The 72,089-nt window shown below is 36.6% G+C and overlaps 2 protein-coding genes and 1 pseudogene across 2 annotated transcripts; all 3 read left to right on the top strand.

The window, feature by feature from the left end:
* The first annotated feature begins 43,533 nt into the window (after positions 1-43,533).
* On the top strand, positions 43,534-46,304 carry LOC149166290 (protein MOTHER of FT and TFL1-like). The gene is made up of 4 exons (XM_089430121.1): positions 43,534-43,734; positions 43,847-43,908; positions 46,121-46,189; positions 46,298-46,304. The coding sequence occupies exons 1-4, from the start codon at positions 43,534-43,536 to the stop codon at positions 46,302-46,304; spliced, it is 339 nt and encodes a 112-aa protein (XP_089286247.1).
* A 1,635-nt stretch (positions 46,305-47,939) lies between these two features.
* LOC149166289 (GTP-binding nuclear protein Ran1B-like) lies at positions 47,940-49,703 on the top strand. The gene is made up of 6 exons (XM_089430120.1): positions 47,940-48,047; positions 48,146-48,213; positions 48,981-49,070; positions 49,180-49,359; positions 49,449-49,526; positions 49,634-49,703. The coding sequence occupies exons 1-6, from the start codon at positions 47,940-47,942 to the stop codon at positions 49,701-49,703; spliced, it is 594 nt and encodes a 197-aa protein (XP_089286246.1).
* A 777-nt stretch (positions 49,704-50,480) lies between these two features.
* LOC149166288 (protein DMR6-LIKE OXYGENASE 1 pseudogene) lies at positions 50,481-51,664 on the top strand (annotated as a pseudogene).
* Positions 51,665-72,089: the final 20,425 nt, after the last annotated feature.

The following is a 72,089-nucleotide window of genomic DNA, read 5'->3' as shown; positions in this document are numbered from 1 at the left end:
AGCCCACCAGCACTACCATTGGAATCTTCAGCCATCACTTTGTATTGAAGTTTCAGGCTTCTTACAATCTCTTTCAACCCATATTTTGAGATTTTCGTTTCTTGATAATAATGATATTTAGATGATTTTTTCTGATCAAGTATTTCAAATACCGTTGCTTGCCTCTATTATTGAAGCCTCTTACATTCCAGGATGTAATGATCATTGAGAAGTTTTATCAATATGGTGGAAAAACTTAGACAACGGTACACCCTTCCCGAATTAACTAGTAAGTCACCCACCATCTGTATGGATTATTGCAAGTTCTTGTGCCCTCTTTTCTTTCCTTCATTCCCTGTTGCAATTGATTTTGTTCCCTGTCCTTGCTGAGATCTGAAATGATCTAGTCGCTCAATTGTTATGGGTCCCTATTTGGCTTGAATTCGCTGAAAGGTTTTGCGGTATAGTTTCTTTTTCTCTTTAGGGATAAATCGTTGATCTAGGTGCCTCCATGCATTTAGAAATCTTCTCGTAACTTGTTCCTATGTTCTTAGTTCTTATTTAGAACTATCTATTTCCATATTTGCTTGTTCTGCCTGTGTTACCAAGGCTTCTTTCTCTTGGGGTTCTGCTTCAGCTTTTCCCTTAGGTTTTTGCCCACCCTTGGGCTGAGTCTTATGGTTTTCCTGCTTGGTCGAGCCACTGGATTCATTGATACTCTCTTCCTCCTCTACTATGGTTTCTTCTGTTGTGGGTGCGTCGAGTTCGAGGGGGCTTTTGCATTCCTTTTCTCTTTTTTGGACATCCTAAAAACCTTCGGTGTCCTCCCAATATTTTGCTGGATCTTTGGCTTTTGGCAAGTCCTTCATCTCTACTTGATTTAGAGGGAATTCCCTGTAAAAGTTCCCATATTCATGGCATGGTTGCATCGAAAAGGGATGTGTTCATAATACAGTGGTTGTTGCCATACCTCATCGAGATATTCCAACTCTATGGATTATGGGAGAGGTTTAGTAATGTTCATGTATAAACAAATTCATGCGTAGAAGGTATACCTTCCTCTGCTTGTTGATTCTGCCACTTTAACAAATCTTCCAATAGAATTTCCTATACCTTCTAGTATCTCTAGATCCCAAAAATCCACCAAGATTCCAAATAGTCAGACCCAAACCGAGGTGGCCATGAATTTATACTAATCTTGATTGTGGCATTCCTCCCAATGTCACATGAAGAGTCTTGCATTGTAACATAAATAGGGTCCATTCTCGAATATCCTTTCGTTATATTCAAGGCTAGTGATGATCACTGTGAAGAACCCTCGAGCACCCAACTTCATATCTATATGTCCTTTTGCCTCTGATTTTAACAGTATCCATTTTATCAGATATCATTCAGATGGCCATATACCAATGAACTTATAGATCAGGGCATGATCTTTCATAAAATTTTGATACTTCCCCAATTTATTGTTATGAATTACAAATATGGGTTTCTTGACTACTTTTGTCATACATTGTCCACGGATTTTGTTCTGCCACAATGCCCCCAACATTGGGGTTCCTTTGGCTCCCCTGCTTACTCCGCTAGCTGCTGCAACCACTCCTTGTGAGCTTGATTGTCCTGCCTCTATACTTCTGTAGGAGGGGATCTCTCCCCTCCTCATGTGTGTGCCCATCCCCGCCATCAAAATCCATAGAGAAGGTGCTCGTTCTACCGTGTACAAAGGTTACAGTAGCAATGATTCAGAGATGCAAGAGGAAACCCTAGTAGAGCATTTCCTCATTACGAATTTACATATATTTTATTTTTCAATATTTAAATAGATCGTTAATTATATTTAATTATATTTATTTACATTTTAAATGTTGAAGGAAATGGTCAGTTAAAGGAAGCAATGGTTCTTCAGCTGGATCTATCAGAATATATGAAAATATGAATTTTCAGATTGTGTTGAGATAAAGCCTATGGAAATAAATCTATCATTTAGCTAGTTTTGATTCCTCCTTTTTATGGTTATCCTGTACTTTGCAGAACTCATGTTGTTGATGGATTGGAGGCCTTGATCTTCAATTATTACACATCTTTTTGTTGTATAGAATGTCACTTTTATATGGGAGGTTTCAAACCTAAATACTCATAATTTTGATATTTAGATAGTAAGATGATTCACTAAATATATACATATTTTCTTTATGAATATACAAAATATTTTCCTTTGGAAAAAACATCATTTTACTTTTAGATATTTATTTTCAAAATTTTATTAAACATTTTTTTAACTTAATATGGAATTTTTTATTTTTATTATTTTTAATAACAATTTTAGCTCTCTCATCTTCATTTTCTATAACCAACCTAGATCCATCGAACTCTGAATCTATCATGTAAAGAGGGATCAAATCTATGGAAACGCAAACCTCTTTTATGGAATCAAATCTCTTGAGACGCAAACCTCTTTTATGGAATCAAATCTCTCGCAAACCTCTTTTATGACTACAAAACTTGATTTTCACCTGCAGAGATTTGATTCCTCTCGGATCTTAGTAGATTTAGAGTTAAGATCATCCTCTCAGAGTTTGATAGATTCAGAGTTAAGATCATCAAATCTCTCGAGTCCCAACTTGAATAAAGGTTGGCACCTGCAGAGATTTGATTCCTCTCGGAGGTTGATAGATTCAAAGTTAAGATGAATCTAGTTTGGTTTAATTATTATTTTTTCATTTAATTTTTATTTTTACTTAATTTCACTAAGTCAAAATGTTTTAATTAATATTTTTTTATTTTTATTTCTATGTAATTTGATTGGGTCAAAATGTTTATATAACCAAATATAACAAGACATTACAACAACTCTTCCATACTAGGATGGAGAGATGGAGAGTGTCTCTGGTCCAAAAATGTAATTAAATTAAATTATATGTGTGTGTGTGTGTGTGTGATATGAGAGGTGGTTTTTAAGCATGTGGTATTGATGAGTCATGGTATTGGCCCATGGTATGGTATGGTTAATAATACCTATGGTGTTGTGAGCATCCATGGTTAAAAATCTTGTTATATTGTAAGTATTATTTTAATTGTGAAATAAGAGATGGTTTTTGGCCATGTGGTATTGAAAAGCCATCATATTGGCCAATTGTATGGTATAGTTAATAATATCCATGGTAAAGTGGGGGTGAATATCCATGCTTAAAGATATTGTTATATATTAAGTTTTTATGTGCTTATTAATGAAATTTAAATATAGTTACAAAATTATTATTTTAATTCATATGGTAAAATATATTTTAATTTGTAACTAATCTGATATATTTTATTGTGATAGTGGTGTAGATATATCTCAAAAGTATTTATATTTTTTTCTTTTAGATTTAATAAAAAATGTTATAAAATTAAATACATATAAAAATTTTATTTGTGAAATGAGAAATGGTTCATGAGCATATTGTATTCATGAGCCATGCTATTGGCCCATGATATTGTAACAATTACTATTTACAAGTTAATAATATCTATAACAAACATATTATTATATTGTAAGTATTAAAGTTTTGATGTGCTTATTAATTAAATTTAAATATGGTTCCAAAATCGATTTTTCTATTATTATTATATCAATAATATTAATAATAATATTATTATTATTAAATCCATATCTATTAATATTTATTTGCTTATCTCAACTTTATTTAATTATATAATGGTGCGTATTACATATATGAACCACTATATTTATTTAAATAAGTAATTATCTCAACTTCCACCATTCACCTACCTCCATGATGGTTAACCTCCACACTCGCATCCACATCTCTCCAACATATTTGTGGGATTTTTCTTTTCGATATATTAATCTTCGTGCTTGTGAAAGGCAGTTCAAACTAACATACTTCTGGGGCCGTTGGGAAGCCCTAAATATCTGACAAGGCGCACCGAAGGTATGTCACGTCGACCGACTCACCCAACCGGACGCTCTCCTCAGCACAAGCAAATTCTCGTTCTTCGGCAGTATGAACGACGACAACTCTGCTCCCGTCAACCATATGGTCGTCACGGGTGACTGCGCTCGTCTTATTTTTAAATATTTCATACTCGTCTATACTTGAAATTCCTTCTGCCACGTTGCTTTCGCCTTATCAAATTAATTCTGTCATCTGCTCGGCCTCCATCGCTTCCCCACATCTTTTCACCGACTCATGTGGATATGGAGAAATATCGTGAGGCCAATGACTTGAGCATGAACAGTTCCCGCTGTCGGCCATACGGAAAGGAGGAAAAGATACGTGAGAACAGGAAAGAAGGCCAACGATGAATATTTCAACGATGACTACTTTAACAGGAAAAAAAGAGGAAAAGTTATGTGAATAGGAAAATATAGGTGTTTGGATAACTTTGATTAGGAAATGATTTGGAGTACATGTTTTGAGTACAGTTAATGGTTTGGAGTACATTGTTTTGTGGCACATTGTAATATGCAAGTTGTATTTGGCTGGAACGAAGTTTATAAATAGATTTATTAGCTCCATTATAATGTGCCAAGGGCCAGAGCTCGAGTGTCAAATACTAATAGAATTCCATTAACTAGATTTTTTCAGAATTGAGATTTTCCCAAAATATTTCTTATAATATTATTCGTGTTATGTGAGTGCTTGTCTATTGTGTTTATAGTTATGTTATTTACTTCGGCAGGCTCTTCCGGATTGGCTAGCCGAACGGATGGCTTACAACGGACTCAAGCTCCACCTTCCCAAGCAGTTCTGCGAGTTGCGAAGGATGCCATTTCCCAATGACTTCCCGATATACCCGTCCAGGGAGCAATTTATCGAGTCTTGGAGTCGTATGCAAGGAGAGTCGAACTCAGTCCCAGCGTCAACGTGCGTGTTCAGACCGCGAAATATGATGAGACCCGTGGGTTGTGGAGAGTTAGTACTGTTAAGACCAATTACTCCGAAAGGGCTGGGTATGCCTGAAGCCGAGTATATTTGTCGTTGGTTGAGAGTTGCAACCGGAGAGAATACAGTTCCAGTAATTCCTCATATCACTGGAAAGGAAAATTTTAATGGGTAGATGATTCAAGCGTGTTCTTACAAAATGGTGCGCTCTAAGAAGGGAAAAAGGTGCTTGTCTTTGGATGCGGCAACAGTGGGATAGAAGTCAGCCTCGATCTTGCTAATCACAACGCGAAACCTTTCCCGGTGATGCGCAGCGACGTAAGTTTGATTCATAATTCTTATGATCCAAATTTAACTCTGCTATATTGTTTCCTTTTCTGAATGGGAAGTCCGTGGACTTTAAATGATTAAAAAGATAAGGGGATCCTCATTTTTGTGCAACTTGCAGGTGCAATAGTCGTTATATTTTTGCGCCTAATAAAATAGAGCCGTTAGACCGATTTTTGCATGGTCTAAAGTTGGTTATTTTGGTGCAGAAGTGTGATTTTTCCTCCAAAAATGGGTTGCCAAAGCAACCTTTCCCTCATGGACGGAAATGAGAAAGTGGTTTGTACGTTGAAGCTGGGACTGAGTTGGAATCTGCTAGCATAGGACTCCAAGTACTCCATAAATTGCTTCTTGGACGGATATGTTGGGAAGTCATAGGGGAATGGCATCCTTGGTTGCTCGGAGAAGGGGAGGTGGAGATTGAGTCACTTGTAAATCCTACGTTGCCACAAAGAAACTATGCAGTCGTGTTAAGTGTGAAGCCAAATTCATAAATCACATGCAGGATTCTAGATTCTTCTACGCAGCCATCAGTTTCTAGAACTCCAGGATTCTAGATCTTTCTACACCGCCATTCATTTCTAGATAATTCCAGATCTCCATCTAAATCACATACAGGATTCTAGATCTTTCTTCAGACTCTATAAATTTGTAATTTCTCTGGCCAGGGATTACAAGCCAAGGCCCAAGCCTGTGATGTAATGCAAAGTGATTTCTGTTCTCGAATGATTGTTTTATCTATTCCGTTGTTTCTGACTGAGTAATCTTGTTTTTTCTCCATTTGTTTGTCTCTCTCTGCTATTGCCATCTAAGTCTCTGAGTATAATCCGCTATGTGTGATGTATGTTCTGATCTAACAACTGGTATCAGAGCTAGGGTCGAATACCCACTGTGCAAGCCACTTAGTGCCATTGCCTTACTCTGGTAGCATTCGTTAAAACGTTGCTGTTACATCTGGAGATTTGTCCAGGGAATAGCTGAGGAACGCTAGAACTAAAAGACAGTTGCTGCAAGAAAAACAAGGTCGTGGATCTATGTTGAAACGTGTTGCTAGAGTTTTAAACGTGGAGATCTGTGGAGTTTGGAGTTGAAGCTTGGTGTTCATAAATTTTTCTTTTCATATCAAGCTTGCACGTCAAGTTTTTTCTCAAACCAACATATGTATGTGTGAAATGTGAAAAGGTTAAAATATTATATATGTTTTTATATTTATTATGAAACATATAAAATTATATGTTGGAATTTTGAAAAGTATATTTTAAAAAGGAGCTGGAATTTTGAAAAGGGTATTTTAAAAGGAGAAAGGTCATTATTACTAAATTTTAAAGTGTAATAATTAATTTTTATTTTTTAGTGGAGTTTTTGTGTTTTGGGGTGTGAATTTGATTGAAAATGGAGACAACAGTTACAGATATGGAGAAGTTGAACAGGGCTAATTTTGCCCTATGGAAATCACAGATGGAGGATACACTAACTTTAAAGGATCAGTGTTTGTCGATTGAGTGTTGGAGACACGATTGCCGTTACACCAAAACCCGCAGGTGTTAGTAAACAGACACATCGCTAGATTTAAGCACATGCCACGAAACACACGGGAAGCGTTGACCTTCCACACCGCCATTAACAAGGAGCCAACAATCTCCCCCCCAATGCAAGCCCAGTGTGTTTCGAACTCGAGACCTCTAGCTCTGATACAACTTGTTGAAGACACGATTGCTGTTACACCAAAACCCGCAGGTGTTAGTAAACAGACACATCACTAGATTTAAGCACATGCCACGAAACACACCGGGAGCGGTGACCTTCTACACCGCCATTAATGGGGAGCCAACATTGAGGGCACAACAAAGAAACGCTCATCGATGACAAATGAAGAGTGGAATAAGCTAGATAGAATGGCGATTGCAACAATCTGCTAATATTTAGCAAAGAATGTGGATTTCAATGTGTCCGGAGAAAAGACAGCAGAAAGATTATGGAAGAAGCTCCATGATCTATATGAGAAGAACATGGCATCAAACAAAGTGTTCTTGATGAAGAAGCTTTATAATCTCAAAATGGAGGAGGATGCTTCAGTTGCTGAGCATTTGAATGCATTTGATATTATTACTAATCAACTTGCCTCTGTTAAAATCATTTTAGATGATGAAATTAGAGCCATATTGCTGATGTGTTCTATGCCAGATAGTTGGGAAAATTTAATTGTAACTATGAGCACTTCAACAACTACAAGTACCTTGAAGTTTGATGATGTCAGCAACAGTTTAATGAATGAGGCGTTGTGACGCAAGTTAATTGTGGAAAACCAGGGAGGAGACACTACTACACCAAAGGCACTTTTGAGACATTTTTAAAGACAAAAGAAATCTTTTGTCTCAAAAACTTATTTTTTATTTTAGTTATTTTACATTAAAAATTAATATCAATTGATTTGTCTTAAATATAAACTTTAAGACAAAAATAGGTTGAGACAAAAATATTTTAAGACAAAACTTTATATTTAAGACAAAAATAGTTTAAGACAAAAATATTTTAAGACAAAAGTAGTTTGAGACAAAAATATTTTAAGACAAAACTTTATATTTAAGACAAAAATAATTTAAGACAAAAATATTTTGAGACAAAACTTTATATTTAAGACAACAGTAGTTTCAGTCAAAAATTTAAAGACAAAACTTTATGTTTAAGACAAAAATAGTTTAAGACAAAAGCATTTTGTGACAAAAATATTTTAAAACAAAACTTTATATTTAATACAATGACCACTTTAGATCAAACCTATGTTTAATACAATATTTCACTTCGCATGAAAATGGAGGGCAGCGCTGAGTTTCAGGGTGATCTACGCTCACGTTCTGAACTAGAGCTCTTGTGCCCCTACTTCCTCGGCCTCTGCAGGCCCTTTGCCTGGCAGCCCCTACTACTAGGCTCTCAATCCTTCCTGACATCCCCGCAATCGAGCTCTGCCTCCCTCCTCCAGCCAGTGCTGCTGCTGGCACAGCGTCCGCATCTGGGTTTTGCGATCGCAGAGGAGCGTAGCCACTACCATGAGTGCGCCTGGGGGTGGGGAGCCTTCTCCCACCCCACCAATCTCTTCAGAAGAAGCATTCAGAAGATTTCTCTTGCAGAAAGGGAAGAAACGTTTGATTCCAGAAGTCCCGAAATTCATCAAAAAACTGGAGGAAATTCCTGAGATCACCCTGCCAGAAGACCAACCGATAAAAATCACCCTAGCCCTGGCTGACAGAGGGTTGGTAGGACAATTTATGGGACGCTGGCCCTCTACAAAAATAACAGATGACTGGATCCAATGCAACTGGAGGCCCCAGCTGGAAAACAATGTGATATGCTATGTTTTCGGAAGAGGGTATTTCATTTTCCAGTTCACCTCCAAAGAAGATCGAGATTTGGTTTTCAGAAATGGTCCGTATTTTATGGGAAATCAGGGTCTATATCTTAATAAGTGGATCCCCGACTTCAATCCCTCAATCGATATCCCTAAAGAGGTCCCAGTCTAGGTTCGGCTTCCCAATCTTCCGATCCATTGCTGGAGCTATCACACCTTGCAGAAGATTGGAAATGTCCTAAGCCGTTTCATTGACAAAGCAGATAACAAGGGCCAATATACTTGCACAAGAATCTGTGTGGAAGTCGATCTGGAAGCTGAACTGCCCGAAGCAATAAAACTTATAGTCGAAGAATTGCATCACTATCAAAAATTGTATTACGAGCAATTGCCTTTCAAATGCAGAACCTTTCATGAACATGGACACTTCCAATGAAATTTCCCAAAAGCTCCAACCGGGGATAAAGTGGACGAAGAAGGATGGAAAGAAATAAAAAAGGGCAAGGCAGTCCCAAAACCAACTCAGAAGAAAAATTCATGGCCATTGGGGAAGCCCCGCCTAAACCAAAAGCCAAAGAAGTTCCAAAAGAGGCTTCTTCCTCTGGGGTAAAGATAGATTCCATTAGAACCCAAGAGGAACCAGAAGACCCGTCGAAGAAAGTGAAAGAAGCAGAGGCAAAGTCAAATCTTCCTCCATCAGAGGATGAACAAGGGGAAAAAGAAGAAAACGAGGAGCGCATCAGTTTGGGCTCTGATTCTGAGGGAGATTCAAAAGATGGAGTCTCAGATTCAGACAGCTCGCAAGTCACTCCTATCAAGTTGGCTAGGGGTTGAAAGTCCAAGAAGAAACAGAGAGAGGAACAAACTTATCTGGATGTTCTCCAAGGCTCTCAGAAAACTCTCAAAGGAATTATGAATACCAGATCTAGGCGTAAGCATGGTCGGGCTCCAAAAGGATCCATAACCTTCCAAGCCAGTAAATAATGAAATATGTCTCTTGGAATTGCAGAGGGTTAGGCAGCAGGTTGAAAGAAGAAGCTTTGAAAGACATTGTAAAGATGTACTCGCCTGAAATCCTTCTCATCCAGGAGACAAAACTGGAGGAGCTTCTACTCCTCCAAGCAAGCAAAGCATTCTGGCATAAAGGCCAAGGGAGAGCAGTCAGCACCAGAGGCACCTCTGGAGGGATTGCCTCCTTTTGGGACAACTCCAAATATGATGTGATTCACGAAGAATATTGCCCCCATTAGCTACTCACTAAGCTCCTCCATAAAGAATCTGGCCACCAAGTAAGTATGTTCAATCTTTATGCTCTGGTTTTACCATCTGAAAAAAAATATTGTTGGGACTCGCTCCAGTCCTATCTTTTCTTGCACAACCTAGAAAATATTATTATTGCAGGTGATCTGAATGTTATGCTAGCTGCAGAAGAGAAAAAGGGGGGCTTGCTAGTCAAGGACCCAGCTAGAGAATGGGTTGAAGACCTCATTTTAGATTGGGAATTGGAGGATATCAAGCCCACATCTGGGAAATTCACTTGGTCAAACAAAAGGATAGGCCCCGGCCACATTGCTGCTCATCTGGATAGATTTCTAGTCCAATCCTCCTTCTTGACTTGTGGTCTAATGGCCACCTCTAAAATTCTGCCGAACTACACCTCTGACCATAAACCCATTCTGCTTGAGCTCTCCTTGGATGGAAATCTTGGCCCCATTCCCTTTAGATTCAGTTCTCTATGGATTCATCAAGAAGGATTCTAGGAGGTGGTCTCCGAGGCCTGGAACCGGCAAGTTCAAGGATCCCCTTTCTTTGTGTGGGAAGAAAAAATGAGGAGACTTAAAAGGGAGCTCAAGGAGTGGGCTAAAAGGTTGAAAACACCCACCGCCAAAAGAAAGGAGATGCATTACAGTTTAGCAGGCCATCAATTAACAATGGAGAATTCCGATGTAACTCAAATCCTTCTTCAAAAAGAAGTAGAGCTGCAAAAAGATCTCCATAGAGCAAGTAGGGATGAAGAAGAGTTTTGGAGACAGAAGTCCAGAAATCTTTGGTTACAGGCCGGAGACAAAAATACAAGCTACTTCCATAAGCAAGCTGAAGCACACAAGCACTTCAAAACAGTAAATGAAATTCACTATCAAAACACTATGGTTAAAGATTCTGAAGGAATAGAGCGAGCAGCCCACTCCTTCTTCAAAGATCTTTACTCTGCCCTGGAAGACCCTCCTATCAATTCTCAAGCCTATCCGATTGATCTTATTCCTCACTGTGTTTAAGATTCTGACAATATTATGCCAATTGCTTCGATCAGTATGAATGAGATTAAAGAAGCTTTGGATTGCATGGATCCAGATAAAACCCCGAGCCTTGATGGGTTCACTGCAAGGTTCTACCTAAATTGCTGGCCTACAATTAAAAAAATACCTTCTGAGAATGATCCGTAAATCTCAGACCTGCACCAAGATTGGAGGTAGTACCAACTCGGCCTTCCTTTCCTTGATTTCAAAAGACAAAGGAACCACTAATTTCAGCAAATTCAGGCCCATCTCTTTGTGTAATACAAGTTATAAGCTGATTACAAAAATAATAGCCAATCGTATTAAGAAAATTCTATCGGTCATCATCCCTGAAAACCAAGGAGGATTCATAAAAGGGAGAAAGATTCTTGAAAATATTTTGCTAGTGCAAGAAGCAATTCATTCAAGTTGTCATCGAAAAGAGAAAGGCATGGTGATTAAGCTAGATTTGACAAATGCCTTTGACAGGGTGAGACATGATTTCATGTTTTCTGTGATGGAGAAATTTGGCTTCTCAAAAGTTCTCATAACTTGGGTGAAAGCCTGCATTGCCTCCCCTTGGATAGCACCTCTAGTTAATGGTCATTCAACGGAATTTTTCCAAGCCTCGAGGGGGCTAAGACGAGGTTGCCCTTTGTCCCCGCTTCTTTACACCATTCAAGCTTCGGTGCTCAGCTTCTAGATAGACTACTGTCAATAGGTCCAAACTCTGCCAGGTCTGAGAATGGCTCACAATGTTAAAGACATAAATCATTCCCAGTTTGCTGATGATACATTATTGCTTGGAGGAGCTAGCATAAATTCTGCTAGAACCTTCAAGAAGGAGCTGTACATTTATAGGGAGGTTTCGGGCAGCAAGATTAACTATCTAAAAAGCATGATCTATGGCTGGAATTACTCGATCAAAGATTTGACAGACATAGCAAGGCTATTAGAAATGGAAAGAACCCTGACCTAGTAGTCATTTAAGTATCTTGGGATCCCAATCTTCAAATCAAATCCTAAGGTAGCTCACTAGATGCCCCTACTAGACAAGCTAAAACTCAGAATACAAGCTTGGGGAGCCTCATGGTTGAATAATGTTGGGAAGGTAATCCTTATGAAATCTGTTCTCATAAGTCTCCCAGTTTATCAGAACTCCATTCTACTAGCTCCTAAAACCTTTATTAGTAAAGTGGATGGTATCCTAAGAAGATTTCTGTGGGAGGGAGGGAAAAATAATGAAAGAAGGCTCCATTTAGTTAATTGGGACATTATTAAGAAGCCATTCTTGGAAGGAGGTCTCCAAATGTGGGATCTAGCAACCCAAAATCTTTCTCTGGGCTCCAAGCTCCTTTGGAACATTGTTTCTGGGAATCCTAGTTGGAGCAAGAGAGTTCTATGGAAAAAATATTTTCATGTGTAGCATTTGAGGTGCTTAGACCAGCCTCCTAGAATTTCCAAAGGATCACCAGTTTTCAAACTCTATCTCACAGCTTTGAAACTTTTCAGTCATAAGTTTTATTGGATCCCAGGTAATGGGAAAAAAATAAAAATTTGGGAAGATTCGATTCTTGGAGATCAGCCCTTGAATCAGATGGCAAAAATGGAAAATATCAGAGCTTGGCTTTAGGCCAGCAATCTGGAAACCCTTTGGGACATCTCCAATTGGAAAAATGATGCAGAAAGTCTATGGGATGGTTGGAATTTGGGGGAAGTCCCTCATTAGCTGGATGGTGAAGCCAATTTATTGTTGGATTTGCTCCAAGGAAAATCTCCCTTAAAGGCCTCTTCTAAGGACAAAAGAGGGTGGGGTTCTCTTTCAGGCTCTGACTCAGCAGCAGAAGGTTACAAAAGTATGATGGCTGTCCCTAGCGTCCCCCCAGAGCCAACTCAATGGAAATTTATTTGGTCTTTTTCTGCTCTCCCAAAAGTTGACTTCTTTTGCTGGACTCTGGCGCATAAAAGTATCCTCACTAGAGATAACTTGAGGAAGAGTGGAATGGAAGGTCCCTCCAGGTGCCCTCTTTGTGCATCGGATGAATAAATGGCTAACCACCTATTCTTATTGTGACCCTTTTCTCAAGAAGTTTGGAAGGGTGTCCTAATGTTAGGACTTGACAAAATAGAGCTTCCAGGAAATATTCAGGACCTGCTAAGAAACTTGGCCAACTTATCCCTGTTCTGTCTCTCCAAAAAAAGCCTTCTCAAGACTAGCTGGATGTGGATCCCAAAATTCACATGCTGGAAACTGTGGTTGGAGAGGAACAACAGAATATTTAGGGAGGAGAGTTGTAACCCGGTCAGAATTATCATTAAGATCAAAGCTCTATTGGGGGAGGCCTTAGAAACCAAACCCACCATAAGAAATGGCATGATTCTGGACAACGAGGAAGATCAATGGTTAAAAGAGCTTGTTCCAAATCATCAGAATATATCCATTCCTCTTGCTAAAGCCCCTCCTCATTGGGAAATTCGTCTGGAAGAACAGGAATTCATCAAATGGAGATCTTCTTTGGATGATCACTGCCTATTCTTCGATGGGGACTCTAAAGGTAACCCAAGAAAGGTGGGTAGCGGGGGAGTTATCTTAAGCCTAGGTGGCTCAACTGAGCTACACTTTGCTTGGGGTCTGGGGCATGAAACAAACAACAAAGCAGAGGCTCTTGCTCTGTGGTAGGGTCTAAATCTGGCTATCAAGAGGAATCTCCTCTCCATCTCAGTCTTTGGAGAGTCCAGACTAATTATATAGGCTATGAACTCTCAAAAGATCCCTTCTCAGGTGCAGTTAGCCCCCATCCTCAAAAAAATCAAACTATTGTTGCCCAAGTTCCACAAAATCTCCTTCTATCATGTTTTGAGGAAGTTAAACTCACAGGCGGACTTGGCAGCCAACCTAGGCTCTCTCAGGAGTAGGAGATCTCTGTTAGTAAATGATGTTGAATCGGACTGCAACATTCCTTAATTTTGGAGTTGTCTAGGCCTCTGTTCCTTTGAGCATTTCGTTGATTCAGATTCTCTAGACTTCAGGACCGAACCATTTTGAGCTGGCTGCTGTTAGGAAACGCGGACTCATCCACAAGGGAAAATTCAGAATGCAACCGTGGCATTTTTTATCTCTGTTCATCGTTGGAACTCACTGCTGCGTCTGGGTAGGTGCTGGGGAGTTCACGAGGGCCTCTTCAAGGCCAATTTACCACTTTTGGCATTCTTGAACACTATATAACACTCCGCCTGACATTTCAAAAACAAAACACAATGATTCTTGGGATGATCAGGCACTCCAGCGTGTTGGATCTCCTCTCTGCAAGCTAGGAAGCAGAGCTATGTCACGGAAAGCAAAAGCAGCGGAATTTCAAGGCACCATTCTGAAACAAAATCAAGTTATTTTTGAAGCCTCTATCTGCATTCACAGTGTAACTCATTCAGCGGACTATTCAAAAGAAAAATATTCTTTCCCCACCGACTGCAACAAGGAAATAAAGGGTTTCAGTGTTAAAGTCCTCAGCAGCTGATTTGCCAAATTTTAAATAAAAACTAACCGTTTATGTCAAAAAAAGGAAAATGGAGAGCGGAGCGCTTAGGGTTTGAAGCTGCTCTGCAACTAGAAGACCTTTACAGACTGCATCGTTCTACCATTAACCTTCAGCCATAAGGCAACTACAGCACAATAAGGAACAGCTATCGCACAATGGAATCCCCTCAAGGGGAGGACATGACGCCTCCCCCCGCTGATACAGAAAATGGCCTGCGACAGACTGAAAATGTCAGGATGGACCATCCAGAAGATATAGCAACAGAGAATGAAAATATGCAAACGAATAACAACACAAATGAAGAACCACGAGTGACGTCAAACACCTGCAAGCCGGTAGCAGTTGACAGACCCAAAATCGAGCTCCCAAGTCAGCGCATCAACACTCAGATCCAGTTTATGAGGGATCATCCTTTGATAGGAAAGTTTATAGGCCTTTGGCCAATGGAGAAAGCTTTGCATGGCTGGATCACAGCCAAATGGAAGCCAAAAGGGCACATAACGTTGCAGTTAGGGCCTAAGGGCTTCTTTACTGCCATTTTCAATTGTCTAGAGGAGCGAAACATGGTATTGGATGGAGGACCATATTTCTTCAATGCAGCAGGGCTATACCTAAGAGGATGGATCGAATGCTTTAACCCGGACAAAGAAGATCTGAGCTGGGCCTCGGTGTGGTTGCGCCTTTATTATCTCCCTCTGGAGTATTGGGACAAAGACTCTTTGTGAGACATTGGGAATGGTTTAGTTGAATTCATCAAAGTGGCATAGGAGACAAAGCTGAGGCGATACACCTCCTATGCGCAGATCTGTGTATACATGCACCTCAGCAAAGCTCTCCTGGACGTGGTAAGCCTCTACCATGATGTTTATGAATGGTTACAAATAATAGATTACGAGCATGTTCCACTGTCGAAAATTCCACGCCCTGAGCCATTTATTCCGAGACTGTCCCTCCAATATGAAATACACGACCACCCCTTCAATGGACAAATCCGAATTGGATGGGTTCACAAAAGTTCCCAATCGCAAAAGACCCATAAAAATCCCTCTACCTTAGTCAAAAAACCTGTCACCAGCACCTCCTTTCCTTCAACAAGCAACAACTTTGAAATCATGCTCCAGTCGGAGGTTCATATTTTAGATAATTAGAAACAACCTGAAGCCATTCCTAAGACTTCCACCCATTATGCTACATCAAGCTCAAAGAAAGCCCTCACTTCTAAACAACCTGCGGACACCAAAATGCCCTCTCCCAGTAACATGCAGAAAAGGACTGCTCAAGGTATGGAGGTAGATAGCACTCAGATGCAACTCACGATTGTAGATGATACAGAGGCAGAGCAGGAAACAATACAACACATGGAAGAGGAACCGGAGAGCTTCGACATCGGAGATCTAGATATACTGGGACTTGAACAAGCTTGTAAGAAAAAGGAATATGACAAAATTCCTGAGCGACAGCTAGAGAACTTAGAAGTAATTCTCTCAAGAGCACAGAAGCAAAGATCATTAGGCGTCCAAACTGGTAGTCAGTGGGATGGAAGAAATATCTTCAAATATGGATGAAAGATGTTTGATGATATGTATGTAGTCAGTACACTCCTCTGCATTACTCCTTTGCATTAATCCTTGCTTTGTATCTTGCATGTACCCTCACCGCTTATCAGATTTGGCTACCTATTGCCAATAGTCTCTTAGCTCTTTCCTGACAAAGCAGGTGAAGGAATTTCCTTCAACCTGATTTCTTCAAGGCTCTTCATATAAATTATAGAGCTAAGAGAAGGAGATGTGGAATCTCACTATCAAACTCTTGAAAATACTTTGCATGTTTGAATATATCCAAACAATTAAGCTACCACTCAACAACATTGTCAATCTTAGAAGACTCAAGAAAGATCACATCTCTAGATATTATAAACTTCTTATTCACTTCATCATAGAGATGGTATGATTTGGAGGTATGAGTACCCAAAGAAGATACATTTGTGATTCCTTGCACTGAGTTTTTTTATCTGTTCCTTAGGTATGAAGGCATAATATGAGGAACCAAAAACCCTGAGATGCCTCACCGAAGGAATGTGGCCATACCACATTTCATAGGGAGTCTTGTTTCTAATAGCAAGAGTTGGACACCTATTATTTATATACACAACACATAGAACCACATTAGCCCAAAACCTTATGAACTTAACATGTGAACTATGCCAAGTTCATAGTGAAAGTAATACATTCCAATGAACTATGTGTTGAAAAATGTAGCAAGAAATTCTCAATTTGATTTTTCCTTGATTAAATTGAAAAAATTCAAATTTCCACATCAACAAACAACTTGGATGATGTTAACTTGTGTGACATGGCTTGTGTCACCTAGTTTACTCAATAAATTCGAGTTGGAGGAGTTAGAGTTCAGTTCTGCATATGCGATTGCTAACTTGTGGCAATAAAGGTCAATTATCTCAGGTTGTTGTCAGTTAAACTAGTTCTAACTTTTGGAGGAACTAGTGGAAGGTCATTTAAGCAGTGGGACTTCAGTCAAACTCGGTGATCATCTAGTTAACTGATCAATCAACCCAAAATAGTTGGGGCATGAATAGAAGTCAAGTCCCCTAAAATTGGTGGAGATTTGAAGGTAGTTTTAATTTCTTGTAGCTCACACAATTGCAAGAACTTGCTATAACCATAGTGGAGGAGGTAGCTTGATTAGGAGCTTCTTGTGAAATTAGAGAGCGAATGATTGTTGGTAGCATTAATAGCCTACCAAAAATTTGTTTTGCACCACACTTCAATGTTTTGGGCATAGTTTTTTAGGGTGGATATTTTTTTTAATGCTTTTTGGTTATGCACGTCCTCACTAAGTATCTTGGGAGGTCTGTAATAGTTCCTTGCATGCACATCCTCACTAAATATCTTTTGGGATATCTGTACTAGGTCCTTGTAAATTTCTATTTGCCAAGGATTAACTACTTATGATCTTAGGTGCTCACAACAATTCGACAGTTTATGGCACTTTCCAAATCACAATTCTTGAAAGGATCCAACAAAACGACTTCAGAGGAAGATGAGAAGGGAAAACTCTTATTGGAACTAGCCTAGAACTTGTGGAATTCGTTGGTCCCAATGGTTTTAGAGTTGTACTAATCTAGTTTGGTGGTTCAGATTGGATAAGGTTGGTCTTGTATTGAACTGACCTTAAAACATCAAATTCACTAGTTCTCTAATAAACTGACCAATTCTGAAGAATGTAGTGCAACATAGCTAATGACCACCAAATAATATTTTTTTTTTTAAATACTGAAAAAGAAAAAAAAATTATTAACTTGAGGGCCCTACAAAACCTAACCCTAGTAATTAATGGTAATATTTAATTTTTAAAGTAAAAGTAAAAGTTGACATTCTCCTTATCTTTCCTTTTTGAAAAGGAAAGATAAGGATAATGTCAGCTTTTACTTAAATTTTTAATATTAACTTTAATTGTTTCGAGTTGTTTCAGAGTGGTTCCAAATTCATTCAATTTTGAGAAAGTCAAATTTTAGATCCCATTCAAAACCTAGTGGTTATTGTTTGAACCACTTCTTTATAATGAGTCCTAGACTTTGACTTCCAATTTTTCAGGTGCAGTTATTGCATAATCATATTCCTCGTGAGACTTTGCTGTAGAAGTTGATCTTTAATCCATGCAAGCACTTGACCTAGCATAGGGAACCATCAACTACCCCTCCCAAGTTGCACCTCACCGTTGAAATTTTCTTTTTCAGTAGACATTCATTTTATCCATTAGATCATTTCTTCCACTGTGACAGTCCAACAACACCCCTGCCAGCATATGCTTGACAATCCATCTCATCTTTACTACTAACTTATAAACACTCTTAAATCTTGTGTCTCCAATATAAAAGAGGAAGAACCAGAAAGGGCCTTCTTGGCCCTCTTCACAACCCACAATATGTTTAGCTTCTCTCTTGTGCTCACACTCTAGTCTTCTCGCAGCTTCAGAATGGTGAATCTTAAACACAGTCTCATGATGTCCATTCAGGGAATCATAATTCACCCTTTGTTTGAATCAAATTACCCCCCTAGCATTCCCTTTACCTTTAAATGCAGGAAAATATTTTCCTTCTGGATGACTGTTAAGCTTCCCATCTTTATTTCGCCTCCCTCTCCTACCCTCATGAACCCGATAAGATGAATTTAACCATTCTCAATGTATCTGAGATAAACAATCCATCCAACTAGGTAGATTGAGTTGAGAACCTTTTAGAAACTAAATCTATCCCTCCACAATGATATATCCCTCCCCAATAACATCATTATGCTCTGTTCGAGATCTATCATTCCCATGATCACTATAAATTTATGAGTCCTTCACTTACATATTTGGTAACATCATCATTCAGATCACTTATACTTTGTTGTGTTGTTTCTTGTGTTATGATTTCCTTTAATGGAAATATCTCCCTAGTAGGCACGAGTAACTAAATTCAAGTTCTTTTTGAACTCTTGCATTAACATACTTAATTTTCATTTTGACCTATTCGGTTTCAAATTCTTGTGTGGTTGGTTTACTGGTTGACTACTAGCATTCACCAAGTGGTTATTGATGATCATAGTTAGTCTAGAGTGAACGTTGGACTTTGCCCTGAAAACCAAGCCCCAAGAATAAGCATTTATCATGGAACATTTCAGAGCCCATACTAGTGGAAGGCCAATTGTGCAGTGGGACTTTAGTCAACCTCAGTGATCATCCAGTTAATTGATCAATCAACCCAAAATATCTAGTGCATGGAGAATTCAAGTTACCCAAATATGGTGGAGATTCCAAGGCAATTTAACATCAATTGTAGACTAGCCTTGACTGTACAAGTGTTAGATACTTTCCCCCTTTTCTTGCTTATTCATTCATTGCCAAACACTATACCACTAGTTCTAAAAATCGTGTCGATACTATCACCACAATAAATGTATATTTTATTTTGTACAAGACAAGAATTGTATATTTACCTTTGGGACACTCCAAAAATATTTTGATGCACCTTTGTGACCTTTATGACTTTATGACCTTAATTCCCATTCCATGTTCATCCATGTGGACACAATTTATGATGTTCTACGACAACCTAATGTCTTTGTCAACTTCCTCTCATCTTCCTTGTCATGTTTTCAAGACTTGTGTATCCAACAAGAAATTTATGAGATGAATGCCATCAAGGTAGAAAATCAAGGGGGTTTCAAGTCATTTATTTAGGGTTCCCACTAGCATAGTCCCACCATATGATCCACCCAATCACTAAATTGGGGTCTACTGCTATTTCAATTAATTATTAGATGATCATGGTGGGCCATAATTCCAAGTTAAATATTATGACTCTCCATATGATATTATTGGAGATACTTGAGGAGACATCTTCTTGGCTAAAGGGTTAAGGGAGGATTTTGACTTCAATATCGACCCATATTCTAATTCTAGAGAGCCATATTGTAATAAGGTGAAAAGTTCCAATATTAACCGGAGATTTGTGGAGTTTTAAATGACAACTCGTTAAAATTCCATCAACTGACAAAGTTTATAGATAACTTTTAAGGAAACCCTTTGGAAGACCTTTATAATAAATGATCATTAGACCCACCTCTGGTTAGGCCTCGATCCAACCTCAGAAAGAAATTTGAACAGACCTTTCAAGTGACATCACTCCAATATCCAATCCAACATAAGAGAACACATGGATGCCCCACTTTAGTGAGAAGAGGAATATTTAGTGAAGTACAAGACCCTCCCAAAAATATTTGAAACATAGGCTCAAGCTGCCTTAGGAGGTCTGAAATGAAACCACATTCCTACACTCATTAAGATGCCACTGAACAAATTTATAAGGAATGAAGTAGTTTTATATTAAATTCCACAGAGGGTTGAATGAGACTCAAAACATAGCCACCTAATTTCTTGTGAAAGATCCTTAGCAAAGGCTTCTCTAGGCCTCAGAATAGTGTCTGACATAGGGCTTTGACTTGTGAGAATTAGGGCTTAGATTTCCCCTACCAAAGAGGGTTGAAAAAGATCTCTATTAATTCAATCAAAATGTATCTCTATCCTAGGGCCAAAAGATAAAAGCCGGGCAAACGAGCTTTATCCATCGAGATAGATTTGGATGCAAGAATCAATGTTTTTGGGTCCAAGACCATCTTCATTTGATTCTCCTCATTGTGTCGATTCCAATGGTAGGTGGAATGCCACATAACTCCTCATGTTTGACGAGATATGCTTGATCAAATTTAGTGCCTCAAAAGTATGGTAAATATCCCCAAAATGAGTTGATGAAGGCAACTTGATGTTGTGGTGAATTAATGGAACTTATTCTCAAATGGTTGATTAACATTAAAGGTATCTAATGGGTTTCCTTAAAATTTATCTATAGGCACATTTAATAATAATATGGTTATGCAAAAATCAACAAATTAATAATATCTATCAACATTAAGTTATTGAAACGTTTCTCACTCAGCTTTGGATTGATGGTTAATGGGTCCACTGTTAAGTCATCCCTTGCATTAGGCCACCAGTTAAAATCCTCCATCACTTCTAGCCTACAAAAAAAGTTATATAAATGTTTTAGAAAATAGAGATCACAATTATATTATTGTCTTATCTCAGTCTAAACATAAATGGATGGATATAGTTAGAACTATAGCATATGTAGATGGCTTAATCAAATAATTGACGCAATCAATTGTTGAATGTTGTTGTCATTTATCCCAACCTCAGTCTTTGAAACACTCTTAATATCCGTCTATGGATTTCATTGATAGGAATACCCAATGGTCACGAAACCCTAAAAGGAAGAGAAGAAAGCAAGCCGTTGTAGTGTAGCCATGATACTCTGCATTTAGGAATTTGGATGCAAGAATCAATGTTTTTGGGTCCAAGACCATCTTCATTTGATTCTCCTCATTGTGTCGATTCCAATGGTAGGTGGAATGCCACATAACTCCTCATGTTTGACGAGATATGCTTGATCAAATTTAGTGCCTCAAAAGTATGGTAAATATCCCCAAAATGAGTTGATGAAGGCAACTTGATGTTGTGGTGAATTAATGGAACTTATTCTCAAATGGTTGATTAACATTAATATTGGGATTATTAAGGATCATCCTAGTTAATTTTAACTTACAAAGAAAGACTTTGTAAAGGGATTATTGATTAAATACTTTGAATCCCATGTCAGCTTTTAAGGATGATTTTTTTGGCTCCAAAATTTAAAAATTCAAGTTTCATTTTGTCTATGTCAACGCCATGTGTTAGGATGATGTTCACCCCTCTAGAATCTTTCTCCACTTTATATTTGAGCTTGACATCTCCTTGGAGTGCATTGAAATTTTATCCAATCCTAGAATTATCTCTATTCTAGTAGGTGAGGAATAGTCGCATTCACCTATGGATGAGGATGAATTTCATTGTGAGCTATTAAGATTGATCTAAGGCTATTGTGGATTTTATAAGGAGTATACTTAAGGTTTTTTGTGGATTTTTTTTTACCTACTTTGAGGCCTAATTTTAATCACCTCTATGGAATAATTTCATATTCTATTGTGGCTGAACTCACTGGCATAATCAAGGAATCTTCACTATTTTTTGAGGTAATTTCATTGGTAGTCCAAGGATATTTTTATATTAATATTGAGCCCTATTCCAAGATTTCTCTAAGGAAACCTAGTTTTCTATTTCTGAGCACTAATTTGTGACTATTTAAAGAAATTTTCACAAAGCTCCAATACTAACCGGAGCGAGTTTTGGAAGTGGGATATATTGTAATAAAGATTCGCATTGTCTAATTTTATGACTTCAATTGTAGGATTTTAGTGGCTCGCAGCGATGGATAAAGTTGCTTGAGTGAAAATTGAAGTTGAAGCACAACATGAGAACTCTGCTACTCTGTGCGAGGCCTTATGCCTTGAACCATCTCTCGGCGCGTGGCTTTGAATGTGGAATATCTCTCTGCATTTGATTTATGGCTACAACCCATGTCTCTGCACATGGCATTCCCTATATCCATCTACCCTACTCGTGTCTTTCGTTTTTCAGGTAAGATTTCTTCATGATTCATAACATCATTTTGGTCTAGTTAGTCTACCATTAATGTTTCCTATCTAGACGAGTGGATCTCAGTTTTTATCCTTGTAGCTGCGCATGGCCATCTTTAGTCTGGCGTATGGCCTTTCCCTTTCTGTTTTGCTTGGCACGTGGTATGATTCTAAATTGGTTAGATCTTTTTTGGCACCTCGCATACTAGTTATGGCCTGACAATTGCAGGAACATAGAGGGTTTCAAGGAGAGGGTTTCTGCAAGGAATAGAGGAACGAAAAAGATAGAGGGTTTCAAGGATCGGAGAGGGTTTCTGCAAGGAACAAAGGAACACAAAAGATTGAGAAATGTTTGTAGATTCATGAAGATGGTGATAGTGCCACACCAATGTCACTTTGTTTCTGTTGTGCTAAGAGATGGCTAGACAATCGCCTTGATTTGTTCCTGAGGGATTCTCCAGACAGCACAAGAAATTATGCAGAGAGGGTTTCTGCAAGGTACAGAGGAATGAAAAAGATTGAGAAATGTTTGCAGATTCACGAAGATGGTGAGAGTTCCACACCAATGTCACTTTGTTTCTGTTGTGCTAAGATATGGCTAGAGAATCGCCTCGATTTTTTCCAGAGGGATTCTCCAGACGACACGAGAAATTAGGCTTTTGGGAGGAATTGATGGAATGGAATCCAGTGGTGGTCCTGGCAGAACTACTCCATTCCCTGCCTGATTCCTGCCACGACTTTCCATTATGAATCCACTAGAAAATGGTGTCGCATCTTCATCAACCAAGCCTTCCTCCACAGTGCAATGAACCAACACCTTTGCTTCTACAACAAAACCTTCCTCCTCGTTTGCCCCATTGAAATGGAGGGTTTGTTGAGAAAATGGAGAGACAAACACCAATGTTTGAGAGCCACAAGACTAGGATTTCTATGATGGGCATTAAGGGCATGAGGCCCAACAGCAGCAGAGCACATACTCATTTATTCATGGGTGGCAGGAGATAGATATTAAGACCCTCATTCTTAGGAAAAGTGGGAGACATGGGCGCCGACTGAGTGGGAAACAACAGGAAACAGTGGGCTAGGCCATCTTAAAATGGAAACAGGCTGGCTTAAAATGGAAACAAGATAGCTGAAACCACTGAAACTTCTTTGGTGTAGAGGCTGAAAATCTTTTTGGCGCCAAATTGTTTTAGTTTTTATATGCTGGGGCTTTCACTGTTATTTTGCAAAGGAACTCGAAGCTGAGCTAGAAGTTTCAAGGAAGACAACAAAGGGTTTATTTTCCACAGGTATTTTCCTTTCAATTTGATGTATTTCCCTTGCAAAGATGTTGGAATTGGTATTATTTTCCTTATGTAGTTGTATTCATTGGTATAGATGTAGGAATTGGGATTATTTTCATGGTATAGATGTAGGCATTGGGATTATTTTTAGGGTATATTTGGGTTTGTGGGTATAATTTAACGTGTTTTCCAACTAGGGAAAGTACTTTTGAATTATACTAGTGCATGAACATGGAACCCAAACCTAATTTGAATTAATTGGTCTCTAGCAGAGTCTATATATTGCATTCATGTTCATCAATAACATATTATTAGATTTTATTAGAAATTTGAATTGTCTCTGTCGTTCATTAGTTAATTTCTTAGTGGTTTTATTCTCTCATGTTTCTTGTTTTGCAAGTAACTATCTAGTATTTTTTCACACTTATATCTTTCTATTATAGTTTTCTCTTGGCTAAGAAACTCATCTTGGTACCATTTCCTAAAGTCTTGCATTATTTTGATTTGAATCTATTCTCCTTCAAGGAATTTTTGTTCAAGAATGCTTATTTTTCTTTTTCTTATGTAGTTCCCTCTTCGAACCATTTCCAAGAAGCTCATATGAATTGACTATCCCAACCTTAGACAAATCAAATAATGATTTTTTACTAGATGTATCTATCCTTTTAGGATGGTGTATTTTTATGGAGGTGATTTCCCTCATCTTATTTGTAGATAATATGTGTTTTTTAACCTCTCAACGAATCTTTATCTTTGAAATTAATCATTGGTATCATTAGGTCTTTGTTGCAATTGCTTCTAAATTTCAGATAGATTTTCTAGCAACAATGCATTCAATTCTAATGGTCTTTCTCTCTCTTGGATTATCCTTTCATTATCTATCACGTAGCTTTAGAGTATTTCTTTTAGGATCCTCACTATTTCTGCAAGATTTAGGAGTGTTTCTACTTTAGGATCCTCACCATTTCTGCAAGATTTAGGGGTTTTTCTACATTCATCCTCTCTTGATATTCCTCACATTTGACATGGTTGGTTTCTTCAAGAGGACATCATACCATATTGGGTTTTTCTTGTGATGTTGGTTCCACTTTTTTCACTCAATTATATTTTCTTTTTAGTGTTGTAATGCAAAAAATTCAATAATTAGTTGTAAATTAGCATCACAATTTAAATTAATAATGGAGTATAACCTTTTATATGCAATTGTGTCTTATAGCATGATAGTGTTTCACCCTAACCGAACATACAACATTGTAACAATCCTAGTTCCTTTGGGTGTATTTTGAGAAATGAGGTCATCCTTTTATGAAAATGCACTTCCCATTGGCTCATTGCTATATAATGCAACTTCTGTGCAATAAATGGCCACATTGTGTCACTTGATATCTACCATTCTGCGAGATGCATTGGGATGATCTTTTTCTTGGATATGTGATCATGTGTTTGGCACTAGACTCTAATTCTTTAGCATGAAATAGGTCCATATCACACACAACTTGCTTTTTATACCAGCAAGATAAAATCACATATAATATGGAAATTTTCTTTATCAACAATATAGGGAATGGTCCTTGTAAGTCCAATTGCAAATTTTGTAATCTATTGCTCAAAGTTAGTATTCTGTCTACAAGTTTGGTTCTTCTTGAATCCCCTTTACTAGGAACATTCATATCATCCAAAATAGTATAACCCTCAGCTACTTCTCCAGATTCTACAAGATTTTATGTGAGGAGAATACTTTCAGAATGATCTGTCCCATCCAAAACCGTAGCATCCTTCTCCATGACACACACATGGTCTCCAAGTGGGACATGCAATGACAAATATTCAGTCTCTGATGTCACATCAATTTCTATAAGCTCAAGATTTTTCACTAGGGTATCATATTCTGGTCCCTCGGCATGTTCAAGCCTCTTCAATGGATTATCCAAGGAAAGTTGTTGATTGCACACATCCTTGTCTTCTAGAAGAGATTCATTCATACTTAAACAAGGGGATATATTGTAACTTTTTCTAAGTTCCTGAACTTTTGGATGGAATACTAGAGTCCAAGCCAAATCAGGTGCTTAAACAAGGAGATATATTATATCCCTCCGTAACCTTAGGGATCCTCAACGGAGTATCAAACTGGGAAGGTTCCTACTTTCTCACCACAATCTGTATATTTTCTCCAACTTTGAAATTTTGGGTCTCTCCAGCTTCCTGGCCATTGTTTCCCTCAATTTTGGCAGGGTCAATGAATCACTCATGTTTTTCATTGTTGTCCATATCAAACAATTGTTCTCTAATTGGACTTGCATCAGTTATGCCATCAACAATAAAAATGCTTTCCTGGCATGCTCCATATTCAACTTTATTCTTTTCCACAGCTATATTATATCCCTCTGTAACCTCAGGGGTCTTCAAAGGATTATCCAATTGGTAAAGTTCCTACTTGTCATATATTTCAACATTTATTTATGTAATGATCCTAACTAGTGTCCACAAACTTTTCTTCGCAGATTTCTATTACATTATTCTATACAAAATGGTAGACCAGGTATTTATGTTGCTTTTGGTATTTGTATTATTTATGTTGTTGATTTAGTTAGAGGTTGGATTTGTTTTTAGAAACAACTTTAAAATGATACTTCAAAAGCTTGTTTGTGACTAGTTAAATGCTTGTTGGAACACTCTGATAAGCTTGTCTCAAAGTGTTGGACAGATCTTCAATGCTCACTCAACACATTGGTAGAGTTTTGTTCTGGGTTTTGAACCTAGTTCTCAATTTTTTTCATATTTAATTCCTACAGAAGCACTAAAAACTACTTTGAAACAACAAAAAAACAAAAGTAAAAACAATCAAGTGATCAAAGAGCCAAAAAATACATTGAAAAACTACATATTCATAGATTCACTCCCTAGGTTTATTCATTGGTCATGTTCTCTTGAAAAATAAGTAATACCCAAGTTAAAAATTGCAGTCTTATTGTTTAAAAAACATGGTACATTCAGGCAAATAACACATCGTCATCTGAATATTTAGATGAACGGGAAACAAGACCTACTCTAGGTACAGATGAATACTTCAATGAAATGATATATTGCAGTTGCAAAATGTGCCAAAATAGGAAACTAAAGAAGTGAAGGCTTGTTGGTATCCATAGATTGGACCATGGAGTTTATATAGAAGAGGTACATTATAATTAACAAATTGTTATTCTTATAATAAATAAATATGCACATTATTTAATACATTATTATTGATCATTTCATTTGATTTTTTTATTTATGAAAAGTCGCTTCCAGTTCCCAATATTCGTGAAGAACCAATGGATGATATTGATAATAGCGACTCTCAAGATGAAGGACAAGACATATTTATGGAAGAATCCACTTCGCAGATAAATGAGGCTGGTGTCAATGAATTTATCCAAGACTTCTACACATATTTTGAAGAAGTTGTTGATTCACCCCTAGCTCATTTGGCTAGGACAACTCTTTATGCAAATGTTGAATCTTCTATATTGGCGACACTTGTGTTGTTGTTGAACTTGAAGGTTACACATGGACTGACAAACACATGCTTTACTGATATATTAAGGTTGGATTGATATTCCTATAAATTAATTCTCTAGATGCCTTAAATGTTTTGAATATTGTGTATACTTATAAAAATAATTTGTTGTGTTATCGCTCAGGTTGTCCCTTTTGACTCCTAAAGGGATACGGCCGAGGTAACCACAAACCAACTTTGGACTGCAGGCCCTACTACCTGCAGTCAGAGAGGGCTCTCTCTTTATGATTTAGCGTTGTTGGAAGGGATGATTTTAGGCTAGATATGATGCACAGGGGTTATGATTGAGTTTTGGTGGGAAAACTGATACTTTCAGGTAGAGAGGCAGAGTATAGTCTGAATCTTTCAAGCCATTGGGCGTGGAGTCGAGGAAGGGAACTGCCGGTGCGTTTTCTTAATAACAGTGAGGGAACATGGAGCAAGATAGCTGAGGTTGAAGCAATTTTCAGGTTTAAGGGATGGACTGAATGCTAAAGAAAGAGAGGCAGTTAAGAATCTCTCCAACAGATTAGCAGAGAAAATCACAGGGCGCTACCTAGGGGCAGTTAAGAATCCCTAGATAATTGGCCAAAACAGGTGAATCGGGGTAAACATGAGCCAGGAGGAATTCAATGTTCATAACCAATTATTTAGAGGAAAACATCAAGAAACAGCATAAATTGAGCATAGAGAGTATTTAAACTAATTCTAGGATATTCCTTTTTTCTGCTATTTAGATAATGGCAAACACATAAACAGAGATAAGAGGCACTTATTGCTTCAGGACGCAGTGCAGGAATTCCATCTTCAACTCTTCAGACATTCATCGACAACAGACAGTTCGCTTTCCAAGCTTTAAGCAATCTTTGATTACAGGAAAAATTCAGATATACACAGCGAGTCTCTAGTGAAAATTGTCAATTAACCAACCCTTAAAAACTATACAGAGGGTGGTATATATAGGGCAAAAACTCTCTGCAGAGTTCCTTTATTACAACTTGACCTAATTAGCTCATAAAAATGACTACTTGACCTAATCCTATCCAAAAATAAATGCAAAGAATATCTCGGGCCGTGCTCAGGGCCAATGTATCAAAACTGAATAAATGATGCTGTCCTTGGTGGCTTGCTGCAGTGTTTTCTACAATAAATGAGTATGGGTTACTGCTTCCTTGCTGTCCTGGAGCTTTGAATGCCTTGATGGTGATTTGAAGGCAAGGATGGGCTGATGCTTATTGATTTGACTTTCTGGGGGCTTCATCAATGTTCAGGTGCCTCGAGCCCCTAAAAAATCATGACTGATTCTCTCTGGCGTCTTTTCTTCCACTGATACTCTCTGACAAAATCTGGACTGCTGATCTGATGTGCTGCGGGTCTATTCACCAGTAAATAGCCGTTGTTCGGCCTCTGTATCATCTGGAATTGTCTTCTGATCCTTTTGGTATGTTCTGTGAAGAAAACGGATCATTTTTGCGCCTTTTCGGGCTTCCTGGGGCCGCATGGTGAGAATATTCCTTAAAGATTCCCTGAAGATTCTCCATTTCGGCCTAAAAAATCCTGCGATGAGCGATTTGGCACAAATCACTCATCAAAAACTGCCTCAGAATTCGATTCCGGGGCTCCGAAGTGCGACTTTTGCGCCTCTGCGCCCAAAAAAGTGCTGATGACATCAGCATGACGTCAGCATTGTACGACGGGTGACGTCAGCAGGGCGACGTGGCAGGATGACGTCAGCATGATGTCATCACGTACGGATGATGACGTGGCAGGTACGGTGGCGGGGACACGTGGCAGTGACGTGGCAAGAGGCCACGCAGGCAGGTGACTCATCGGGTGACTGGACAAGGGGTGACGTGAGCGGTGACTGTGCAGGGGGTGACGTAGGCGGTGACGTCACCTAGGCCGGAGGCGGTTAGTGGTATGTGGCGCACCGCTTTTCGGGGAGAGCGGTTTCGGAGGGAAGGGCTCTGCCACAGCCCGGCGCTTGACGCGTGGCGGGAGTACGGTGGTAATACCGCCCATCTCCCGGACGTTAAAGGCCGGGAAGTTCGGGGATGGGGCAGCCCGCCCAGCGTCGATCTGCGGGGTTGTGGATCAGACGGCTGGCGGCAAACGCGAAGGGACGGGGAGTTAAGTGCGGGGTATATGCGGAGTATATTCACCTTTTAATATTTGCGCGGGTGGGTTAAAAACATAGGGAAACGGGTTTATGTGGGTTTTACTGGCGCGGGCTTAATATTTATGCACAGAAACTTTGGTTTAGGGGTGGAATATGGGTTTTTTAGAGGTTTTTTGGGTTTTTTGGTTTAGGGAAGAGGTTATTATTCTGACCAGATGTCAGAGTAATCCCTGGACACGGATGGGCTAAAAACAGTCCTAGATGGACTGTGATTTCCCTGACTTAGTAAAAATATGGCTATATTTCCAGGGGGGAATATTTACATAAGGGGATTTATATACATGTTTTAAATAGGGGAAAGGGGAAAATTATTAGGGAGTTATATAATAAGGGTGATGAGAAAAAGGGAGAGGTTAGTGAATTCCAGCCTGAGTACCTCCAACTGAAAAAACTGCCTTAAACCGAAAAATGGATTGCTTATCAAAATTGGAACACAACAGTGGCACTTAGACTAGCACACTCTTATGGACACTTCTTTGGCCGTCTGTAGCAAATATGGAGCATTGCAGCATGCGTAGTACGACATATTTGGCATGTAAAAATGTCGATCATGAAAGATGATTAACCTGCTGCAGCAGGAGGCTAACAGTGGCTCCACTTGGGGATGGCTTTTCCTTGTGAAAAGTCAAGAACAGCAGGTCGGACTGCCTTGTATTCAATTATTGATGTGTTCTGCAAATTTCCCTTGGCTGGCTGCCTTATTGATCCCACCTACCTACCCTAACCAGAACTTACTTTACTGTTAGGTGAAGTGAAATAGCCAATGCAGCCACTTAAGCAATAATAACATGAGTGGGCTTTGCTGCTTGTGCTTGCTAGTGAGAGCAACTGATATTTTGCAATTTGGTATGTCTTTGTCAATCTTTAAGAAGATCAGGAAGCTACTGACCTCCTTTGCGGTGTTTAAATACTGTACAAAACTGTCCTGCAACATATATATACAATTTCTAGGCTGAATTAAAAAACTGTACAAAGGTTGAGGATCGCTCCCATGCCTTGGAGTCGAGAGATCATCGACAACTCTATACTGAGCTATGCAGCCTGTTGATGGAGAAGAGCACTGATATCTTTCATCATTCTGCCTGCCAGCGGATAGGTCATTCAGAACTTGCAGAGGTGCTTGTAATTTTTTACAATTTGGCTCGAATAGGACTTGACTGATCTGTGCAGGCTGCTGGTCTTCTTCTTTTTTGAACAACTCAGATGGCTGAAAACAAAGAGGCAGGGGATCCACTTGGATCGTTTGGTCATATGCTGCTGCTTCTGGGTCCTCCTCAATTTGATATTCAGTGGCTCTTTGGGGCTGCAAACCTAGAGGCAATACCTTTGGAAAAATATTTTGATTAACCTCCAGACGGTTAATCGCAACACGCGGTGACACTTGATCATATATAGCACGATAGTTATCCTTGATAAATTGAAAAGATTCAAAACAAAAGGGTAAAGTTCCTTCACTGAAATCAACACACTCTGCGTTTTCTTCCTTTTCTTCATAGCTGAGATGGGCATGCTGATCATTGGGTTCAGATTGCTGAATATGAACACTGCTTCCTGCCAAAATAGGATCTGATTCCTCTGCAAGGCTGATTTGGTCGTTAGTCTCATAATCATCATCATACAGATCATATTTGGGCAGACAGTTGAAAGAAGAGAAGCTGTTATATTGACACAGGATATCAGGAGACTGCTCCATCATGTATGGCTGAACGAATATGTCATCTGTTTTGTGGCAGGTTTGTTCGTTAATGTCACTACTTTCCTATTGTGAAACAGATCTGTTTTGGTGCTCTGAATATTCCACTTTCATTGTGATCAGCTGCATCATTTCCTCTGTCTTTTGTAACACACTATGAAATCTTTCTTCTTGCTCTGCTTTGCGCTGTTCTTCCCTCCTTCTTAGATTTACCTCTACGTCCACAGCTATGTCCTGCATCTGTTTCAAAGTGGACGGGCATCTTTCTCTCAGACAGAATTCCATCTCTGTGTTAAATTCTCTAGGATATTGCAATACAGCTAGATCAAGGGGAGGTCTTATATTTAAAGGCATGGACTGATACACTTGATTGAATCTGTCTGAAAACTGCTGAACAGATTCGTCTGGATGCCTTTCTAAATGATTGTACTCTTCGATGAGCACAAAGAGATTACCTCTGATCATCCATCTATCAAGGAAAAGCTCGGCACACTGCTGAAACTTAGAGATGCTCGCCTCAGGCAACGCTTTAAACCAAGTCCTAGCTTCGCTTTGCAAAGAAAGGGCAAATAGTCTAAGACTGACATCTTCATCTTCCACTTCAAATGTATTAAGATAATCTTCAAAAGCCTGGATGTGTTTCTGGGCAGTAATACCATTCTCTCCATCAAATCTAGGGAGATATTCAGGATGATTTGCCGGTAGAGGACCAAGCACAGGAGGCAAAATGAGCGGCTTATATCTTTCAGGAACTTTACGAGGCACGGGAGTATGTACAGGAACTAGAAGACTGGACTCTCTTTTTTGTTCCTCCTTGGCTATATGATGATTCCCAACAGCATTAGAAAGCTGCTGCTCTGATGTGCAAGGAGGCTTTTCAACAATCTTTTCCAAAGGAAAAACATCAAAATCTGACATAAAATCATTTTTAAAGTACAATATGCACAGCAAAATCTGGTGCAAGAGAAAGAACAAGATCTCTTGGATGATAGTCCAGGTCAAGAGCCTGATCTGCTTATATAATTCCTTCAGGTTCATTTCTCCAGCGGAGTCTTTGTTATGAGGATGATGTGGAGTCGCGAGGTGGATGAATCAACCTTGAAGTGCCTGATCTCTGTCCACCGTCACAGATCAGAGCTGAACATGAAAAACCCTGAAGAAAAGGAACACTTTCTCCAGCAAACGAGGCGAACTGGTCAAAATTGAGGATTTACACTAATAAACACATGATTCACGTCCCCAGTCGAGTCTCCATTATGTTATCGCTCAGGTTGTCCCTTTTGACTCCTAAAGGGATACGACCGAGGTAACCACAAACCAACTTTGGACTGTAGGCCCTAGCCTACCTGCAGTCAGAGAGGGCTCTCTCTTTATGATTTAGCGTTGTTGAAAGGGATGATTTTAGGCTAGATATGATGCATAGGGGTTATGATTGAGTTTTGGTGGGAAAACTGATACTTTCAGGTAGAGAGGCAGAGTATAGTCTGAATCTTTCAAGCCATTGGGCGTGGAGTCGAGGAAGGGAACTGCTGGTGCATTTCTTAATAACAATGAGGGAACATGGAGCAAGATAGCTGAGGTTGAAGCAATCTTCAGGTTTAAGGGATGGACTGAATGCTAAAGAAAGAGAGGCAGTTAAGAATCTCTCCAACATATTAGCAGAGAAAATCACAGGGCGCTACCTAGGGGCAGTTAAGAATCCCTAGATAATTGGCCAAAACAGGTGAATCGGGGTAAACATGAGCCAGGAGGAATTCAATGTTCATAACCAATTCTTTAGAGGAAAACATCAAGAAACAACAGAAATTGAGCATAGAGAGTATTTAAACTAATTCTAGGCTATTCCTTTTTTTTGCTATTTAGATAATGGCAAACACATAAACAGAGATAAGAGGCACTTATTGCTTCAGGCCGCAGCGCAGGAATTCCATCTTCAACTCTTCAGACATTCATCAACAACAGACAGTTCGCTTTCCAAGCTTTAAGCAATCTTTGATTACAGGAAAAATTCAGGTATACACAGCGAGTCTCTAGTGAAAATTGTCAATTAACCAACCCTTAAAAACTATACAGAGGGTGGTATATATAGGGCAAAAACTCTCTGCAGAGTTCCTTTATTACAACTTGACCTAATTAGGTCATAAAAATGACTACTTGACCTAATCCTATCCAGAAATAAATGCAAAGAATATCTCGAGCCGTGCTCAGGGCCAATGTATCAAAACTGAATAAATGATGCTGTCCTTGGTGGCTTGCTGCAGTGTTTTCTGCAATAAATGAGTATGGGTTACTGCTTCCTTTCTGTCCTGGAGCTTTGAATGCCTTGATGGTGATTTGAAGGCAAGGATGGGCTGATGCTTATTGATTTGACTTTCTGGGGGCTTCATTAATGTTCAGGTGCCTCGAGCCCCTAAAAAATCATGACTGATTCTCTCTGGCGTCTTTTCTTCCACTGATACTCTCTGACAAAATCTGGACTGCTGATCTGATGTGTTGCGGGTCTATTCACCAGTAAATGGCCGTTGTTCGGCCTCCGTATCATCTGGAATTGTCTTCTGATCCTTTTGGTATGTTCTGTGAAGAAAACGGATCATTTTTGTGCCTTTTCGGGCTTCCTGGGGCCGCATGGTGAGAATATTCCTTAAAGATTCCTTGAAGATTCTCCATTTCGACCTAAAAAATCTTGCGATGAGCGATTTGGCGCAAATCGCTCATCAAAAACTGCCTCAAAATTCGATTCCGGGGCTCCGAAGTGCGACTTTTGTGCCTCTGCGCCCAAAAAAGTGCTGATGACGTCAGCATTGTACGACGGGTGACGTCAGCATGACGTTAGCAGGGCGACGTGGCGGGATGACATCAGCATGATGTCATCACATACGGATGATGACGTGGTAGGTACGGTGGCAGGGACACGTGGCAGTGACGTGGCAGGAGGCCACGCAGGCAAGTGACTCATCGGGTGACTGGACAAGGGGTGACGTGGGCGGTGACTGTGCAGGGGGTGACGTAGGCGGTGACGTCACCTAGGCCGGAGGTGGTTAGTGGTATGTGGTGCACCGCTTTTCAGGGACAGCGGTTTCGGAGGGAAGGGCTCCGCCACAGCTCAGCGCTTGACGCGTGGCGGGAGTACGGCGGTAATACCACCCATCTCCCGGACGTTAAAGGCCGGGCGGTTCGGGGATGGGGCGGCCCGCCCAGCGTCGATCTGCGGGGCTGTGGATCGGACGGCTGGCGGCGGACGCGAAGGGACGGCAGGTTAAGTGCGGGGTATATGCGGAGTATATTCGCCTTTTAATATTTGCGCGTGTGGGTTAAAAACGTAGGGAAACAGGTTTATGTGGGTTTTACTGGCGCGGGCTTAATATTTATGCACAGAAACTTTGGTTTAGGGGCGGAATATGGGTTTTTTAGACGTTTTTAGGGTTTTTTGGTTTAGGGAAGAGGTTATTATTCTGACCAGATGTCAGAGTAATCCCTGGACACGGATGGGCTAAAAACAATCCCAGATGGACTGTGATTTCCGTGACTTAGTAAAAATATGGCTATATTGCCAGGGAGGGAATATTTACATAAGGGGATTTATATACATGTTTTAAATAGGGGAAAGGGGAAAATTATTAGGGAGTTATATAATAAGGGTGATGAGAAAAAGGGAGAGGTTAGTGAATTCCAGCTTGAGTACCTCCAACTGAAAAAACTGCCTTAAACCGAAAAATGGATTGCTTATCAAAATTGGAACACAGCAGTGGCACTTAGACTAGCACACTCTTATGGACACTTCTTTGGTCGTCTGTAGCAAATATGGAGCATTGCAGCATGCGTAGTACGACATATTTGGCATGTAAAAATGTCGACCATGAAAGATGATTAACCTGCTGCAGCAAGAGGCTAACATGTTGCACTATGCAGACTTTTGGCAAACAAAATACTTCCAAAGGACAATAAGTTGCCTCATTCTCATAGAGAAGTATCTTCAATAATTAAAGACATTGGAATGGAGTACAAGAGATATGATGCATGTCCAAATGACCATATATTGTACTATGGAAATAATGCAAATTTACAACAATGCCCAAAGTGTCACACAAATAGGTATCGTCAAGATCAATTATCCAAGAAGGTTCCTTATAAAGTATTACGACACATTCCACTAAAGCCAAGGTTTGAGAGAATGTTCAAATGCAAGGAGTTGGAAAAATATATGGATCATCATGCACAAGGGAGGAGCCAAGATGGTGTCATGCGTATGGTTGCGGATAGTAAATATTGGAAAGATATTGAGGTAAAATGGCCACATTTAAGAAATGAGCCAAGGAATGCAAGAATTTCTCTAGCAATGGATGGCGTAAATCCTTTTGGAGATCTTAGAACAACATATTCTGTTTGGCCAGTGTTAATTATAAACAACAATCTCCCCCCTTGGATGGCAATGAAAAAGGAACATGCAATGTTAACTCTTATCATACCAGGTACTAGAACATGTGAATGCAATGTTTTCTTGAAGATTATATAAAAATATTTCAATTCAGTTAATCCTAATAAATAACTCTTTGTTCACTTAGGGAAATATCAGGTAAAGGATATGGATGTATACATGGATCCCCTCATTGATGAGCTTCGTGAATTATGGGATGGTGTAAATATGTTTGATGTATCAAGACCTATCAATGATAGAAACTTCCTATTTCATGCGATTCTTATCTAGACAATTCATGATGCCCCGGGGCTCTCTATTTGTTGTGGTAATATAATATAAATTACATTTATAATTATTATGTTCATTTTAGCATTTATTAAATAAGGGTTCCAATCTTATTTTAGGACTACAAACAAAGGGGAAACATGGTTGTCCATCATGTGGGCCAAAATTGTTGCATAGGCAGTCAAGGGATCTCAATAAAACTGTCTATGATGAGTATCGACAATTCTTACCACAAAATCATCGCTATCGAGTGCGTGATAAACATATGTTCAATGGAAAGGAAGTGGAAATGAGGAAGCCAATAAAGATGAACCCTGCTAGGTGGAAAGCGATGTATGACAAAAAAGAAGGGACAGGCTTTCCCCTAGGAATGAAAAGACTCTCTCTTTTCTACAAATTAGAATATTATGAGAGCTTCCCAATAGCCCACCTATTTGATACTATGCACATCTGGAAAAATGTGGTAGAGTGCTTGTGGAAACATCTAAATGGAAATAACATTGAAGCACAAATAAAGTTAAGAAAGGACCTTCGAGTTTCCAATATCATGTTGAACATGTGGTTGCATGAAGACAACTCATATGTTCATAATCCATGGACATTTACATCAAATGAGAAAGAAAACATCATTTCTACTATGAAAAGCATAAGATTTCCTTCTAGCTTTGGTGCGACATTAAAAAACTTATTCACAAGAGACGGATCAGAGTTCTCAGGCCTAAAAACACATGATTGACACAATTGGATAAAGGTAACGTTGTCACATGTTATATTTGTTGGAAACTTAATTATAAAATTGTATATCCTAGTGATAATATCAGTTCATGCATATTTGGACATGGTTATTTGTTGATAGACATGCTAGTATAGTGATGAAATTAGTTTATGCATATTTGAACATGGTTATTTGTTAATGGTCATGCAGTATGTGTTGCCTACAGCAATACCAAGTACTTTGACCACAATGTCACTTTGACTATTTACAAATTATGTAAATATCTGAGGTATTTTTCAATCCATCATGCATACTCTTCCATTACTCTTATCATTTGAAGTGCAACATTGGTTATGCCTTTATATGAGTTTCTACTTTTAGTTTACAAGAAATAACAAGTCTTTATTGTAATACTTGTAGGTGGGTCTCATCTAAAGAGATACACCAGGATGACTTGAAGCATTGGAAGAGGAATGTTTCACTTTTGATGTGTGATATTCAAATGTGCTCCCCTCCAAGCTTCTTAATTCTCAAGAGCACTACCTTGCACACCTAGTAGAAGAGATTGAACAGTGTGGTCCTATTCATATTTGAACAATGTGGCTCGTGGAGAGATATATGAAGGTCTTGAAACGACTTGTGAGTCAAAAGGCTCGACCAGAAGGGTCCATAGTTGAGGGGTACATGGTTTTCCAGGCCATGGTTCATTTGAGTGAGTACTTACCTCAATTGCATCTTGAAGCTGCGTGATTATGGAATTATAACCAATCTCAATCATTTGAAGGAGAAAAATTAGAGGGAGAAGGGACTTCAAATAGGATAAAAGGTATAAAAAAGGGTTAGGAGTTATTTGTATCTTAAGTTTTATATTACATAGCTTTAAATAATTATTAATTCATTGAACGAAAAAAAATTTCATTGTAGATGCGAAGGAGTGGGAGGCATTACATTTGTATGTTGCATACAATTCTGACTTTATGTTGGAATGGATGGAGAAGTACGCTAAAAAAAAAAAGAAATTAGAAGATGAAAATGCATGGGCCAATATATACAATACACATGGTCAAAACAATACTCGAGGATTTCCTACAAGCCATAAAGAAAGTGGCCAGAGAGATGCTCGTGGAATTGGCTAAAGGCCAATATTGAACACGAGGCAACAAAACGGAATAATAGAGTAACACAACAACAATTGCATTTCATTAAAGGATCCATAAATGGGGAGGTGATATATATTAATATATTGCATATATTTAATAAAAAAAAAATTAGATTTCATACCCTTGAATCTAATTAGTTGATATTTATATGAATTTAGGTAAGATATTACAAAGGAATGTGGAATTTTGGTCATCATTTTCACATCAGAAAAGTTGATAAAAAGAGAAAAACTTATGATTGTGGAGTTTCAGCATCATTTGAGGTGGAATGTCGTTCACATGCAAATGATAGACAACCAATCACAAGAACACTTCGCTACTATGGAGTGTTGGAGGACATTATCGAGCTTGATTTCATGTCTTTCAAGAAAGTTATTTTTCATGTTGAATGGTAAAAGCTTATTGAAGTGGGAGAAGAAAAAACTATCTTGCTCCATGATAATGGATTCCACATGATCAATACATCTAGGTTTGAAGCCACTTCTGAACCTTATGTGTTTCCAAGTCAACGTGACCAAAATTTTCTCATTCCAAATTTAGAACAACCTGGTTGGTCATTTGTGATTGATTATGATCCAAGAGGACGAAGAGTAACATTTGTTCAAGATGTAGAGGACCACGATTTACTTGAAGATGCAGAAGTTCCCCCTGAAGACATAGATGGCCAAGATGGAGATGATGAAGAATTTATTATCAATGATGCATATCACCAAGATGAAGACCAAGACGAGTTTATTGAAGTTTCTAAAGGACGTGAGCAACCACATGGGCATCAAATCCATGAAGATGATGAATTCATTGATTTTAATTTTCCTGTAGTTGAAGGTGATGAAGACTATGAAAATGATGGTATTAATTTATTTGTGGATTTAGGGTCTATTAATGATGGGGTATATATGCCATCAGATGAGGAGATTTCATCTGAGAATGACATTTTACGATCACTATGTATACTTTAAGATAGTTTTAAGGATTCACTACAATATAATTTTTCTTTACAACTTAGACATATGAGTTTTTAATTGTAATGAACATTAAGTAATTTGAATGTTTAATGTTTTACTTGTGAGGATGACATTTTTCGATCACTGTGTTTACTTTAAGATGGTTATAAGGATTCACTGCAATATAATTTTTCTTTACAAGCTAAGTATTGAGTTTTTAATTGTAATGAACATCAAGTAATTTGAATGTTTAAGGTTTTACTTGAAAGACATATATATTTGGTGTTACTGATTCTATTTTCTTATCGGTTTTTTTATCAAGGTTTTCTTATTTTTATGTTATTATTTGCTTTATTAAGAGTGTACCCATGGGTGTTACCGATGCTACTATGGGGGATTCAATGATATTCACTACTTTTATGGAAATGTTAACAAATGCACGAGGGCAAGACATTGCTATGATGATGCATGAGGTAAGCTTGAATATTGTCTTTTATATGTTCAATTATCTTATATTCCTTATTATATTATGCTAATTTATGTTTGTGGAATGCAGGCAATCACTAAAGTCATTCCAACCCGTATAACACCATATAATACATCTAAGGTAATGATAGTGGTAAAACTTGATCAATATTTTTGTGCATTTAGTTAACCTATTTCACTATATATATTTATTAATATTTGTGTTTTTACTAAGAGTGCATTTTTTTGGCATGCAGGATTCATTTATGCCCCTCAATACAACCAATTTTGGCATGCAGGGATCATTAATGCCCCCATATACATCTAATGTTATGCAAAATGTAAGATTCAACCATTTATTTGTGTGAGTTTGATTATGTTATTTGTTGAGAAATCTAGGGCATATATTTAATAAAGCTTTTGCACAATGACTCCATGATTTATGAGGTGTTACGAAGAGCTACATCATGCCTTCAAATGGATCACCCCATCCGTTTTTTTCTTCTTGTACATACAATGCTATTTTAACAAGTAACCCAGGCAATACATTATTCCAAAACATGATGTCAAGTTACTTTTCTAGGGTTTTTATGTAATCAAGAGGCCTTTTTAGGGTTTCTTAAATTCAAACCTTAGATCACTCTCTTTTCCCTTTATGTCATTCTAGAGTTTATCCCATGCCCTAGAAATCAAATCATAGGGAACAAATACTTAAGATTAAGGTTTCTAAATACTAGGGTATTTCTTAAAATATAAACCCATAAATTCAACCCTACTACATCTTATGATGGACCCTTTAAAAGAAAATTATTATACATACCTCATGAACACCTATCTGTACTGATTGGTATTTAGTAAACAGCACTACATGGTAAATAGTAGATGCCCCTTCATAAAAGCCACTTACAACCAGTACTCCCCTCCGCTAAGAGCTTATGGTTTCAACATACAGTTGTTACATCTCAACGAGGACAGAAAGCTATAAATCCATGTGGTCAACCAGAAATAGCCTAGCTTATTCATCGTGATCCTGAAAGGTGTGCAAGTGTTTAGCTAATCCGACATCAAGATGTTGACAACCGTAAGGTTGGAGGGCCATTGTTGCTCAAATTCATCAATGTAGATATGTTGATGAGGGTATGACCAGAGCTTACTTATATTGAAGCATGTGAAGGGATTCAAGGGAGAAATGGTGACCAAATCTTCCATAATGTTGGGTCTTGAAGAATCTGATAAAGAGATAAAGCAAACAATGAATGACACATGTGCTATGGGTGTTGATATCCTTACAATGGAATAGTATTTGCAGCCCATGGCTTTCAAAGAATGAAATTTGATTAGTATTGTTGATACAGGCTCTGGAAAAACAATGGCATATCCTTTACCTGCTATTGTTCATGTTAATATGCAACCTTATCTAGCTTCAGATTCTGAACCCTAAATGCGAGCATTCTTGCATTCATAGTCGCTGCATTATTATTTGCGGAAGCTTACACACACCTTTCATGAAGAAAAGATTATGGTGCTATTACTATTGAGGAAGCTAACTCCATGACAATCTCCTGATTGTTTTGATTGACATCGCTGATTCTTTGGGTGATAGTCAACAATTTGGATGAATTTCCTGGTGATAGATTAGAATCTAGATAAATATGATGCCAAAAAGAAACTGCTTTGAGCACATTGTAGCTAAACTCCAATTCATGTGTAAATCACACCAATTCTAGATCGAGGATTGTGAAAGCAGGTTTACTATGGAATAGTTTCTGGTGTTGAATCATTAGGTCTCAAAAGATACAAGCCTGTAATATTGGTTAAGAGGTGCCTCAATTTCCACTATTCTGGACCTGTTGCACTCAAAGGAAGACATAAATCATGCCAAGAATATTGTGGCCAATAACACTAGATGGGTGAGGAAAATCGCACAAGTATAAACTTGCAATGTCAATAGAGAAGGGGTTAAAATATGTAGAGTGCCCCAATCCAGATCCACCGCATCTATTCAGCTACCACAACTTTATCACACAGATCTTGTATATACAACATGAAAGGGTATTCAGATTTATTTACGAAAAATAGAAATCAATCTTAGATGCCTTATAAAGTATTGATTTGGCCGTAGATTCAATGTGTGCAAGGTCAAGTTGCAGATTGGGTATGGGCATCTTTTAGAGCCCAGTTTTGATACAGAGACAACAACTCTGAGCAAAAATAAGGAAAATGCATTTGTGATTTGAAGTGTGACTGCTTTTTCCAAATATCGGTTGAGTTTTTACTGCTTTTTCCCATTCTTTTATGTCACTCTTGAAGATATTTTTACTGCTTTTTCCAATTCTTTTATGTCACTCTTGGCCTCAGAGTTAATCGTTTCTTTGTATATTTTTAGTAATTTTTCCCATTCTTTTATGTCACTCTTGGCCTCAGAGTTAATAGCTTCTTTGGTCTGCCAGTTGTTGTTGCAGTTCTTCTTCCCTGGATTTTGGCAAGCACTATTCTTCTCCACTTTCACTACTCTATTTGAAGAATGAAGCAACCAACCATTACAAGCCTGCAAGTTTATACACTTCAGTTATTGGTTCTTCATCATAAACTAATGTTTTCTCCATTCCCATTCCCATTGCATTTGTGGAGCTGCAACTGCTCAGAAGGGTTGTTGAACTCTTCCTCTGGGGTTTCTGCCTGATTCATTAATTGATAATATCAAAGGCATCATGGAGAGAAGAGAGTTAAAGTCTTCAGAGGGAAGAAGTTGCATGCAGAATTGCCATATGTTGATCAGGAATGCAGCTGGGTTTTTCTTGGCATTAACTATCTTGGCTATTGCATTTTCACCTGCAGGTGATGTTTCAATTCAGGGGTTAAATTTTGCTAATTTCCATTTTACATGTTTAAATTTTGTAGTTTGTTTTCTATAACACGCCAAGATTTATAATATAAACTTATTTTTACCATAAAATTTGGCAAAATTTTAAGTTTTAAGATCAATTTCCATTCTTAAACTTTTCCATCCTTATCAAGGATATGAATACAATATTAACTTAAAATTTATCTACATTGTGTGCTTTACAGGTGCTTATGATCCACTGGATCCAAATAGTAACATAACAATCAAATGGGATATTGTGTCTTGGACTGCAGATGGATATGTTGCAAGTAATGCCCTTTCATCAAATAGGTCTTGAATTATAATTCCCTTTCCTCATTTTCCTGAAATAAATGTTGAGCTTTTCTGAATTTCATTCCTAGTATCCTACAAGTTAAATTCTAAAAGCTTGACATGATGACAAATTTGGAAAACCTTCAAGTTAGGTAGAGTTTATTTTGATATTGATTAAAATTTCTGATAAATTGTGTTGTATTGATTGGTATGTTCGATAATTTGAGTAAATACTTCACTCATTTTTAATTAGCTTTATGTCCCTGAAGTTAAGTAAGTACTCACTAGAAACATTGGTACAATTTACTAAAAATTCCCTGAAAATCTTCATGCTAGAACTTATTTTACTCTTTGCTGAGTCTAATGAGCTTCCCTCTGTAGGTGGCCGTGACCATGCACAATTTTCAGCAATACCGCCATATACCAAGCCCCCTAGGATGGACTTTGGGTTGGCACTGGGCATAAAAGGAGGTCATCTGGGCTGTGGTTGGTGGCCAGATAACAGAGCAAGGATATTGCTCCAAATGGAAAGCAGGTGTTCCACACTGTTGCAAGAAGGAACCCACCATTGTTGATCTCTTACCAGGTGTGCCTTACAATCAACAATTTACTAATTGCTGCAAAGGTGGAGCATTGGCATCTTGGGCTCAGGATCCTCCAAATTCCATCACATCCTTCCAAGTTAGTGTGGGCAATTTAGGGACCACTAACAAAACTGTCAAATTGCCAAAGAATTTCACTTTGAAGGCTCTAGGACCAGGTTATACTTGTGGCCCTGCTAAGATTGTTAAACCCAACCTGTTCTTTAGTCCAGATCGCCGCAGAACCACTCAAGTTCTGAGTAATACACTATTATAATCCCTCATAATTTATATATTTGTGAATGTTATGTGTTTCACTCTGAGCTGGCTAAGTCTTATATTTGAATTTCCCTTGTCCTTGTGCAGTGACATGGAATGTAACATGCACATATTCTCAGTTCTTGGCTCAAAAAAGTTCAACATGCTATGTCTCCTTATCATCGTTCTATAATGATACTATAACACCATGCCCTACTTGCGCCTGCGCTTGCCGGAACAACATAACTCAACCTGCTTGTATTGAGTATGATTCTTATTCCCTTGCAAATTCATTCAATTTATTTACATGCCATAAGACACCTCCGCTACATTCGCCACTTAACTTGAATCGACTTCGACTGTGAATTTGAAGGAGGTGAGAAAGGAGAAGGAAGGAAATCAGGAAGCAAAATTGGGATTCATCTCTGCTGCAATGGCTCGTTCAACAGATCCCCTGGTAGTAGGAAGAGTGATAGGCGATGTTATTGACATGTTCGTGCCTTCAATGGACATGGCCGTCTACTATGGATCCAAGCAGGTCACCAATGGCTACGAGATCAAGCCCTCTGCTACTGTTGACCACCCCAATGTGCAAATAGCGGGTCGACACTTCGACGAGAGTCTCTATACTCTGGTACCCATTTCATCAATAATTTAATTCCAGCACCTCTGGTTTCATAGAATGAATATTTACATATAAATTTGTTATGGGTCTTCTATGAATGCATGCATTTACATTTGATCAGGTAATGATAGACCCAGATGCTCCTAGTCCAAGCGAACCCAACATGCGGGAATGGGTTCACTGGTATAATAAATTCCTTCCCTTCTCCTCTCTTCAATTTATACAAACATGCAAGAATGGCTTCACTGATATAATAAATTTGTACCCTTCTACTCTCTTCAATTTATACAGACAATACACTGCAAAAAATTGAAAGAGAGACACTCTAATGGTAATAATATTTGGTTATTATTACCAGGTCTGATATGCACATCGAGGTTGCAGAGTTCATATCTCCAGTTTTAGTATTCTAATATGCATGCTTGAGCTTCACAACCTCTGCAATCTTATCAAAGTTTCTAGTGCATATTAGACTAGATAGGTCTGATTTTATTTGGTAGTGCTCACATTCAATTATAACTTGATGGTGTCTAAACAATGGCACCGGTTTAGATCATGTTGTGCCATTGTCCATATTCAATGAACTCACTACCTTTGTCCATATTCAATGTACTCAGTGCTGCCACAAAATGGCACATACATAGAAGTTGAGTCATTCCCATCCTCACATAGAGTTGCCAGCACTTCCTCTTCCTCCTTTTGCATTTGTACTATCACCACTTCATTGCATATTTGCCACACCATACTATTTACTATTTTTATATGGGCCAATATGCTATCCTATTAATCCCTGCTGTATAATGCACAATTGTAACACTAACATAGGCACCAGAAGCTATGCTAATAGAAACGATTAAAAGTAAAGTAAGATTCTAAGACCTTAATGTCTTTGCATGTCAAACACTATGTAATAAATATTCAGGTTTGCACATGGAGTTCATAGGTTCAAGGGTAAAACATTGAGATCTGTGGCCAGCCCTAATAGATTCAAGGTTGTTTGCTTCTGGACTGTAACACTATCTAAGAAACATTTTGTTTGCTCATTGAGTCTGTTGATTCAAAGTTAAAATCAATATTATCTAATAAAGAGTTTCTTTTCAGCAAGAGCTAATAGATTCAAGGTTAAAACATTCAGGTCTGCAACTAGAGTTAATAACTTAATAGATCCATCTTCAAGGTTAAGACATCTTTTTTTTTTGGCCTGGGAAACACTATCTAATAAATATTCAGTTCGAAATACCTGGGAAACACTATTTAATAAATATTCAGTTCGAAATAATAGTCTTTGGACAATCAAGTATTATTTAATAAATATTTTGAGTATTTTCAAAAACCTAGCGATCATATATTCACTTTTAAAACATTAAAATAATAGTTTTTGTCTTGTCAAAATACCATATAATTGGTACTAGAGAATAATAGATTCAAATTTTTGAATATGAGGTTTGCACACAATTATTATTTTATTATGGTTAACCAAAATAGATCTGGTGAAAATGGATCTATTATTTATGGTAGTTCTTTAAATTTGGTATCTCAGTGAACTTTGCACCCAGCTTAAAAATAGATTGATAAAGATGGATATAATGCTGGTTGGTATTGGTAATGGGAGTTTATTCATAGTTTTTCTTAATTTGGTATCTCTTTGACGTTTGCAGCTGGTTGATGGATAGATCGTAGTTCAGTTGGATCTACTCTAATTTTCATCTGGCTTTAATACATCATGGATGGCTTTAATACATCATGGATTTTTGTGGACTTTAATGGTTAAGAAAATTCTATCATAGTGTATTAGGTTAAGATGGTTTATTTATTTATTTTCTCCTATCTTTTGCTTAAGTTGATATATTCTTTGAGATTAAGATGCTTTTTTAATAGGTTTGATGAAGATTAATGTATTCTAGTTTACTAGGTTAATATTTTTTGTTTTAGTAATTTTTTTGTTCTCATCATCTTAAAGATAACATGAACTTAAGATGAATCATTTTAGGTCTAAACTATTTGGTTTTAGGTTTAGTTAAGATTAGTCTCTTCTAGCTTGTGAGGTTAATTTGTTTTGTTTTACTTTTTTAGTTTTTTTAATTGTTTTACTTTTTTAGTTGTTTTTACCTAAGGTGATAAACTCTTGAACCGAGATTTTTTTGTCAGTTTTTTTAAATACTGACTTTTAAGCATTGAGGTGTGATATTTTCGAGGTTTAGATAGATTTATACTATCTTTAGGTTAGATTAAATGGAACTGATATTCTTACGGATTAGATAGATTTGTACATTCTTATGTTAGATTAAATGGAACTATGTTGGATTCTACTAGGTTATTTACAGTTGTTTTAAGATAATGGTCAATAAGTTGAATAAATAATAAAAAAAAAAATTGTATTGGTGATCCCACTCAGGATAGTGACTGATATTCTTGGAGCCACAGATGCAACTCAAGGCCAACTAGCCTTTTCACTTGGTGGACTGTGTGTATTACATAGTACTTGGCCTTCGTTCCTTCTATTTTTAACAGTTCAAAATGTTGTTTAATTTCATTATTTTATCTCAGTGGTTGAGTTTACAAGTTTTTGCAGGGCATGAAATAGATATGTTGTGATTTGTGACATGATGTACTTTCTATCCCATTAACTATTTTGGTCATCTTTTTTTCCACATGCTTTGTAATACTAAGTACTTTTCCTGTCTATCAGTGGAAATCATGAAGTTTGATGCGTGCAAAGGAGTATGCTTCTGGATACCCTTGCAAAAGAATTGGCTCCAGGAACGATCAGATTCAATGCTAAAGTTGTTTCCATTCAACAGTCTACAGATTCTTCTTTAACTATAGTAAAACTAGGAGATGGAACGCTTATCAAAGCTAAGGTAGCATCTTAAATCCAAACTTCTAACTCCCATTTGAAGTAGTAAAACTTGGGCGTAATTCTGACAAATTACCTGGTAGTTACGCTACAATAAGCCTTCTGAAGCTGAAGAAGAATAATTACATATCCTTGGAATGTAACAATGTAACAAAGTGTTGAGCCCCTCTAGAGACATCCTTCTATAGACTTTGATTCTCAAATGATATTTGAGGCATCCCTGTTCTCCTATGTTTTTTACCTATTTTCTATGGAATGGGGATGAGAACAGGAATGCCACAAATATCATTTGATGCATCTCCATTTTTGTGGGAACGGCTCATTGGATGTCACTGGGACATCCCCTACATGAAGGGACCATTCTTAGGATATTCCCAGCAAGAAAGGCACTAGTCTGCCATTCCTGAAATTTGGTTCTATGTTGGAGCCATTGGTGAAATTCATTTGCTTGCCAATTCTTGCTGGAAGATAGAGTCATTAACCTTTGGCCCATTACAATGTCAACCTGCAAAGACAATTAAAGCATTGGATAAAGATGCACCCTTTATACTACAACAAACCTTTCATAGGTTGTTTGAGACAAATAAAACACAAGCTCAGTTGAGTTCACTATTATATATCCATAAATAGAAGTTCCTCCTCAACTGTACATTGTATATATTATAACCACTGACATAATGATGGCATGATCTGGTGAGAAGCCTTCATTAACTAAATTACATTATGTTATATGGAATTGTCTTGATTTACTATCGAGTACTCACATGTTTGTTTATGGTTAAAATATTAGTAAACTGCATTCAAATGCATGCTAGTCACATTTATTTCTGCTAGACAATTATATTGCAGATAAGTAGGCATTGTGCTACTGGACAATTGTTCAACTTATGAATAATTATAGGTAACCAAAAAATTTGGTTTCTCTGGTAGAGAACTATTTAGTAGAAAATGAAAATAGATTGCTAGTCTTTGCTTTAAACTAGGACTAACATCCTTTGAGTTTTCTTCAATCTTCAAGACAAACTATTTCCACTGTTAAAACTTAAATAGATATAAGGTAGAGGGTAGGAAATATTTAGCTGGCCAAAGACCAAGACTAATTTATGTAACCCAAAGTATAATCATGAACAACTATAGCTTGCATTGAAACACTTGCATATAGGCAATGAAGCACATAAAGTTCCATCGTAAGTTGCACATGTACATAATCAAAATGTTTGCTATTAAATAATTTAAGAATCAATACACATTTTAGCCTAGGAGACCATGACCATATACAACGATGAGAATAGAAAAATTATTTCCCAACTTAATATTCAACCTCAATTTGATTTTCTTGTTTATAATCCAAGAAACCATGGTAAGAAGGCCTGTAGATCTGGAGGAGGAGCTCAGAATGATGGCTCAAGAAGTCCGTGGTTATGTGGAAGCTGTTCTAAATAGTCTTGCTGCAAATGTTTCTAAAGTAAGACATCCATGTGGATGAGAACACAATACAACCATACAGAATCTCAGTGTTTATTCAGTCCATGATACTTGAATTGATTATTTGATTATTTGCAGGCTATGGTGCTTTGTCAAGTTGAGAAAGCCAAGGATGAAATGCTGACCCAACCTTATAGCTCAATCAGGTAAGGTTTAATGACAAAATGTGGTTAAGGTACATCAATAATTAGTTTGATTATTTTCCCATTTCTGTATTTTTCCAAACTGATTTTGATTTTCACTTGAAATCAGGTCTCTTGGGACTTTACGAAAGTAGTGTTTTTTGTCATCCTCTGCAGGTGTAGTAGACACCTGTTGATTGGAGCACTGTACATTTGAGCTTTTGGGGTGCCTTTTCAACTTTTTTTTTAAAAAGGTCCTACATGGATTTAAACTTGGATCGATCCCAAGAGAACTTTTGACTTATCAATTCTATTTTCTCGTGTTGATATGTATGTAGTGTGGGCTCAGTAGCAACAGCTTTTAACCTCAATATCAATGACAATGGAGCAACTATGAGCCCTTTTTTTGGTTCCTTTTTATCAGCACTCCGTTTTACTCATTTATGTCTCTTTATTTTGAATTTTAATTTAATTTCATTTTGAATTTATAGACAGACTGTGTCATTGGTTGTTTTGATCAATACTAGTTTGCTTTTCCTGCTTCTGTTGGAATTTTCCTCGTTGAACTGGCAAGGGTTCCGTATTTTTCCACTTATATTTATTTGAATTTTAATTTAGTTTAATTTTGAATTTATAGACAGACTCTGTTATTGGTTGTTTTGATCAATATTGGTTTGCTTTTCCTGTTTCTGTTGCCATTTTCCTGATTGAATTGGTGAGGGTTCCATGTTTTTCCACTTCTATTTATTTGTTTCCTTCTTATTTACTGATTGGGATTTTGTTTGTTGCAGTATTCATTGGCAATGTGAAGTTATCATGTTTGATGTTACTGCACGATTGACTTACAAGAATGTCCCAACGTGGCACAGAGATCTTTGCAGGTATCTCTTTTACAAAGGGGTTGGATCTCTAAGTAGAAATGAAGGTTCCTTAATTGTGTGGTGGCACAACTGCCTGAACCAATTAGCTAAATATCTTTGTGAATTTCAGGGTGTGTGAGAACATTCCTATTGTTCTTTGTGGAAACAAGGTTAATGTGAAGAATAAGCAAGTGAAAGCTAAGCAAGTTACTTTTCATAGAAAGAAGAATCTTCAGTACTATGAGATATCTGCAAAAAGTAACTACAACTTTGAGAAGCCATTCCTGTACTTGGCACGAAAGCTCTTAGGGTGAGCCTTTAATCTAGTTTTTGATGCTCCCTAACATGAATGTTATATTAAAAAATTTGCATTGATTCTATAATGGGTTATTTTTATAGGGATCCAAACCTTCATTTTGTGGAGTCACCTTCTCTTGCTGCTCCTGAGGTTCATATAGACCTTACAACCCAGCAACAGTAAGTAGAATGTTATTTTCTTATTATTTTTTGTTAACTTTTATTGAAATAATTTGTTCCATTTCTAAAAGATTGAAACTTTGGCTTACAATCTTTTATGTTGTCAGGTACGAGGCGGAACTTGTAGTAGTTGTGGCCCAACCCCTTCCAAATGACGATGATGATGCCTTTGAATAGCTTTGTTAAGATGCTTTTGCATATTTAGGGATTGGTGGATTCAATTAGTTTTGTATCATTGGAGTTTGCTCTTGAGTTTCGACATTTAATTTTGATTTGTATTTGGGGCTTAGAATAGCATTATCACATCTCTCTATATGTGATTTGGGTACTGTGAAGATGTTTTCATCGGTGGAGTTGGCTAAGCTATCTTAGTTCAACTCCATTACAGAGCTATTTTTATATGCTAAGATAGTTTTTTCCGTTATATACTCTTGCACATTTTGCACAAGAACTTTTTGTACTCTTCAAATATTTCAAGAATGCTCAAGTGCCTTTCGTTGTGTACTGTTGGGGGGAATGCTAGTTGCGATGATTGTTGCTTGTAATATATTATGGCTTGTTAAAAGTTTCTTTGAAAATTCTAACTATGTCTGAGGATTTATTTTAACTCTGAAATTGGTTTACATAAAGCTTGTACAATGAACAGTTTACCTGCTAGACTATCAGAATAAATGATATTATAAAGTAAGCGCTAATACCTTGTATACGAGCCAAATCCTCCCTTTGCAATATTGTTTTCATCCGGGACACTTTCTATTGCAACTGTCAATGTTTCCGTGCTAAAAACTATTGGTTGACTATAGCCTCTGTTTCCATTCAGGGCTCTACAGATTGTAATTTCTGCAATGCGAACTTGCAATTTCTAACATCGATTAGAATTTGTGCAACATCCTATGGAAAAAAGATTGTATTCGCAATAACATCAAGAGGAAAGAAATATGCACGTCCTCTAGAATGGATCTTCACACTGAGACCAATGCTAATGGTGTTGAGAAACTACTATGCAATGGAATAAACAATGTTGAGGTGCAGAACAAATATATTTTGCCTCCCTAGGAGCAACCCAACATGTCTTAGGTATCTTTATGTGAGAGCATTCCAGTGGAGGATCTGAAACACTTAGATGGCCCTAGTAGAACCACTGTCATACAACAAATCCAACATGCATGTCAGGAGTATGGATTTTTCCAGGTACAACCTTCAATCTCTAATGTCCCATGTTATGATTTTTTTTTTTCGGAAGGGATTGGATTCATGAGGCTTTGAAATTTGAATCTCATGATATTGCGATATAAACTGTTTTGAAGATTTGAATTTTGAATTTTAAGATTTGAACATTGAATTTTAAGATTTGAATTTTGAATCTCATAATATCTCTCAATAAACTTCCAAAATCTCAATTATGAACATTAATTCTTAAAAAAAAAATTGTTCAAATTCAACATTAATATGGTTGAAGCTGCATGATATGATCAGATAGTGAACCATGGGGTACCGGAGAGGGTGATGAAAAACATGATGGGAATCGCCAAAGAATTCTTCGAAAAGCCGATGGAAGATCGTGCATGCCTCTATTCAGAGGATCCACAGCAACTGGCTCAACTTGCTACAAGCTTCAATATTCACAAAGATGAAGTCCTTAACTGGAGGGACTATCTAATACATCCTTGTTTTTCATTACACGAAGTCATCGACTCTTGGCCTAAAAAACCTGCAGCCTATAGGTAGCCATTAAACCTTATGTCAACCATTAAAGCAACAACCATAACTCGTTTGGTTTAATATAATATTGAAGCTTTTGTTATAGGGAAATTACAAGCAAGTACACTGTGGAGGTGAGGGCACTGTGTTTAAGGCTGCTGGCTACAATTTTTGAAGCTCTAGGACTCCATTCTGATTACTTGAATAATATTTTTGGGGAACACAGACAACTGTTACTTGTAAATTACTATCCACCATGCCCAAACCCAGATGTTACCCTTGCTTTAAGAAGCCATTCAGATGCAGGTGGCATCATTGTTCTAATGCAAGGTGATGTCAGCGGTTTGCAAGTACTTAGAAAAGGGAAGTGGGTTGCTGTAGAACCCATTGCTAATGCCTTTGTTATCAAACGTAATAAGCGAGTCTTCCTCGGTTAAAATCAAAATAATTCACGGGCTACATAAGAAACCTCACAAGCTTTTGATAAGTGATCAGTTAAAGAATATTTGTGATGAGTCTGTTCAGAGTATTAATTTTCAACAATGATCAAAAATATTTTGAAAAAGAAGTTAAAATAACTGGGCGGGCATAAAAACGTTCCATTACAGACCGTTCAAGCGAAAGAATACTCACTCTATAATACTGTGTAATCCAGTTCTAGATATCATACTCACTCTATAATACTGCGTAATCCAGTTGAGCGATGAAGCTATATTTTTGATAACATGATTGAAGCATAAAACTAACCCATACCTGCCACCAACGAAATTCCTACAATCTTGTACAGTTGATAACTGTGGCTATCAAGCCTGCCTGGGTATTCTTGTGGGTATGTTGTCTGTCAAACACATAAAGGTATCACCATTTCATTAATTGGGCTCTCGATTGATTTCTACATAAAGATTCACATTGTCTAAATCCAAAGTCGTTTCCATTCAACGGTCTACAGGTTCTTCTTTAACTATAGTAAAATTAGGAGATGGAATGCTTATCAAAGCTAAGGTAGCATCTTAAATCCAAACTTCTGACTCACAATTGAAGTAGTAAAACTTGGGCGTAAATTTAGTAATGAATTGAATCCCCTCTTGCTAACCAAAGGTAATATTAATAACCCATATGCATTGGTTTCTATCAGACAGGAATTTCTGTGGTGGTTTCTCTCATACACGAGTACTATTTGTGAACTTTAAATGTGAAACTACTTTGAAAGAACATTCAAAATGATTTTATTTTTTCTTTTTTAAATAATTTTTTATATTGTCTCTAGAGAGACAATAGTTTGAATTATGGACATATTGTCTCTATAGAGACAATATGTTTTTAATCTCAGCTATTGTCTCTAAAAAGACAAAAATGTAATTATCTCTAAAGAGACACAAATGAAGTTGTCTCTAGAGAGACAAATGAAATTATCTCTAGAGAGACAAATTAAATTGTTTCTTAATAGACAATAATTCTTGTCTTTATAGAGACAATAATAATATGTGTTCTATATTGTCTTTATAGAGACAAATTTTTGAGACATTATATTTTGAGACACCCGCTTAGAGACAATATTTAAGACAATATACAAGTTTCTTTTTGTCTTAAGTTAAGACAATTGACTCAAATATTGTCTTAAATATTATCTTAAAACCCCCCTACATGTAGTAGTGAGAGGCTCTAGCTCTAGCTGATCATGGTAGGAGAATGGATCAAGGCTAGCAAGGGTGATCAAGATCGAGACGCCGATCAAAATCAAGGAGAGGCAAAATCATATGCTTTCAATGTGGCAAACCCAGGCACATGAAGAAAGAATGTCGATTCTGGAAGAAAGGACAAAAGGATCAGAGATCGTCCAGTACAAATCACAAGTCATCCGGCACAAATGAAGGTGAGACTACTGTTGTAGCCACAGATGGTGATGTGTTTTTTACTGTTTCAGTAGAGGATGCATGTGCATATACATCTAGCAGTCGCTTTGATTGGATCCTTGACTCTAGAGCATCTCACCATGTAGCCCCATGCAAAGATAGTTTTGTTTCATATAATCCTGGTAATTATGGTAGAGTGCATTTGGGGAATAATCATTTTTGCAGTATTGTTGGAGTGGGAGATGTCTAGATCAAGATGAAAGATCGACAAGATATATTGTTGAAACAAGTCAGGCATGTACTAGAAATGTGCATGAGTTTAATATCTATGGGACGACTGGATGATGAATGCTATTCGCAAGCTTTGGAAAAGGCGGCTGGAAAATTAGCAAAGGTGCATTGGTCGTGGAAAAAGGACCCAAGATAGGAACATTATACACATTGAAGACACTGATAGGAAAATCAGATTTGGCTGCTGTCACAGAAGAAGGAAATTCAGCAGATCTGTGACATAAGCGTTTGGGTCACATGAGCGAGAAGGGCTTAAAAATCCTTGTTGATAAAAATTTATTGCCAGGTTTGAAATCCTACAATCTTGATCTTTGTGAGCATTGTATATATGGTAGACAAAGAAGGGTTTCATTCCTTAAAGGTGGCCATTACAGAAAGAAAAATGTGTCAGAATTGGTACACTTAGATGTGTTTGGGCCTGTTAACATCAAATCATTAGGAGGAGCATCATATTTTGTAACATTTATAGATGATGCATCCAGAAAGGTTTGGGCAAATCCTATGAAAAATAAAAGTGAAGTGTTTGGAATATTTCAAAAATTCCATGTTGCTGTTGAAAGAGAGACTGACAAATTGTTGAAGTGTTTAAGAACAGATAATGGTGGAGAATATTGCTCAAATGCATTTAAGGAATATTGTAACAGGTTTGGCATAAAGTATGAGAAGACTATGCTTGGTACTCCTCAACAGAATGGTGATGCAGAAAGGTTGAATCGCACCATTATGGAAAAGGTGCGAAGTATGTTGTCCAATTCTGGTTTGGAGAAGAATTTTTGGGTTGAAGCAGTCAGGACCGCTTGTTACCTCATAAATAGATCTCCAACTACAGCCTTGGATGGCGGTATCCCTGAAGAAGTTTGGACTGGTAAGAATTTGAATTATTCTCACTTGAAAATCTTTGGATGTGAAACATTCGTACACATTCCCAAAGAAAAGAGAACTAAGCTAGATGATGAATCTATGAAATGAATTTTTTTGGGATATGTGGATAAAGATTTTGGTTATCGTCTATGGGATCTAGTCAAACATAAAATTATTAGAAGCAGAGATGTTATATTTAATGAGTCAGAAATGTTCAAGAGGAGTGTAGGTGAGTTGGAGGTCAAGAAGGTTATTGACAGGTTTGAAGAGCAGTAAGAAAACATACCACCAATACAAGAAAATGAATAGCAAGTTTAGAAGCATGAAGAACAACAAGTGGAAAATGATGAACAATAAGAAGAAGGAATCTTACAGGAACCTTTACAGGAGATTCAACCTGATAATGCACCACCACAGTTGGTTCACAGATCTTCCAGGCCTCATAAGCCTTCACAAAGGTATCCTCCTTCAAACTATATTTTGTTGACTGATGAAGGTGAACCTAATTGTTTTCAAGAAGCTTCCAAAGTCGAGCACAGTAAAGAATGGAAGAAAGCAATGGAAGAAGAAATGAACTCTTTGCAGGAAAATAAAACTTGGGAGTTGGTAAACCTCCCAAAAGGTAGAAAGGCTCTACAAAACAAATGGGTGCACAAGATTAAGCATGAAGGTGACGAAAAGAAGGAGAGGTATAAAGAAACGCTAGTGGTGAAAGTTTTTTACCAAAAAAGAAGGTATTGATTTCAATGAAATTTTCTCACCTGTTGTTAAAATGTTATCCATTAGAGTCATTCTTGGTCTAGTTGCTGCTTTAGACCTAGAATATGAACAGTTAGATGTAAAAACTGCATTCCTTCATGGTGAATTGGAGGAAGAAATTTATATGGAGTAGCCAGAAGGCTTCATAGAAAAAGGCAAAGAAGGCCTTGTTTGTAGGTTAAAGAAGAGTCTCTATGGGTTGAAACAGGCACCTCAACAATGGTACAAGAAATTTGATTCATTCATATTGGGACATGGTTTTCAAAGGTTGGAAGCTGACCATTGTGTCTATATCAAGAGGTATGATTAAGGAAAGTATATCATATTATTGTTATATGTGGATGACATGTTGATTATTGGGCATGATAAGAATAAGATCAATAGATTGAATAAAGATTTGGGTAGCAAATTTGCAATGAAGGATTTGGGACCAGCACAACAGATATTGGGCATGTGGATTATGCGTGACAGGAAAAACAAAAGGTTGTGGCTATCACAAGAAAAATATATCATTAAGGTGTTTGATAGGTTTAATATGAAGGATGCCAAGCCAGTTGGTACACCCCTTGCAGCCCACTTCAAGCTGAGTACTAAATTATGTCCTACTAATGACAAAGAGAAAGAAGAAATGAGAAAGATTCCTTATGCTTTAGCAATTGGCAGTTTGATGTATGCCATGGTATGCACACGACCAGACATTGCATATTTAGTGGGAGTAGTGAGTAGGTTCCTTGCCAGTCCAGGCAAACAACATTGGCAAGCAGTAAAATGGATTTGAGGTATCTCAAGGGTACTAGTCATTATTGTTTATGTTTTGGTCATGATGGCACTGTGCTTGAAGGATTTATAGATGCGAATATGGCTGGAGATATGGATACCAGAAAGTCCACTACAGGTTATTTGTATACATTTGCAGGTGCAGCAGTATCTTGGGTGTCAAGGCTACAAAGAATAGTTTCCCTCTCTACAACAGACACGGAGTACATAGCTACTACAAAAGCTTGTAAAGAGATGTTGTGGATGCAGATTTTCCTAGGAGAGATAGGAATAAAGCAGGACAAGTATGTGTTATATTGTGATATTCAGAATGCCATTCACTTGGCGAAAAACCCAGCATTTCATTCAAAAACCAAGCACATTGACTTAAGGTACAATTGGATCCGGCATGTGTTGGAGGAAGAACAGTTATCCTTGGAAAAGATCCATACAGATACGAACCCTGCTGATATGCTCACTAAGATTCTACCATGAAATAAACATGATTTATGTAGAGGCATGGTAGCAATCTGTGTGATTTGATGACTCTAATTTGGCTTCAAGTGGGAGAATGTTAAGTGTGAAGCCAAATTCACGAATCACATGAAGGATTCTAGATTCTTCTACACCGCCATCAGTTTCTAGATCTCTAGGATTCTAGATCTTTCTACATCGCCATTCGTTTCTAGATAATTCCAGATCTCCATCTGAATCACATACAGGATTCTAGATCCTTCTTCCGACTCTATAAATTTGTAATTTCTCTGGCCAGGGATATCAAGCCAAGGCCCAAGCTTGTTATGTAATGCAAAGTGATTTCTGTTCTCTAGTGATTGTTTTATCTATTCCGATATTTCTAACTGAGTAATCTTGTTGTTTCTCCATTTGTTTGTCTCTGTGAATTATTCTTTGCTATTGCCGCCTAAGTCTCTGAGTATAAATCCGTTGTGTGTGATGTATGTTCTGATCTAACAGTCGGCCGTCTCCAATATAATACAAGGGACTTCTTATTACTCCTTGTTGTTAGCGTCTTTCGGTCAAGTGGATTTGTGATAGGCCTATTCTGAACCTATTTTAATGTAATGTATTCGGATTATCTTCTTAGATTTCTCAATAGTAAAGATGGTAAATGTTTAAAAAACACTCAATGTATCCAGATTATTTTCTGAGAATTCTCAATAGTTATAAGAGCAGTAGATTTAAAAAAAATAACTCATTATTCTTTCAGAGAGGCTTCCATAGCCAATCTCGAAGGGCCTTCTCCAACAATTACAGACCCATTCACGCACATGCATCTTTTCCTCGTTGGCCTCCTTTCCGTATTGCTCAGAGGAAGAACTGTACATGTTCAAGTCATTGGCCTCCTTACAATATTGCTCTATGAAGTGTTCCATCAATATGGTTCTCGGAGCTTTCAGAAGGCCATTGGGGAGGAGGTACTTTTAGTTTGCAAATAGGTTTATTTACAAATCATAGGGCATACTTTCTAAATTTAATGAATAGACCATATTCAAATTCCACGAAATCGTTGTATAAATAATAAATGCACATAAGGGAATAAATGTGTAAGAAAATCACATGGTGCATCTAATTTCTATGGTTTAAGAAATGACATTGTCGATCGTATGGGCCTCTCAGATCCCATTGTTTCATGTAATTTTTTAACGAGTGCAGCGACTAACACTGTTTGAGTGACTGAGTGTTTGACAGCTTGATTCGTATTTCGTATGAGTTAGTATTAAACTATGTGGAATTATAATTAAGAAAATATCTTAATTTACTAATCAATAAAAAATAAATTTATTAAATTTTAATTTTTAATATTAAAATAATATTTTAATCAATATATTTTTTATTAAATTTTAATTTTTAATATTAAAATAATATTTTAATCAATAAAAATTAAATATTAAATTTACTGTGTTCTAATTTTTAACATTAATTTGAATTCAATATTTCTACTTTAATTTAACTATGGTAAATTAAAAAACACTCGCTAACTATTATTTATATATATAAACTTTTTAAATACATAATATTTAATATTTACAACTCACTATTAGTGCTATTTATAATACTATGACGTAAATTATTACCTTTATTTTTGAAGGATCACTACGACTATTTAAGTAAATATTTACCTTTATTATCATGTATCATAATAATTTCCATATTCTCATTGTTATGGATCACAACTTACATAGAGAGGTTGGATTAAGGATCACGATTTTTTTGGAGAAATGTTGCACTGATGCAATTAAAGTTACTTATTATCATGGATCACAGCTTTGGGAGAATGGTTCGAATAGTTTCTCTTGTAGTTGTTTTATGTAGAAACTTTTAAATGTCATCTGGGACATATAATAAAAATAAAATAATTTTTTTACATTAAACATTATAATAATAAAAAATATAATAACAATAATAAAACATATAAAACTAAGTATTATAATAAAAGGATTTAATTTAATTTTTTATATTATAATTTTGTTTTATAAATAAGAATATAAATAAAAAAATTTTAAATTATAAGACAATAATAGTCAATTATATCAAAATGAAATTTAGGTAATGATGATGGATATTAATAATTATCGTATTTCAAATTATATAATCAATAAAAAATTTAATTAATAAACATATAATTAAAAATTAAAAAAAGAAATATATAAATCATAAATAATAATAGTAAATTAAAATTTATTTCACTATATAAATTAAAATAATAATTTATATTCCTTGATCAAGTGAGATCCATATGAGGGACATTAGAGGAATCCATGTCATGGTCAGGGTAATAATGAGATGGAACAATGGGTGACTAGATGACTACCCTCACACATACCTCTCCATGCGAAAGGTGGTGAAGTTCATTAATGTTGTCAATTATCGACATTTGCAAAGAGATAGAAAAGAATTCTGGTTTCAATTTGGGAGGCGTAGAACAGCTCTAGCGAACCAATATAGGCTCCATAGGATCCTTCAGACATGGATTCATTTTCTGGGTGGTAGCGCAAGATCAATTCCAAGCCTAGAGCTCAAGTGCAGTTTGCATAATCCATCCTCACAGTTGATGTAGTTGCAGGTATGTTCTATTTTTTATGGATGCCTTGCTCCCTGTGTTTTCCTGGTGTCTTATAAATATGTTGATGGAAATTCCCGGTGCATTCTTTTGGTTTAGAATAAAACCCTCTTATGATGTATGGGGTGTAGGGTTGGCTCTTTTGTTGGCTTGTCTGGTATTTTTTGGCCCCTTCTTAGGAATATTGTTATTTGTTTTAGTAACATGTCACCCTTAGTATGCATGAAATATTGGACTTGGTTCTTAAGTGTGATGTTAATCAATTGTATGGGGGTAATTGTTCCCTTTTCTATTTCTCACAAGAACACTCTGACTGGTTTCATTTGGGGAGGGTTTGCAAGGGTTTTCCCGGGCTTTAATTTAGTCTCCCATTTATGGAGTTATAGTGTCTACTTTACCACTACAAGCAAACTATATAATCAAATCCAGGTCATTAGTGTGGGGAAAGCTCAGTTTTAATGATGTAATGTTTATTGTTCTACTACATGTGTCTTTGTAACACTTGCACGTCCATGTCTTAACCTAGTTAGTTGGCACCTCTGGTTGGGTCATCTTCTAGCTAGCTAGCCAACAGCCTGGGCGAGGTCTCTGGTGGTGGAGGGTTTGGTGCCTAAAACCATTTTCCAACTCTATCCTTGTGTCCCGCGATGTCAATGGATGGCTCAAGCTACCTCATCCCACGAGATAAATGAAAGGGGTGGATGCAACTGTAGTTAGGGCAAGGTCCATGGTCATGGAAGAAATCAAGTTCAACATCAACACACTTGAAATCAGGATCACAGAAATAAAAATAATTTAACCTTGGAAGCAGCTCAGTCCTATCAGACTAATGCACATCCAAAGGCTTACTAGATTACTTTAAGGTTGAAGAATGAACTGAAGCAGCAGGCAGAGGACAATGAACTAGAGCTAGATGAATGATAGGATCTCATCCCTGACCTAGTCCATACTAGAGGTTGATACACCCAGTTCCAGTAGTCACTATAAATTTTGTGGATGATGAAAAATCTCTTTGAAAGAGCTTTGACAACGACCTTTGTAGGAATTTTGGAGTCAGCAACATAAATACAAGAAATCCACAGGGAATTCTAGCTCATTCAATGCCAAATTCAACACAAAAATGCTCGTTTAAGTCATATTGAGAAGCATATTCCCTTCCACAAATTGAACTGTTAGGCTCTAGTGCCAAAGACCTATTGCTAATAGAATCTTATGATGATTAAAAATTTTCTTAGCATAGTGTGGACACACAATTTTCCTATGTATATATGAATAAAATGCATCTTTTATCTTTATGTAATAGACGCAGAGTAAATAGGATACTCAAATACACTTAGGTTTATATAGCCTTGCTCAACGTTCTCAGACTTTTCAGATTTTGGATGCCCTATAATGCCATGAGATGACTAATAGGCCTGATTTGCCAATGGGCAGGTTGAGGTCATCTGATGATGGATGATGTTTATGTAATACCTGCCTATTTTTTAAAATGGAATAGAAAGGATCTACCAAACTTATAAAAGATAAAATAAAATAATAACTTATATTCATAACAGTTATATTTTAGAAATTTGTATATATAAATTTAACCAATAGAAATACAAAACATTATTATTAACAGTAATATCTTTTCTAATTTATATATTTATCTAAATATATCGTTAATAGTATGCATATTACATTAAAATATTAAACTAAAATTTTTATAAAACACATAAAGAAATGTCACATATGCATACATGATAACTATATGTATTATCAAGGTTTTAATCAAATTAAAAATAAAAGTATTTTTATATAGAGAGATGTGAAATCTATATAAATATAGATAATATTATAAAGAATCAGTATAGATACATATTAACTTTGTATCTACCAAGTGCTAGAGAAGAATCAAATCTTTTGAGTTGTAAATCATTTCTCTAATTTTGCACTCAAAAATGGGTTTGCATTTCTTGAGATTTGATTTCTCTGCGAATAAAGGTAGAGCTCTCTTTGTCCTTGATAGAGCGAGAATTAAGATATATCTATGTTGATGTAGTCATATAGTTTTGAATTATGTGTAAGTCAGAGCTATCTCTGTCCTTGATAGAGCCAGAATTAAGATAGATCTATGTTGATGTAGTCGTATAGTTTTGAATTATGTGTAAGTCAGAGCTCTCTCTGTCCTTGATAGAGCCAGAATTAAGATAGATCTATGTTGATATAGTCATATAGTTTTGAATTATGTGTAAGTTTATTAATTACGAAGATTTAAAATATCCCAAATCATATTTTTATTTTTTTAAGTTTATTCATATATTAATAATATGAGTGTTTTGAAACAATAAAGAATAGAATTTTACGGTGAATATTTGTATTAATTAAAAAGTAATTGATAATTAAATTTACATCAAATAGAAAGGGAATTTTTATAAATTTTAGAAAACTCTATAAACATTTTCAATTTTATCTTTTTAATTTATTTTATAAACTATTTTTTTTCTCCACACTTTATTCAATTTTGAGGAGAAATTATTGGGAAAGAAAGAGATAGAGGATTTTATAGGGAGGTAATCAAACCTACTCTAAAAATCCAAAATTGTGTCTTTGTTTTGAGTAGTGTTAAGAAGAAAATGAACATTGCTAAAAGTAAAACTAATACTCATGAGTGAAATTGGGTGTTGGTCAATTCGTGAAACACTGGTTGATATAATTTTTCACTTGTGCAATCCTAAGGATTTGTCACACTACCAAACTTCTTGACCTTTTAACTTAGAAAAAATGTGTTGATCAAAGAACACTTCTCTCACTTCGTTTTGAAGATATAAACAGAGGTTAAAAAATTATGATTAATCTTTTACATTCTTAAAGTTTGATAGATTATATAGATCTTAATAAATGTTAAATATCATTAATATGTCTTATTACAAGGTTCACCATTCTACTCAACATGCCTTTAATATTTTTTTTAACAAGTTTATTTAATCTATTTAATATTTCAGAAAGTGACATAATTAATAAATCCCTTTATTGTAGTAAAAATTGTGACTGGTTGAAAATCACAATGTCAGCCATCGATATTATTGTGAAAATTGATCTTTGAATCGAAAAATAATATTTTTCAGTAATATTAATTTGTTTGGAATTAAAATGACTATTAATTGATTCAAATCGTAACTACAAAAAATGGTCAAAACAGAAATAAAAATATTAAAATTATATTTAAACTTCCAAAATTTAAAATATTAAAATTATCTTCTTAATTTTAAACTTAAAAAATTATTTAATAAATTTTTTTTTCTAATTATTTAAAAAATTATATATAAATTATTAAAAGAACTTTGTATTTAATTCGAAAATATATACAGCAATAAGTTAAAAATAACCCCAAAAAATAGCATACTATCTTTTATTTTCTTTTTAAAATTTACATGAGATTATTATTTTTTAATTAAGAATAGTCATAGTAGCCCAAAATATCTCATAGAGGGCTTTTTCCTTTACACTTACAGATATGTTGTTGATAAATCATGTGCCAGATTCACCAACTTGTTATCATATCTTTTTGAACCTCCCCCTTGGGGAGTCATTGCGCATTAGGATTTTCTCTTCAAATCTCGTTCAAGATCTCAATTTTTAATTAGAGTTCTGAGTGAGCATTCACTCAAGCATGCAATGCTTGCCTTCTCAAGGTAAACAATTGGATGGTGTTAATCCCCTCTTAGTTTACAATGTGGGTAAAGATGCAACTGCTTTCATGGTTCTTCATCTACTAGGGGGAATGGATGTAAGACATCCTCCTCTTGGATCTTTTCTTATGAATATGTCATCCATGCTTGAACCCCGCATAAGGAAGATTAGGCCCAAATAGCTCCTCGGTCATTTTTGGTGGAGAAAACTGAGAAATTTTCTTCCCTAGAAATTTCTCACTTAGATCTAGAGGATCTTCAGTAGGTGTATCCAAATGTAGCCCTAATTTCCTGATTTATTGGTTTCTGGCCCTGCACGACTTATCTCTACCAATGGTTCCATGCTATTTGGACTAAGGATTGTAAGGTTATTTTCTTCTTAAGAAGCTTCTTCATTGTGTTCTTTTTGGAACCATAAGATTATCATAAATATTTATTTAAAGGGCCCAGGTTTTCGGCCAATGATGGAGTGCTTTTAACCCCTTTGTTCCCATATTTTGACCCATCCACAACTATCATTATGAAGATGCCAATATGGGTAGACTTCCTAGTCTGCCAACTCACTTGTGGAACTACATAGTATTTTGGGAGATTATAGACACTATGGGCCATTATATTTCTAGTAATGTCTCTTGTGGGAAGCTTCATGTATATACCTATTGAAGAATTTGTGTTGAAATTGATATCAGTAAAGGGTTTCTGGATCAAATCTATTTAAAAATAAGTGATTTTCATTGGACCCAGTCTTTGGATTATCAAAATACTTCTTTTCATTGTTGTTTCTGTCATTAAACAAGCCACTTTCAGAGTTCCAAATTTAAAAGTTGGAAGCCCTGCAACCCTCCGCATATGGATGGTAAGGCCTCCTCTACATCAGACAAGGATGATGAAGACCTTGATGATGAAATCCATCCAAGGGACAAGGTTCAAGGCTCAATAGCTCCTACCATAAACCATGCCCCTTCAAAAAACATAGAGATATTGGATATGAATGCTTCTTTGGGTATATTGAAACAATATCATTAGTCGGCCTCTTGAAAATATGATAAGGAATCTCTCTTAATGCGTAAATATAATATGTAGATCACCTTAATCAAACCTTCTTTCGAATATTGGATCAAGGTTATGAAAAAGAAAGGGAAAAAGGGTCTCTTTGAGAATGTGCCCTTATTTGAGTGATCCATCTTTCTAATTGTTTATTCTATCCCTTTATGTCTTCTTTGTTACTCTCAATATCATTCATATTTTCTTAGATACCGTTACTACAGGGAAAACTATGTTGGCAAATGAGCCATGGTGACCAATGATGTAATTTTTATTTTTTTTTATCAATAGAATTTTTAGACTTACAAAAAAAACCAAATATGGTAGTTTAAAAAACCCTAAACAATATGGTGAACAAAACAAAATTAAAGTGAAGACTTAAACTAATCTGAAAAACCTTAAATATAATTTAAAATTATAAAAGAAAAAAAAGATAAACCAAAAGCATATTATAAAAAAATATAAATTAAATATTTTTAAAATATAAATTAAAATAAATAAATAAATGTGTGTGTGTGTGTTTTAAATTAAAACACTTTATATTACCAAAATATCTCAAAGACATATAGTTGATATATCTAGTCAACTGAGAAGTTTTTTTCATCTCCAGTAATACATGTGTATCGACAATCCCAACTTCTCTATTTATCCCGGAGTACAAAAAAGGCTAGACAACAAGCCTTAGGTTTGAAAAAGGACCATCATACAAGATAAACATTGCAAAACATTGCAGAATTCTAAATTGAGTAAAAAATATGAACATCATTCAGATTCAGAGGAAGAAATGGGAGCAGGGTCCCTCGTACTTCATCCAGGAGGTGCAACAGTGTCAGAATCACAATGAAGATGCCCTTCCACACGGGTCATCCTTCAATTGATCCTATCCACAGTGCAACATTGGTTTGTCAGTATCCTCTTAATGGCCCCCAATGTAGCAAACACACTATACCTTTCCACTTGTTTATCTCTTAAGACTAGACCAAGAAGAGTCTTCATTTGCCAATGTATAGCAATGGAGTTAAGATATTGCTTTTTCCATCCCCTAGTGTGACCAGGATTTAGAACCCAATAAGAAAACTCATCTGAATCTCAAATTTTGAGTGGGACTCTCTTTCTGCTCTCTCCTGAGCCTTTAACTCCTAATTTAATGTCATGTCTCAAAAGGAACTCCATTAAAATGAGGTTTTATAGAGTCCTATGTAAGGACTTGAGGCCTCCATTGGACTTGTAGGATACTTCCACCACTCGCGCCCCCCCCCCCCCCCCCCCCCCCCCCCCCAACCCTTTTTCATCACATGTGTTATCAAGTATGTATAACAAATAGGAGGGGACCACACCTTTGATAATAATTGAAATGACCATGGCCTGGAAAAATGACAAGATAAAAACTGAGACAAGGTACTACCAAATAGCAAGTTGAATGAGACACTAGAGTCATCACGATGAAGCATGAACCAAGTTGAACCACTCAAGGTAACCCCACTCTTATACCCCTCCAAGTTGTCTCTAATCATTATAGAGTTGACATCTACCTGATAATTTAACCAAAAACACAACCATAGACCTACCAAGATACCAGACCTATGAATTCTACTCAATACATAATAAGTCTAGATGGGTGATAGAATATTGACCTGTGAATACATACTTTTCATGAGAAACCTCAGCCACTGCATTAGATTTACTATATAATTCTCTCCCAATCTAGGCAATACCCAAGATCCAAATTGTACAGAGGCTCTCTAACTATAAGCAAACATATAAAGACAAGGATTATGGCCAAATGAAATATGAAACAACATAAGAAAGACTAGTGGATTCAAAACCTAGGCTCCCAAGTCAGCATCGATAATTAGAAGCTTGCACCAACTTCCACAACCATAATCTATAACCCCAACCAATTATTCACTCGTCATCTAGGCTTATTCAACCTCCTCCAATTATCAAATTCCATTTGAGAATTATGACCCACAACTCTCCTAACAATCATAGACACTCAACCCACTCGCCACACCAGAGCGTAGACCACCATGACATTATTCCAATAGTGGATTCTATTTTTTCCAGACTAAAATACCCTCCCTCCACCACTTCTCTGGTTTCTAGTAACATCCACTCCCCATTGTACTCAATTCTGGACGAAAGGAAAACCATGGAAAATCAACACAACAATTGAATTAAGATCCTACCAGTAGGGAGGTTGATTCAACCTCACGTTTTCCCCAACCTCCATTGTTAAAGGCTGAGATTGATGTGCATTTAATTGACCATCCTACACTATTTAATGCTATTTGTGTGGATGCATGTCAATGCATGCCAGGGGATGAGTCCCACCCCTATAATTTAATGCACCTCAAGTGGGCAGGGTGGTGGGCTCATCACCACGTGCCCCCTCTTGCATCTTGATCTCTTCCCCATCAAGGGGCTTTCAAGGTTTTTAAAAAATGCTTCACAAGATTGATATGATGTAACACAATACAAATTAATATAGCATAAACAACTAACTAATTATTTTGAATTTTGAGTTTTTCTCGTTTTAATATGTGTTTTTTTTAATAATTATATTTTTTTCCTTTTAATATGTGTTTTTTTAATAATTTTTTAAAATTTTAAATTTTAGATTAGGATTTTTCCTATTTGGTGTTTATTTTTTTATTTTTTTTTGGGTTTATATATAGTTTTTCTTTAGTTATATTTTTAAACAAAATCAGAATCTAAAATTTTGGTTTATATTTTTATATGACAAAAAATATAAATTTTTCATTTACATATATATTTATTTTTTAATAAAATAATTGAATTTCGGCATCAGAGCATAAGTCTTTGCTTGGCTGGGCATCAGAGGCAGAACCTGCCTTTCATTAGCTAGGTGGGTTCCTTAAGTCAATGGCACTTACCCTCTTTCGCACTCAGCCTCTTTACTCGGTTTAGTAAACAGAGCTAATTAAAAAAAATTAATTAACTGTTAATTTTAGTGTTATCTTCATTTGTTTTTTTAAATTGTCCTATACAAAATTTTTAAAATAAAGTGGATTTTTAAAATAATTTGTTTATAAAGGTCGGTTTTTGTTTTGTTTTTCTTTTCATTTTTTGATCAAATTATGTAATTAGGAAAAAGTTATATTTTTAAAATAATTTGTTTATAAAGGTCGGTTTTTGTTTTGTTTTTCTTTTCATTTTTTGATCAAATTATTTAATTAGGAAAAAGTTATTAAAAAAAAATCTTTCATTTTAGGGGAATGACTTTAACATTTTTATTTGCAATGGACAAGTACCAAGACCAATATTTCAATTTAGTGATTTTATCTCAACATAAATTTGTGTTATTGGTAGCATCATTTTGTATTTGAGGGACTGATTTTTCACAATGGTGTCTATTTGCAACACTGCAATTTCAAAGAAGTCAAATTCAAGTGCAAAAAATGGGTTAATACTAATAATGTCACTTTCTGAAATGAGGGTTAAAACATCCACTAGGTATAGAATTTAGGAAAATGAGACTTTTAAAGAGTTCTCATCATGTTGTTAACTTTATTGATAGAAAATAGTTAAACTTTCAAGAAACAAATTTTATCTCATGGAAATGGTCTTAGTAAGATTATATTTAGTGAAAACAATGTAAAGTGATTACCAATTAAGTTTTAATAACTTGGCATTGAAATCTATGTTACATGTAGCTAGGATTGACTTTGTAGATTTGATTCAAGGTCAAAATTTCATGAAAAATGAAACTAATAATCTCCAAATAAATGGAAACACTAGTGCTAGAAGATATTTCATAAAATCGTTGAAGATGTATAATGTTCCCTACCTTAAACGTGAAAGCAAGGAAAATGAAAATCCCCATAAGCATATATTCTAACCGATTTTAGCATATTTAAATAATAAGGGGTACTGAAACACTTTTTTTTGTGAATTGAATGATTGGAATAATATTTCCTTGCGTGTTTACATGAATGCAGAGTGATCTTATTAAGATTTCCCTACTTGTTAACATTAATGATGAATGATTTCACTAAGGCTTAATTGCTTGCCATCATTAACATGGATATTATCATAAATTGAAGATATCAAGGATTATTTCCTTTGCTAATATAAATTGGTCATAGTGGAGATTATTATCCATTGTATTGTAGCAGAGATTAATATCCAATGGAGCACATCCAAGCATGCACATATTCACTATATAAACAATGTATTTAAATATCCCAATTGATGAATTTGTATGTGGGTACCAAGCAGTGTTGATATCTTTGGCTCTTTATATGATGTTTTCTCCAACCAAGCTTCCTTAATGTAGGAATTTATGGGGTAAGTTCCTCAGACTGAACACCAAAGGACACCACTCACAAATAGATCACATATGAATACCCCAGTATTCTTGACGTGGTTAAAACCCTCAAAGAGAGAAACAGTCCACGGCCTGAGCCAACGCGACCACTTCAGGAAATTTATTAATAAAACAATGAAAATTTACATAAGCTTCTCTCATGAACGGTTACCCTACAAATGACCCTCCATGCTCTTTAAATAGAGATGATGGGCCAATTGGGTGTCAAGCCATGGATCAAGTGTCGGTAATACTAAGGAGAGAATGAATTGTCAGATCACTTCATATCTAGAACATATCATGACCGTCCGATTGTAAGTTACAAAAGTACATAGTAAAGAAACACACTTTACGTAACTCTACACTAAACCAAGTTATACTTAACTATTTCCTATGTGTCAGAATATCCTAACACTTAATTGGTACCAGTGATATATGTGCATTCAACCAACCTTCCTTAATTGGTACTAGTCATATATGTGCATCCTTTCTTATAAATGACTTTATAAACATTGTGCAAGTTTGCAAAATTTAAGAATGTAAGTTTCATTGCAAAATTTATTTCATATAATCTTCTATACAAGGAATGTATGACATGTGACTATGTAATTAGGCATGAAGAATTTTTATAACAATGATAACCAATAGAATTAGAACACTTGTTTATGGAGGAGAAGAGAAGACTCTGACATGGTTTCTTACAAATTTCATTGATTAAGTATAATAAACATATCACATTATGTGGTGTAATGTATATTTTACAATGAATTTTGAAAACCTTGAATATGGGTATAATTAGCATCTTTCACATCATCAATTTTTTTATGCTGTTTAATTTTCCCATTAATTAAAATAAGTATATCTCTAAATATTCTTAGAATGCCTTAGTTTGTTTCTAGGGAAACAAAATTAGCGTAGTTCATCAAGATCTTAAAAAACAAAGATTGAGATTTAAAGTTGATATATATAAGATCTTGTCAAAAAATTGATGACATCTATATAGTTAAAATATTCAAACTAACATTATGAACATTGTACCTTAAAAATAATAATAAACCAATAATTACAGTATTCTTCAAGGGGGGTAATTGATCTAGATTGGGTCATTATAATGTTTTTCATCCATCTTAATGCATTTGGGGTGGAAAAATTGGAGGAATCAGCTCACGGGACTGTTTTTATTGGTAGGACCCAGTTTGGCAAAATTGGGCCTAAAACCTTACAGGAGTGTCTTGAGGCATAAAATGAAATTTTTTGGGGTTAAAAATTTGTCGCTCTCAATCTGAACCTTTTCATGTTGTTCTACACACAAAGATCTTTCCAACAGTGCAAGAAGTGTGTCAATTGGAGTATGTATGCAAAAGTTATGCCACTCATAAGTTGACCTTCCTGTTTTCACACCTATAGTTAGGGGGGATGTCACGCCAACCCCCGTTTCTCATGGTAAAGGGGATATCCATATGTTTTTTTATGTAAAATACTCTAGAGGAGTCTATATTGTAACTCTAGTCAAGAGTTGATGTAGTCAAACTGTTAGGTCCCTATAATACTAGTGATTCCCCATTACTATTGTCATTGTATCCCTTATTGTTATTGTTGTGCCCCTATTATCCCCATATTATTATTATTGTGCCCCATAGAATCCCACTATTGTTATTTTTATGTCTTTATATTATTATTGTTAGGTTGGCTTCGTTATATTGTGTCCCCTTAGACTCCTATATATAGAAGGGAGGTTTTTTCATTTGAATCATCTAAGAATTGTTCATTTGTGTAATGTAAAGGAGGTTTCCCCCTTGAAGAGGCTTATTTCTAAGGCATTGATCTATCTTTTCTATCTTTTTGTGAGCTGGTTTCATAACATTTGGTATCGGAGCTTTGGATTCTAGGGTTTCGCTGCTCCAAATAGGTCATCGTGAAATTTTCACTATAACTTTTTTCTGTGATGTTTCAGAAGCAAAATAAAAAAAAAACCATTTGAGAAGAAATCTTGCTGAACCTCGGGTCCAAATTTCAGAGCTTATCTTGCTATATTTTCGGAGATATGATCTGAGGAAGTTAGGGTTTTGCAAGCTCCAGAATTTAAGCTAAAACAGGTCATCATGCAATTTTCGCTATAAATCTTTCGCTACGAAGTTTAGAAGCTAAAAAAAAACCATTTGAGAAGAAATTGGTCTGAACCTCGGCTCCAAATTTCAGATCCTGTCTCGGTACATTTTCGGAGATATAGTCTGAGGAAGTTAGGGTTTTTGTAGACCCCCGAATTACATTCCAAACAGGCCACCATGGGAAAATCGTCATAACTGTCTCTCTGAGCATCAGATTGAAATTTCATAAGACGTTACAGAAAGAGGACGGACTGTAGTTTCTTATATATATTTTTCAGATCCGAAGGTCAAAACAGGGACACGTGGAACTTCATACAAGTTTGCTCTTCTGAAAAGGTATATAATCAGGTCATCTTGGGAGAATGTGCATAAGTCTTTCTTAGAGAATCCAATTTCAATAAGACTGGTGGCATTGGAAAGAGAACATAGAGGGCTACAACAGGTCGCAATTTCAAAACTAGAAGAGTTGAAATCACAGAAATACATTAGATTCAATATCAGACTCCTACAAAGTGAAAAAAAAGGTGTGTAGGTTTTTTTTCAATTTTTGCATAAGCTTGGTTTAAAAATTTAGTTTGAAGGAATTCAAAAGGCATAGTGAAGCATTATTATTGGTAATTGATGCCCCAAAGAAATAAAATGGAAACACCTAGTAGCAACCTAAAAGCTCTAGCATGACTGATGAAGAAGAGGAAGAAATGCAACATGATATATCAAAATTACAAGACCAAGTACAACAAATGTCACTCGCACAAAAAGTAACAGAAGCTAAGATGGATTATTTAAAGAAAGACGTAGAAGCTAACATAAATGGTTTAAAGAAAGGCATGGAAGCTAAGATGAATGGCGTGGAAGCTAAGATGAATGGCATGGAAGCTAAGATGAATAGCGTGGAAGCTAAGATGGACGGCGTGGAAGCTAAGATGGATGGTGTGGAAACTAAGATGGATGATTTGAAGACAGATTTGAAGATAGGCATGGAAGATTTGAAGACGGATTTGACAAAGTTTCTACAAGAAATGCTTACTAATGACGAAAGGGTAGTAAAGGAAACTCATGATGAGAACAAAATAAATGTTAATCATGATTTCATAGACTCTAACGTTGGATCGAAGAACCACCATGTTCCAAAGATCAATATGAGGAAGTTTGATGGCAAGGATTTCAGAACATGGATACTACAGATGGAGCAATTTTTAAATCTCCATAATGTGCAAAACACACAAAAGGTACACATTGCAACTTTATATTTGGAACCAAATTAGTCTGTATGGTACCGATGGCTTTGCTATCATAAACAAATTGTCACTAGGGCTATTTTTAGAGATGAAATGATAGCACATTATGAGGATACAAAAAGCAACACTTTTTTTAGCCAATTAATGAATCTCAAACAAAAGGGTTCAATGATGGAGCACATTGAGGACTTCCAAAAATTGAATATAAGGGTAAAAGATATTCCAGAGGAGCATAGGATTGATATGTTCATAGGGACTTTAAAAGATAACATCCAACATGAGGTTCACCTTTGGGAACCAGATTCATTGGAGAAGGCATTTAGGTTGGCAAGAAAAATGGAAAGCAAAATTATGGCAACAAGGAAGCCTACCACTCACAATTATAAAGATGGAAGTGTTGCTTCCCCTAGCCATCCACAACCTACAAGGTTGACACCACAAAAATTGGAAGAAAAAAGAGCAAAAGGGCTTTGTTACAGTTGTGATAGCAAATACACTAAAGGTCATAAGTGTGCCAAGAAGAAATTATTTTACATAGATTGTGAAGAGGAGGAAGAAAAGGAACAAGAAACGTCAAAAGAAGAGGATATACACCAGGAAAAAACACTAGAAAAAGAAGAAATGAATCCGACCATATCTTGTAATGCACTGGCCAGAATTATCACTCCTCAAATTATCAAGATATAAAGGAATATCAAGAAGAAAAAGGTAATAGTGTTGATTGATTCGGGAAGTACCCATAATTTTATTCATTATAAGATAGCCAAAGAATTGAATTGCTTCCTATATCCAGCACTAGAGTGTCAAGTGATGGTTGCAAGTGGAGGAACCATAAATTGCTCAGGAAAGTGCCATAATATCATGCTATC

This window comes from Pinus tabuliformis, chromosome 5_1 (assembly GCF_031772625.1).
Source record: "Pinus tabuliformis cultivar Carrire ecotype Pingquan chromosome 5_1, CPIR1, whole genome shotgun sequence".
Classification (NCBI taxonomy): domain Eukaryota; kingdom Viridiplantae; phylum Streptophyta; class Pinopsida; order Pinales; family Pinaceae; genus Pinus; species Pinus tabuliformis.
Note: the sequence above shows the minus strand (reverse complement) of the source record. Positions and strands in the feature narration are given on the sequence as shown.

Excerpts from the sequence above, each read along its gene's own strand:
- LOC149166290 (XM_089430121.1), top strand. The coding sequence starts at position 43,534 with ATGGCTCGTTCAACAGATCCCCTGGTAGTAGGAAGAGTGATAGGCGAT. Across the intron at positions 43,735-43,846 it reads ACGAGAGTCTCTATACTCTG|GTAATGATAGACCCAGATGC; the intron begins GTACCCATTTCA and ends ACATTTGATCAG. Across the intron at positions 43,909-46,120 it reads ATGCGGGAATGGGTTCACTG|GATAGTGACTGATATTCTTG; the intron begins GTATAATAAATT and ends GATCCCACTCAG.
- LOC149166289 (XM_089430120.1), top strand. The coding sequence starts at position 47,940 with ATGGTAAGAAGGCCTGTAGATCTGGAGGAGGAGCTCAGAATGATGGCT. Across the intron at positions 48,048-48,145 it reads TTGCTGCAAATGTTTCTAAA|GCTATGGTGCTTTGTCAAGT; the intron begins GTAAGACATCCA and ends GATTATTTGCAG. Across the intron at positions 48,214-48,980 it reads CAACCTTATAGCTCAATCAG|TATTCATTGGCAATGTGAAG; the intron begins GTAAGGTTTAAT and ends TGTTTGTTGCAG.